This window comes from Periplaneta americana, chromosome 12, assembly GCF_040183065.1.
Source record: "Periplaneta americana isolate PAMFEO1 chromosome 12, P.americana_PAMFEO1_priV1, whole genome shotgun sequence".
Taxonomy (NCBI): Eukaryota; Metazoa; Arthropoda; class Insecta; order Blattodea; family Blattidae; genus Periplaneta; species Periplaneta americana.
Window position 1 is genome coordinate 64,995,612 of NC_091128.1, and position 60,948 is coordinate 65,056,559.

At 35.5% G+C, this 60,948-nt stretch overlaps 1 protein-coding gene across 1 annotated transcript; it reads left to right on the forward strand.

Moving 5' to 3' along the window:
* Window positions 1-16,089: 16,089 nt before the first annotated feature.
* Window positions 16,090-44,927, forward strand: LOC138710497 (WD repeat-containing protein 54-like). Its single transcript, XM_069841435.1, has 6 exons — window positions 16,090-16,221; window positions 19,181-19,414; window positions 24,321-24,501; window positions 26,175-26,388; window positions 40,625-40,847; window positions 44,704-44,927. The coding sequence occupies exons 2-6, from the start codon at window positions 19,187-19,189 to the stop codon at window positions 44,830-44,832; spliced, it is 975 nt and encodes a 324-aa protein (XP_069697536.1). The 5' UTR covers window positions 16,090-16,221; window positions 19,181-19,186; the 3' UTR covers window positions 44,833-44,927.
* The last annotated feature ends 16,021 nt before the right edge of the window (window positions 44,928-60,948 follow it).

The window sequence follows — 60,948 nt, forward strand, 5'->3', positions numbered from 1 at the left end:
ATATTTCCCTTTGCTTCACTCTTCTCTTGGGTCCAGGTTTATTCTTCCCTTTAGGCCTAGTGTTAACTGCAGAGGATTTCTTAGATCGTATCTCGTTGATATTTCCCTGCGAAGCAAGGTGGAGTGACGTGAGCAGTTTTCTTTTACTTAAACAAACTTTTTTCTCAGGTGAGTTAAGAACGGCACGAACTATATTTTCTGCAGAATTTGCGAATATTCTGGGGGACATTGACCATGTTCTTGTGGGTCAAACACCATCGCAGGTCCAAGTGTAGATCTGTCTGTAATTGCAGGTTTCCCATTGCATTGGTTGTTTTCTTCAGCAATGGTTCGAAGAGGTGTGAAGGAGAAAAATTTTCCTTTTGAAACAGCTTCCTCTGAAAAGGGCATGAAGCTGGTGCATGCGAAAACCTTGGTTAAAGTAGTTAAGAGTTTTGTTAGGGGTTATTTTATTATTTTTGGGTGAAATCTTAATATTTAAGCTGTATTACCCATAAATACATTTATTCGATTTATTGTAACAGCAGCAGACGTTTTACACTCATGAACAATTGATGGCAAACCCAAGAGACGCTACTGCTGCTGCTGCTTCTGCTGCAAAAAGGGGGGATTAAATCGCTGTTTCGAGAGATTTTGACTAGGATTGCGATGAATCCATTTGGTTGCAACTGTGTGGACTTTCAAGGATTTGAACAAAGGTCTATCGAGCGGTTGAAGAACATGGGTGCTGTGGAATGGTAGCCCTAAAAGCTCGATCTCATTCTTTTGGCAGAATTCCAAAGCACTAAACTTGTGTGGCTCTCATGGTTGCCCAATATGGTGAGAACCTTACCGGAATTCTTGAATTGACAAAAATGTTCCAACCACTTAAGGAAAATCTATTCATTAATATAGCCTGTGTCACTCATCTCCACTATTGAGCAGGGAGACAATCCATCGTTGAATTTTTTACGCTTTCTGACAGCTTTGAAAAAAGTCATAAGTGAAATGTAGGAGCCTCCAGCGTTACAGCAAGCAACGACCGTTACGTTTTTCCCTCTTTCAACATTGGTTAATGACAATTTCACGCTTCCCTTTTTCGCTTACTATTTTGACAGGTCTGTTATTTAAAGAAATATCTGATTCATCGATGTTGTATATACGATGAGACTTGTCAAATAATTCAAAATCAACCATTATATATATATATATTTTTTTTTTGTCAAATTTTGAAAGTAATTTTGAACTACCTTTTCATTAATCCCTTAGCCCTAGCTCTCGATAGTCACTCTCGCATCCTTAAACTGATATTTGAATGTCTCTTCAGAAAGGCTTTAAACCAATCATCCCCAGCCACTTTAATATCTAGATTCCATGGATCCTGAATCTTACTGGCCATGGTCAGAACAAAAACAGCACGTTTAACCTGCAAGACGGTAATATCTAACCATCTATTTGCTAAATACAGGAGTCTATCTACCAAAGCCTTTTGCATGTCTCCAGACAGTACTGTGGGATGTCCACTCTTGCCTGTAACACGTGGAGTAAGACCAGGCTGTTTTTCCTGTTCCTTGTCCACTCTATCATTTAGAATGCTCAGTGGAAGATGACACAAGGCGGATGCTCCTCTCAATAAAATATCTCCTTACACTTTTGATCGCCTTTTCCATCGCATTAGAATCCCATTTCAGACGTTTTTCCTTTTCCATTTTCCTTCGTGGCATCTAAAATGTCAACAAAAAGAAATGACGTATTTAGAACAGTTAAAAATAACTGTTCAAAAATTGTACTCTTAGCGTTCAGCATTGTACCTGAATAATGTTCGAAATTGTACTTCCAGCTATCCTTGAGAAATGATTAAATAGTTTTCTGAATTGTTCATAGATAACACTGGTATGCCTGTAACAATATCTATAACTTAGACCACAGAACAGGTTAGAATCAGATACCAACCAATAATTATAATTATTGTAATATAATAACACAACGCGAAACTACGAGCCATTTTATAACAGAGCATGTTCAGTGGATAAAGTGCTTACCTTTGTTTGAAAAACAACAAAAATATTTAGGAGGCAAACTTACAGAAGACTGATCATCGACGCCAAGCAGGGTTACCAACATATGAAACTCGCAAATGCTAAAAAATCTTAGTGCGTTCAGAATTGTACTATGTTCCAAAATGTACTTCCTTACCCGACAGTAACTGCATTTTCATTGTTTGTTGTAATTCCTGTTGTTTTAACATTTAACACACTTGTAAATTTAGAAAATATTAATTTAATTTAATTTATTGTTAACAAAGATTGTTGTTTGTGAGGATATTACTAATATATTTTATATATCTAAAGTCTAATGTACTCGTACGTGACAGAAATTGATGTGTTCCTAATGTACCTGTTAAATCAATACATATTTCTGAGAATTAGCAAGCTTTTAAGTTATTAAAATAACATTTTATTTAAATAACACATGTCTCGTGGAACTACATAATTTATTAAATATGCAGGGCTTTCATTTCAAAACTTCCCACTCAAAATAAGTAAATTAAATTGAATTCAATTTAAACAAAAAACACCTCAATTTAGGTACTGAGGGGGAAGTCTGAAACCAAGCTTAATTATATTTCAGCAAATTTGTGTTTAACAGAAGGGCTTCTCAAAAGCGTGATTGAAATTATGCATAATTATCATTGGTGCAACAAACAGCGCCCGGGACCGTGTCACAGTGTTATCATTCGATGAAATGAAAGTCACATCTCTTCACGAATATGATAGAAAAGAAGACGAAATTATGGGGCCTCATAATTATATGCAAATAATAATGGCCAGAGGCCTGTTTAGTAATTGAAAACAACCAATTTATGTAGGATTTGATAAGAAGGTAACAAAGCCTTACTTAATGAAATCATAACTACATTGCATGAAGTCAATTGAAGGGCTCATAGCCAAAGGCGACTAACACACAATTACAAAATGAGTAAATAATGGTTGAAATTAAGAGGATCCTGATAAAAAAAATGATTGGTTTCACAATTTATTTTAATTGGTCTACATTGAATAAATGTAAAAATATAGCATGAATCTATAACAACAATGTATAGTTTTGAAAAAAGGCTTAATAATAAAACAAAATAAAATTGTGGGTTGGTCGCCTTTGGCTCTGAGCCCTTCAATTACAGTGTAGTTGCCTGTGTCTCGGATTGTGAGGGAGGAAACATGGGGCTTTGGAAAGAGCTAGATATCAGTACAGAAAAAACATATTATTTTCATTTGTCACTGAAGATATAATTTTCTTTTTCGCTGATGCTCCTCACCTACTTAAATTAGTAAGGAATTAATTTATCGACACAGGGTTTTGTCTGAATAGTGGAACAATTATTTCAAAAGAGCCAGTAATTGACCTCGTCAGGAAAGCGAATTCTGAAACAAACAGCTGTCATAAACTTACTTCCCTTCATTTGACTTGCGAAAGGGTACAAAGACAGAATGTGCCTTTAGCTACTCAATTATTTTCAAATGACATGGCAGTGGCATTAAGTAGATATTTGCCTGGGGACAACCATCAGCTAGCAAGAAATGTCGGGAACTTCATTCAATTAATAAACCACTGGTTTAGCATCATAAATACCTATAACACCATAGCAAAAATGCCACTGTCACAACCATATGGCAGGAACCTAGAGGCCCAGGATGAGGTCTTGAAAAATACAAGTAACACTATATTATCTGGAATTAGATGCTTAAATAAGCGAACAGCACAGATTTTTCAGAAAGACATTTTAATTTCAATAAACTCATTAATGTCATTATACGCAAGTCTGAAGGAAAAGTATGACATTACCTGCATTCTTACATATCGATTAAACCAAAACTGTCTAAAGAATTTATTTTCTCAGATACGTACACGAGGCGGGCTCCATGACCACCCTTCACCCTTGAATGCCGTATATAGAATTCGTATGATTTTACTGGGTAAGAATCCTGGCATTGTACAGAAGAATACGAACACACTTCGTGATGCTAATTCTGACGTGAAGATTACTTACTTGGAAGAGTTCTAAAAGAAGCAAATATTGAAAGCAATGTATTTTCTGGCGATCTATCAGATGGAGACGAAGAAATGGAAACAGAAAATCTGGACAATTCTTTTGATACTTCAGAACCATCAACTAGCCGTACCGATACTAATGTGTCAGAAAGCGATGGCTGCAATATATCGCTGGATATTTAGCAAAAAAACGTTTAGATAAATTTCCAGAACTGGGTCTCCACGCGTAAAAGGCAACAAATAATTTTCACTCCTACAGCATGCCTTCATGGATCAGAAGTTTATCATTTGGCGGCTTAGTTGAACCATCAGATAGCTGGTTAAAACAATGTGAAGAAATGGACATGACATTTTGCAAGTTTCATAGTGATTCAAATCAAGCAGGAACATTGGAATGAAAACAGTTCATTCGCTTTCTTCGAAGAAGCCAAATATTCCTTCTGTATTAGTGCAGAGCTTCGCCAGACAACAAATATTCATTCGAATCTGTACCTGAACAAGATTATGAAGGACAGAATCTCCACTACTTCTACGAAGAGAAAATTTGATGGCGATTCAGGAAGAAAAATAAATAAGAAAATTATTGGATAAAATTCTTGTAATACAAAATGAAATCCTTGTAATGTATCTTTTTTATGTTATACATTATATTTTAGAAGAACTGTTTATTGTGTTAACATAGATATTCACAAACATTATATCGGTATTAGGTCTACAGTATTTCACCTACAGAACTAAGACCTGTAGTAAAACAAAACTCAGTGAAAATTAGTTTTTATAGTGCCTCGGCTGACTTCAGTGAAAATATCAACAGAAGAAATAATTTGGTAAGTAATTTGAACTTACAAAGTATGTTTAGTTGCATGTTAATTGTTATTACCGTCATGCGAATTGAAGTTCAATACACTTCAGCTGAGAAAATTCAAACGCAACATACTCGGTGACTTTTCCCGCCAACGCTCTCATTGGTCGAAAGTTATGAGGCACCTGTTTACATATCGATGGCTGAGAACCAGACTGTTCTAAGTCCAACTTTTTATAAGCAAGAAATCTGTGTTTCATTGTGTTCCGGTTCTTGTCTGCATATATGAATCGAAAAAAAATAAAATTGTAAATATTCCTCTCCATAAGGTTGCCATGAAGCTATTCCAAATTGTTTCATGAAGCTTTGAATGTCAGGAGCTTAAAATAGCTCTCCTGATTAAAAGAGAGAGAGAGAGAGAGAGAGAGAGAGAGAGAGAGTAGTAAAATGGACTTGGAACAGTCTGGTTCTGGGTCATTATATATATATATATATATATCCATATATACAAATAACCTTAATGTATGCCGGGCTTTGTTACACATTTACGTATGATAAAAAAATGCTGCTAATTAACAAAACTATGGACGTAACTTCATAAAATTTACCTGAAATATGATATATCAGTTGTCTTTTTCCTTTTGATATTGCAGTTATATGCAGCACACACAACAGGCATGTTCTATTTTTTTCGTAGCTCTACCTCCGTATACACAACGTTGTAAGCAGACGAATTTTTACAGCGTTAGGTTGAGCGCCACGTTCATATCTGCCGTGTTTCGCGGTGGCGCCGCAAAGAGCGCTGTACAGGACAACATGGCCACTATATTCTCTTTCTAACTCGTTGGTCTACTAGAGTCGACCGTGTCTAGATATATAACTACAACGTCTTTGGTGTGGACAATGCTGTCTCGCCTCGCTCGCGCATTTCTCGGCGCACATTTCACATTACACATCTCTCGGTATAGTGTGTAACCGGCCTTACAATGCAAGTACTTCTTGGGTAAATTCTCATCTGCCCAACAGAAGCAAAGTTTCCCTGTTTTCAATGTAATTTACCTCATTCTTATATCCAAATTCATGTGGAAGCTAGACAAAAAAAAAAAAAAAACCAAAGCCATGCAGAGTTTTAAACACCCAATGGGTATGGCATCCCTACCTACCGGGGAGAAGAATCGACAAAAGCACTCTGAAAACTCCGACAGAGAACATGATTAAGGTGAGTACAAAACGGGCATATGTGACTCAACCTTGTCGGCATTGGTTATACTAGAATTAACGAATGTTTGTACTTCTGACAGTTTATGTGGAGTCGCAGGAGGGAGTGCGCTGTTGCCGCATTGTAGTGAGAGACGGACGGAACAGCGGATTTCAAATTCAAAACTACATCTTATCTCACTCTGCATTAAATTAGGCTCGAATTCTAATTTCTAATACAGGTATCTTGAATCCAAAATTGTTATTAAAGCTGTCTGACTAAAAGACATCGTCGCAAAATTAAAAATAGTAAAAGTTCTTGAAACTACACGTAACACATTTTGATCGATCGATACTATCACTCTACTAATACCATTACTGTCACTACTATACCACCGCTTTTAATAATAATAATAATAATAATAATAATAATAATAATAATAATAATAATAATAATAATTCTGAGAACTGGGTAAATTTTGTTACATAAACGAATTATGTGTGTTATTATTTGAAATAAGTATTTTTGTTCATTTTTAAAGTACATTAATCACAAAGGGCTAAATAATATTATTATATACCGAATTAAATGAATTCATAAACAAGTAATATGGATTTAAATTTGTATTTGCAGGAACGAAACCATACTTCAAATTTTGTTTCTTTGCGAGCAGGGCAGAGCCTCAACAATGAACGAATAAAGTTAAAATGTGCGACATATTTAATATTTAAATAACAATGTTGTAAAACCGGTACACGAACATTGATAACCTACAATATATTTCAATACCAAAAATATAAAAGAATATAAAAATTGAAAAGTGGTGCGGAATACCTCATGTACTAATTAATTAGGTATGCATTTTCTAAGGAAATATGAATATACATGGTGGCGAATGGCATCCTTTTTAAATGACTCAAGGTCCGTGATTGCTTTGACTTGGGTTTGACTTTTCCGGGAGTTTTCAGCAGCGCATCTGAAGGCCCAGCTGGTGTGCCATCTTCCTTTTCTTTTTATTCAGCTTCCTTTTCTTTTCCGCACTTTTTCTTGCCAACACTGATGACAGTATTTCTGGAAATGTTTCGAGCAGGAGCAGTTCTCTCCAACACTTTATTAACATCAATTAGCGGATCCTCATTCTGTCTTTCTAATTCAAAATAAGTTCTAAGACAGCATACAATTTACAAGCTTGGCCACGAATCGGTGTTCCTTTGCCGAACCTTGCAGTTTTTCTTTTTGGAGAATGAAGTCTTTTACCTTTAAGGCTTGACTGTGCCATTTTAAATTTAAACTTAAAAATAAACCGTAAAAACTAAATAAACACTAATAGCCCTAACAACACGCACGCTCGCACGCGCGCTCACGCACACACACACTTAAAATAACTCCCTACAACAATTACTATGAAACACTGAGTTAAAAAGGCAGAATATTAAACGATAAAACAAGTGGTGGTTTCTCGGGAACGTCCTCCTCACATTTTTCTTCTTTTGAACGTAAATACAAAATAAAATATGTGCCTTGAAATTCGATGAAGATTCGATAATTTTTAAGTTCACAGCTATCAGAAAACCTCAGTTGATTGAGTTTTAAACGACGTGCGCTCATGTGCTGCTAGAAAACTATGAGAAAGATGCGAGATTGTTTGTGTGGAGGAAAGTCAATCCTTTCCTCCTTTACTACAGTAAATAACTATAACGTCATTGGTTAACACACATAGACAACAGCGCACTAGCGGCCAGAGAAAGAAGCAGAGTTTTGAAGCAAGTGAATGAACGGTTAGGGAGGAGATCCTCCTCTGAATCAGCGCATGGGCGGCAAATAGTTTAGCAGACAGAAACCGACTGGTAGTGCAGCAATCATGTGATGTTGCATTCAACCAGACTATAACACTCTAGAAGGAGACACGATAAAAACAATTTTAACGCAAAGGTATGAAAGTCATCATATAAACTTTTTTTTAAATTATAAATCAGAATATATTGTTCATTGCGCTTTATATAAACTACTATTCATAGTTTGAAACTTTCGAGGATATTTGAAAGTTAAAGTAGGGTTTATATAAAACGAAGAAGAAGTAGTTCTACGTTATTATCGCAGATCTTTTTGGCCTCTGAAATTCACTTCCATTCATTGTCTACTAGACAGGGCAACAGCCAAGTTGTCAATTTTTGTACAAATATATTTGAAATTGAAAGTACTCCAAACTACACTATTTTAACATAAAAAATTAATCGACCACAGGCAGCTTTTAACAATAATGGTAGTATGACTTCACAAGAACTGACATCTTTCAAAAGCATGTGATACTGAACTTGTAAAATGTACATGTGGCAACACAGACCACGTGGGTGGGTGCAGTGTTCTCGCTTTCCTAACAGATTATTCCCCATTCCGATTTCCGTCAAACGGTTCCGGTTACTTGTTAGTAACTAGTCTCTTCCAATAATTGTGATGTTGTAGTGTGCGCAAAAAATGGTACGAAGTTGTGAATTTCCTTATAATTGTTTAATTTGTGCAATTATTCAGCAATGAATGGAAGTGAAAACATATTATATTTTGGACAATTTGGGAAACTCAGCTTACAAGAACAGATTATTGCTATACAAAAGGGAAGGCCAACCCCAAGACTACCTGGTCTTACATGTATGCATGTAGGCTAATTTGTAGCATGTTTCATTCAAGAAGGTGTCATTTTGTGCTGTTAACTTCTTTCCTCCTCTTAAGAAATATGCAGGAGTCGCCATTGGATAAAACTAAGAACAACGAACAATGAAATGCCGTCACAGAAAATCAACCACGTGCGTATATTTTGTTGAACTGGCAACGCTTCTCATGCTTGTTGAAGGCATAGACTTAAGGTGTAATTCCTATGAAGCTGACGGATTGCGTGTGACGCACTACACTGCTACAATGGGATGTTAGACTAGACGTCAGTTCGGAAGGCGGTCGGCTGCTATATGCGCCGTAGCATTCAGCGTATTCCGAATCTCACCGGACCGGTGGACAACAATGACGTCACGCTGCAGCAAAATAGGAACAAAACTGCTGGAAAGTTCGATGGCTATCATGGCGGCTATACAAGTTGTTGTCTATGCTACGCTAGCAAGATTTTGCGAAATTTCCGTACTGTCATCTCGTTCAAAAAAAAAAAAAAAGAGAGAGAGAGAGAGAGCATAAACAATTTATTTCTTGAACCAGTAGTAATAACTGGTCTGTTGACATGTTCGCTCATAAGCCATTAACATATTGTTTTTACGTTGTGCTCATTACAAACAATACAGCAGAACCAAAGCAGAACACACCGCCATGACACGACAGTGCACAATGTCATTCGTCTGCTAATTCCCGCCCTATGCAAGAACCAATCAGATTCACTGATGGCGGCTGATGGAGACTGCCACCACCTCTGCAAGCTGATGGAACCGGTGCGACACCGGTGGAGCATCAGTGACGTCATCGTTGAAATTCGGAACACCGTGATGCCATCAGATTGCTCAGCGCTGAGATTCGGAATACGCTCATTTCTAGTATGTGACGTCACAAGCTTGTATAGTTTGACAACTTCAAGTGAAACCCCGTAAAACACACCAACTTCTGGAATCTCTCTCTTTCTTTCTTCTCTCTCCCTCGCTCCTCGTCATTCAATCACCAATCACCACGTAAATATCTGAGAGGGTGTGTGTGGCCATCGCGACCAATAGAAGAACCACTCTCCAGTATTACCACAATAACGGATTCTTCATTTTCGCCTCGACTGTCGGCTAGGAAGGTTCCATTATGCTAGCATTGCAGGCAACTAGTCAACTTTTAATGCTTTTGTTAGCAGGTTTGACAAACTGTGAGTGGAGCTGCAAGCACAGTGCATAGTGCTCTCTCCCTTCCCCCCGTGCTTTCTCACTTGCTCCACCCCAAAACAGCCAGCGCTCACGTAGTAACTCGGTCAGGGTTTCAGTTCGATTTGTCAATCTATACAATAGAACCAATCGGAATCAGTCTGTAACAAGTACTTCCCGAGTTCGTTTGTTTACGTGCGAGTGTTTCAATACATTGAATAACTAAAACTAACATTTACTGGGTGTATGTAAGATAAATAAATGGAAGAAGAGACTGTAAAAAGACAAGTATTGCACAGGCAGGCGCGGAAAATATTGTTTAAGGTGTATAATTATTTTAAAAACCTTGACTAGCAGAACGCTGCCGGCCATCTTGATGCTGGCTGCAACGTTGCCAATGTGCAAGAAACGACTGGAGAAGCATGTGGTGTGGGATTGAGAACCGTGCAAAGAATTTTATTAGTGAAGGAAAGAGTTTATGTTTGATGTCATGTTTACAGTAACCAACGGCTAAAGTCATTATTGTCTTTTGATAATTTAAATTCTCTCCTACACTATTTGTATTACACGTGCGCGTGAAGTACGATGTGGCAATGTTGTACGCTGCCTTGTTCTCTCTATCTGTCTCTCTCGACGCAAACGCTAGCAGACTACCGCCTTCCGAATTGCCGTCGACTCTAGGGAAATGATTCCTATGCTGCGTCAGCTGCTTGCGTCGACCATGTTGAGGTTGCAGGTTGAGCCGCGCGGCTGTACCCCTTCGAGAGCAGTACAGACGCAGCCGCAGCGCGTCACTTGCCTTGCTGTATAATGTCTGAAGCAAAAGTTTTATTTTCCGTTCTGGAAGATGAAAAACTGGTCGAAATGGTATCGAAGTTTCCATGCAGCTTTGATGTCGCAAGCCCAGCCTACGAAGACCGAATTGTTAAGGGTACCCATGAGTGAAATTACGAAATTCTAAACTATAAAAGCTAGTGTAATCTTCATCTTACGATGTTTGGTGACGTGTACACGTCCGTTGATGTGACATATTAATGAATTTAAATACTATGCAAATTAAGCTTTCAGGAATAACTCCCTGCTTAATTTGCATAATACACGTCACTGTACGTAACAGAAAACCACAATTTAAAAGTCACACAGAGTTAGTGTGCACTCAAATGTTGGTTGCTTGACTGTTGTCAGCCCACTTTGAGGTCTGTGGATATAGAGGGAAAAATTGGATCGGTGTCGGGTAGAGTTCCCGGGTAGCTCAGTGGGAGAGCGTTGGTACGTTTAACCAAAGGTCCCGGGTTCGATACCCGGCCCCGGAACAATTTTTCCCTCGAAATTATTCAAATTAACTTTACAGGGAGTTATTCCTGAAAGCTTAATTTGCATAATACACGTCACTGTACGTAACAGAAAACCACAATTTAAAAGTCACACAGAGTTAGTGTGCACTCAAATGTTGGTTGCTTGACTGTTGTCAGCCCATTTTGAGATCTGTGGATATAGAGGGAAAAATTGGATCGGTGTCGGGTAGAGTTCCCGGGTAGCTCAGTGGGAGAGCGTTGGTACGTTTAACCAAAGGTCCCGGGTTCGATACCCGGCCCCGGAACAATTTTTCCCTCGAAATTATTCAATTTAAATACTATTATAGTCACAATCATGCCATGGTATGAAAGAAAAATTTCACAACCTCGAGCGGGAATCGAAGCTGCGACTTCCTGTTCTCTGGTCAGGCGCTCTACCACTGAGCTATCGAGTTCGTCTCACGCCAACAAAGGCTTGGAATTATCCTTTCATACTGGCGACTCTGTTATAGAGTACTGTCCATAGCGTCTGATCTAGTCAGCACTGCTTATGGGTTGAAAGAAAGATGATGGCATGAGTGTGACTATAATAGTATTTAAATTCATTATAAAAGCTAGATTTTTAAAATTTGTACCATAGGTGTATGATAATATAACTAAATAATTCACCAAAAAAAAAAAAAGACTTTGTAACTTTCATGGTTCACAAGTAATGGGTAAGTTTACATTTTTTGGAGGGGGGCGGGTAACTAAAAAAGTCCCTTGCGTAATAATTTTCTTTTTTTCGTTCTCATTATTTGTGCATGCCCTCACCACATGTACTGTATACTTATTTAAATTGCCCTGAGTTTCCATGTAGATTGATTAGATACGCTTCTAGATTTTTTTTAATATTGTATAATATTTTTTCTTAAAAATAAAAAAAAAAGTAAGAAACTGAAAAAAAAATACTGAAATTGTATTCATCATAAAACCCAGAGCAATTTTTATTCACTGCAGATCAGTGAAATTAAATACCAAGTTTCAACTGTCACAAAATCTGCGTCGCAAGGAGCATTTTATAGGAATGATAATGCTGAAATTTTTAAGTGTGAGAAAACAGTACAAAACTGAGCGTGTCGCAGCTGGAATTTAAAGCACCACGGGACTTTTGAAATTGGCCTATGGACTAAAAAAATGTCATTACCATACTAGTGAAGCTATTTTTTTAACAGAGGGAAGTATGTAGTAATTTATGTCAAAAAATAAAATTGTGATTTTTGAGAGAATTTCTTCAAAATTCACTTATGGTTACCTTCAAAGACAATGTTTGGAAAGAAATAGAATTTGTCGAGAGATCAGGTAAGAAAAATATAATCTATCCTAAATGTATATAGTTTATTAGCATTATGTGACACATTTATATTGTTGTAAACATGTTGTACAATGTGTAAATAACTAGATTAGTGAGTTCTAGTAATACGATTATTTCGCCAGGGTACTGTCCCTGCGTGACTATTGAAATATTTCGTAAATGAATCTCGCACATAAAACCCATCAATATCCGCAAAACCATCACCCCTAGCAAGTGGTATAAGTTTTTTAGATGGTGGTGGTTCATTAGGGTCTAGTTCATAGTAAAGTCTAAACCGCGATAAACTATGAAGTGTAGTAACTTAATTAACAATTAAATTATTATTTTCAATTTCACATAAGCATATCCAATATTCAGTGTGACGATACAAGCATCCAAGAAGACGACATACTAATGATGGAAAACACTGCAACGGAGGACGCTGGTCCACCACCAACTTCTCAAATCACACAGAATGTGGACAGAACGGCGAATTCACTTCGACCACCGAGTAAACGCCAAAGACACCACGAAAAAATTATAGGCTTGCTGGAGGATAGGCGCATCGATAGAAAAATTACCATCGACAGTTTGAATCAGAATCGCGATGATGACATTCAGTGGCGGCTCGTGAACTTGTGGATTGGGAGAGCTGCAGTAGATTTCGGTACATACAAATTTCACTTATTGATACCATTACTAATAAGTATAGGACAAAAATAAATGCACTACATATCGAAAAACCAAAACTTCCTGACTTAGTTGGGAGATATATGTGGGACCATTTGCTAATCCCTAAGAAAAACTAATACCATCGATTTCATTCTGAATTTCAGATCGGCAGACACTCAACTTACAATCTACCAATTCATTCTGAATTGTCTTAGAATAACCTTAAACAGTGGCATGTACCAAATTATTTTTGAGAGGCTCGTTTAGATTACTCGCGAACTGTAGCAACCCACGAAATACACCAGGGTTCTTCGAATCGTTTTTTCATCATGTCCCCTAAGGGGAAGTTCATATTGGCCACAAAATTTGATACAATCAATATTTTTTTAAAAATAATTTCACGATTTTTTCTCACTTCTTGATTATGTTTGAGAATGTTTGTTCTGTTCGTTTCACTTGATTGCACAGCGGTATGAGTTGCGTAACATAGCCAATGAAACATCATTTTTCAGGTGAGACTGCGAAGATTCGTGCATTTTGCTTTTTAGGGGCAAATGTCCTAAATCTGTCACACCACTCCTAGTCCATGCAGCATCACCACCGAAGAGGAGGCAAGGAAAACAAAATACAGATTTTTTTTTGTTCACATCCACGTAACCACAAATGCTTAGCGTAAATTTCATTGTTATACTTATATATGCACTGTTTCGGTTGGATGAAGCTTGAGTAATATTTAAGTCGGGTAACGGACGACCCTTTAATTTTACTTCATTACATACATTTTCTCCGCAAGGGAAAGTTGAGAAAAATAAAATTAATATTCTGTAATTCACACACACTCATGCTTGCACATTTGCACTGGTTAAGTTACGGTATTAAGACGTCACACCAAAGCAACACTCAGATGTACTGATGGTCAACAATTTTCTAAAACTAGAAAAGAAGTCTCTTTCGTATTTTACGTGCTACATCAAAAGGATTCTACTCGTGCAATCATTTTGAGTTAAGGCAAATATTAGGTTCTGCTGGAGGCTGGATATATACGTAATAATAAGGCAAAAGAGAATATTAATTTCGTTATATTAACTCGATAAGATTCTACAACAATAAGTATGTGAAAAGAAAATAAAAATTTTGTCATTAAGTTTCAAGGGAATAGAGAATCCATTTGACGCAGCATTACAGTAGCGGTGTGGGAGGAGAGGAAAGATCCCTTGTGGCCTGGCTCTGCAAGCCACTGCAGCGAGATATTGGTTTTAAACAGCGGCAGTTTCCCTCTGCTTCCCTTCACCTCTCTACTCCCTGACCATGCAAGACACAGTCTCTATGAGCTGACCACCCTACAGATCCCAGGACGACTTTGAATGCAGTGTCAATTCCAATACAGTCGACGCGCAAAAAGATTACGCATAAGATAATAGTACATATTCCCGGCCAGATGAAATATAAAGCAATTTACCAATAAAAGCTGTAACAATTCGTCTACAAATTAAAATAAATATTATTTTTATTTTCCTGTCAAAGCAGGGAGTGCTGCAGCTCCGCAGCTCCTATGGACGAGCCGCCCCTGATGACATTGATTAAAGTATTGCGATATCCGTCAAAAACTGAGATCACATTTGATTCATGAGGTGAAAATGAGATCACTGCAGATAGTTTTTGATTTGGAAAGTCGCTGCACAAATCCTTTCATTTTGCCACCGGAATCTTCAGCATCAACAAGCACTAGTAGTTGGATGACATGATCACCTTCAACTTTGAATATCAGCAATCATTCAACCGTCCGTGACTCGTATGACTATTCGGGATTTGAAACTCGGCAACTTTTGAATCACTGTGATTCTTTTTCACTGTTAAAAAATAAAAATTGATTAAATTACTGCAGTTTATACTAATAAAGTATTTTTATTTTAAAGTTTTTGCATTATTACACTTCAATGTTGCAAGAAAACAATATTATTACAATACTACTGTACAGCATTTTTACTTTACATACCTCAGTGTTATGGCTAAATTTTCGTCAAGAGTCATAGGGTACAGATATCTACTTGAAGAATCTTTAATGAGATCGTCTTTGATCAGATCGAGAACACATTTGAACTGAGCAATGTTTAGCCTGAAAAACTCACGAAATATCTTGTCATCTTGTAACATGTGCCGATTGATTAGTGATGTAAAAAACCTTCCTCGCGCTTTGTTCTAAATATGAGATATAAGTTACTTAAGCTTTTCCATCATTTATTTGTTAGAGCAGAATTTCTTCCCATTCATTTTCTTCTAACAGCAAATGAGGACCTAACGTTCTAAATGTGCTAAGTGCAAAAAACAACTTTCTGAGATATTGATGAAAAACATACTGCGAAATGTATGTTGAGATACCTACAACACCGTCTTTTGGCGCACGAATGAGTCAGTTACAGTTGAGATACGGCAAAGATAATTTAGTATCATATTCTCATATGAATGTTTCTTCCTTAGATTGAATAAAATTAAATTTGAAAAATTGGAACTTCGCATATTTAGAATGTTAGGTCTTCGCTTTCACTCATTGTGCAAGTATCCCCTCACTAACAAAAGATCGGACACGTCTGACGTCTCATACAAGAGGACTAATGATATAATATATAGTCCTCTTGGTTTCATAAGAATCACCTACTAATGCGTCAGCCGTGAACGTCAGACGCTTCATAGAAATTACCGCTCCCGCGTCCCGCGTCGGTGTGCGCAGACCTACTAAATAACCGCGGATGAAAGTTGCTGAGAGCAGGGTGAGAGGGGAACGGACTGTGATTGGGCGTTGCTATGACAACACTCGTTGCTATGGCAACGTGCCGCCACCTCACTCATAAAGTACTGTCAGAAGTACAAACATTCATTAATTCTAGTATAATTCCCAAGAAATTCATATATTGTTGGCAGCATTGAATAATATTGATTTTTGGATGAAAGTCGAGGACGTCATAGTAGTACAATAACAGGCAGAGAAGTGTTATAAATCTGGTTTCAAAGAATTTCATATTTAGAACTTGTAACATCGATCTAATTTCGAACAGAAGGTAACATTGGTCCATGCAAACCATAATTCATTTCAGCTAAACTAGTGCTGAACTAGTTCCCTTTGTATTCCGCTTCTATCGTATACCTTGCATGTACGAATCTGTGGGAGGTTAGGTTTGGTTAGAAAAAAAACTAGTGTTGAGGTAATTCCGGTGATTTTGGAAGTGAAACTGATCGAATTTGTAAGACTTTCTTGCGGAGATGAATTTAAAAAAATTAAGGATTTCATAGAGAAATATTTCAAGACAAGGATTCTCCTTCGTGTATGCAAGCCATAACAAAAGCCTAAACTAAACTAACCTACCCTGTCACAGATTCGTATATACAAGACAAAACAAAAGCCCACTGAACTGGAGAATTTGCTACGGTAGCTTTGAACCGTACCGTTACGGTTACGATCCAAATTGAACTAAACACACATTGTCACCAATATAAGGACATGACTTTGATCTGTGGCGTCGTTAGAAGGAGAAATTTGTTTTTTTTCCCCCCCTCTATACCTCCTTCGTTCAGAACATTACTGAGAGATAGCACCACTATTAGCGACGAGATGTATTTGCGTAAATATTGCGAATAGATTACGTGACTTAGATGAGTGGCTCGCGACAGGAACAGTTTTGCTGTGACTCATGCACGGATCTCTCATGCAGTGGCAGCGTGATCCTTCCTTTAATTTATTTTCGTGTTTACATTCCAGATCTAATCAAGAAGACCCCTTCTTGCTCTGGTTACACATATTGCATATTATACGAAGGTTAGGTTTGGTTAGTTTAGGTTTTTATTAACCAAATCCGCGCATGCGCAAGCAGCCAAGATGATCCTGTCGGTCATGGCCCTTATGATAGTTTTTGTTTCATAATATTGATAAACAATAATATGATGAAAGCAGTGAATAATTTAATGCCCGCTAAAGTTTTCTTCGTAAAATAAGAGGTAATTTCTAGACCACAAATAAACCGGCAACGCAGTCATAATTACGCACTTAACGCTTTGGTGAACATTAATCGGAAATTTACTTTCCTTCATTTGAATGATATTCCCTGAAACACACATTTTTCCCCCTTATTTCGTTGTGATAACCTACTTTAAGATCTTACTATATCTGCATTTTCTTTTGGCGCATTCAAAATACCGCCGTTGTGCTGCATAAACCTTGCATTTGACTAAAGAAGTGAGTTATTTAAGAATATAGTCACGAAATTTACTACCACCATTTCGATTGTCTTTTGTTTGACACGTTTCAGTATGGCCCAGTGACTAGTAGCCAGCGAGCAATGTCGAATACCAATGTCTACCGTGCGTATTATCCAGTTGTTCCCAAAAGCCTAACTAACCTAAACTAACCTGTCAGATTCGTTAATGCAAGGCATAGCCTGAATGTACACTTGCTTGAAACTTTCATAATATCATTAAAGTTATGTTGGTGTTACAGAGGAAACAGTTGAAGGTGTGGAAGCGAAATGGGACGGGAACTATCTCAGAGCTCGTTTAACCAAAATCCCTTATAAATTCAATGATATTCACTTCCCAAATCACCGGAACTACCTCAGCGCTAGTTTCGCCTTTATTTCTGTTGGGTATCTGTACATTTAAAAGATCTTGTGAATTCTGAAAATGAAGCATTTCTGTAAAGAAACATGTTGACTCTGCTTATAATTTTAACAGACATCAAATCATAATTATTAACACTAAGTAAACCTAAATACCGACGTTAATGGGTAATTATGCAGTAAGCATCGGCCAGCTGCCATCTTCCATAAGTCCAGGGCACATATTTTTCCATTAGAGTGTAAATAGGCTGACAATATGTCAATCTTAAGAAACTGTTGAAAGTTTAATTACCAGTAGAGTATAATAAAGCATTTCTCAAACTTTTGTGAAGTTGGGACCACTTTTTTTTTAAGTCAGAACAGTTCTGCGGACCACTTTACTCTTGTTCCCATCGAAAGCAAATTTATCGTTTTTTTTAGCGTATTTTAGTACCAGTATACTTATATTTTAAAATAGAATTAATTAAAATTGATTTATTTCTGTTAATTTTATATTAGTATTAACTAATTAAGTTAATGTTAACAGAAGAAAATTCATTTTCGTTTTTTTAATAATTCAAGGCTATTAGAGTTTGGATAATCTTTAACTTAATAGTTACCTAAAAAAATAAATAAATGTTGATATTCAATAATTCGACAGGTTTACTTTTTACACTTGCGTGTTTCATCTTTAAGTGTGTTTCAATTTTGCGGGTTTCATACGTACACTTGTTTCAAAGCACTTTATAACAAACAACGCACCGAGGTTTTGGTTCAGTCTCATTGCCACACCAAGTAAATCCAAGTGCCAAATAACTTTTGTCATATTTACGAAAGAATTTTTTCTTTGAACAGCTATCACTAGGACTAGATATTTCCTCAATGGCACTAGAATCACTGTTATTAATATCTTCACACATAGCTTCTGAACTATTAGCACTGCCTAAATTAAGTGTATCATCACGTTCCTTTCTTTTCAAAGATCCGGATTAAAGCCAGTTTTCCATTACGCATAATGGGCACTATTTAACAGACACGTAGATAATTACAAGCGTGTACCACATAAGAAGGATTTCAAACAACTAACTGCTAATAGGCAAGCGATGATCCACAGAATTTGTCAGTCAGCCTGAATCCAACTTTTATGAAGCAGAACTTTAGCATGCATACATGTATCTGTCTACACTCTTGCTGCTATAGGCTTACTTAACATAATTCAGTATGCTTGTAAGGGCTTCATCTTGACATTGGTGACACCAATATAGACAAAGTTCCATCACTGAGTCTGCAGTAGGTATTATGTATGAAACTTCATTCTTGTGGAAGCAATATGTCACGCACATTTTCTAATTGACATTTTCCGATGTTTTGGCCTCTGGTCTTTCCAGCCAACACAGCTAGTACATGTAAACATTAATTTATATTTCAGGAGAAAATGTATGAAAGAAGTGAAATGTTGACTCTGGTAACAAATGCTTCAGCTGTAGGAAATAATTTGACCATTCAATTCAGTCCACAAACAAAGAAGGCCCTTACTGTGGCTGTTATACATGATGGGTACATTAATGTTGTTCCCATCTGTAACACTGAAATAAGAGCCAAGTATATTCCGTGTATTGAGAGAGGAACCAGACCAAGAACTGTCATTACTTCAGTAACACAGGTTGGTAAAGTCTGTCATATTTCTTTAAGCTTACTACCTAGGTACTGTACCGGTACTTTTATCATCTACCAGAAATTCAAGTTTAGCTCTTGTGGCTGATGGATAAGGGCTAGTAAAAGTTCATTTATGCATTGAAAATTATTTTTATTGGAACTAAGAGGTCTAGTGAAACTTTTATCTTAATAAAATTATTAAAATGAATAATATAATATTAAGTTACATTCTATATAATATTTTTTTAACCTATCTTTGTTTCTTCATAACCTTTCAGTTTGTCTGAAATTAAATAATTTTACTAGTAGGAAATAACTTTGTGTTCTTATTGTGAAGTATTTCGAAATTACTATTGATGCCAAAATAGCTGTTATAGAGTGCCTCAGTCTAACGTAGTCTGCCCGCATGACAGCTTTTTTATGTGTAGAAACAGTTTAACTATTGGCAATGCAGAGTGCTGAATTGATGCTAGTAATATCTTGTGTACTGATCCAATTTAACAAAGAATATGCTGAAACTGCCTGTAGTCCTTTCCTATACATTTATTGCACCTGTTTAACATATTCCTCACCACACGCTTAAATACCCATTGAGAAATATAGGCATATTATGCTTGAGATCTTCTAAGGTGCATGGGTTTGTTCTATACACTTATCTTTTATTGAACTCCAAAGATAAAAATCAAACAGGGTCAGACTGGAGGATTTTGGGGACTACAGATTAACGCTGATGACTGTTCTGGAACAATTGTGAGGGCCTTAGAGGACTTCTGGGTTAAATGACATAGTCTATTCTGAGATATTGAAGTTCATTGTTTAAGCATATATTATAAATTCCATGCATCTTTTAAAACTAACTTGTTCCTACCATGTAATAGGGCATTGGTGCATGTTTCTAAACATACGTACCTTGAGTGAATAATTACATTACTGCTTTACAGTATGTTTTGCACTGTTATTTTACTTAGACTGCTTTAAAGTAATTTTTTTGTGAGGAAAACTAGTTCAAATGATACGTTATAATTTCATTTGATTGAAAATCTGTTTGCTCAGAGAAGTTTCATAGTACTGATGATGATGAAAATAATAATAATAATAGTAATAATAATAATAATAATAATAATAATAATAATAATAATAATAATAATAATAATAATAATAATCTTACAATATTATTTTTATTACAACAGTATAGGGTGTATCTGTAGTAAAATGTAGTACAGTACTTACACTTCGCAATATTTTTAATCACCCAAGGAACATTAATCATTAATTTATTACAACAATATGTTTAATAATATTCTGTATTTTTTGTTAACAATGTTTTAATCATCAAAGGAACATTAATCATTGTTTTTATTGCATCAGTTTGTTTGAAAATATTCAGAGCTTTTTACTTTACAATATCCTGATCATCAGAAGAACATTAATAATTATTTTATTACAAGAGTATGTTTAATTCAGTATTCTTCCCCTTAATAATACTCTAGTCATCAGAGAAATAATTAAACATCTAGATCATTAGGGCTTTTCTTTTTGTCCACGGCCATAGGGGTTTTGCTATTGATGATACTGATTTTTTTCTTAAGTACTTTTGGTTAATTGGGCTTCATGAGGCACTGGTCTTTAAAAGTCATTATAGTATGGTGGAACATAAGGAAGAAGCTCTTGAGGATTTTTCCATTTTTCATATTTAGTTTTAGTAATTCACTATAAAGGGCTCCAATTTTACATTCATGATGGGTCTCCTGGGTCTCCCTACTCATGATTTCCTTAGTCAAACACAATAAAAATTTATATTTTCATTGAGAGTATACTAGAAGTACATAGTGGATTTTCATTTTTCACTTTAATTCATTTAAAGTTTCTCTATTTTATCAAAACGCCTCAGTCATCCTTATTTACCTTATTGAAGTCTTTCATTAAAGGTCCATCTCTGTGTAATTGAAATAAAATCCTCTTTTCCCATATTTTTCACCTCAGTGATAATCAACTCATGTTCTTTGTGCAAGAGCACTCTTTGCTGCACGCAAGCATTATGTGAGAACTGATCACCCTGATGTTTACAATGTCAATATTGCTCTTTTTTGCTCGTGTGTGGACACAGTGGCTCGTAACAGCAGCTGAGTTGCTCACCACTGCTTTACCTGAAACTTTTTAATTGCCTTTCTAATTGCATGTTGGATATAAAATATTAGTTGTATATATACACATAATTTGATATTTATATTTGTATATTTATTACAGATTGCTCAGATTGCAACAAAACCTAGACAGTTCTCACAAACCAAGCATGGAATCTATGAAAATGTAACGCTTACTTACTTACTTACTTACTTACTTACTTACAAATGGCTTTTGGAGAACCCGAAGGTTCATTGCTGCCCTCACATAAGCCCACCATCGGTCCCTATCCTGTGCAAGATTAATCCACTCTCTATCATCATATCCCATCTCCCTCAAATCCATTTTAATATTATCCTCCCATCCACGTCTCGGCCTCCCAAAGGTCCTTTTTTCCTCCGGCCTCCCAACTAACACTCTATAAACATTTCTGGATTCGCCCATACGTGCTACATGTCCTGCCCATCTCAAACGTCTGGATTTAATGTTCCTAATTATGTCAGGTGAAGAGTACAATGCGTGAAGTTCTGCGTTGTGTAACTTTCTCCATTCTCCTGTAACTTCATCTCTCTTAGCCCCAAATATTTTCCTAAGAACCTTATTCTCAAACACCCTTAATCTCTGTTCCTCTCTCAAAGTAAGAGTCCAAGTTTCACAACCATACAGAACAACCGGTAATATAACTGTGTTATAAATTCTAACTTTCAGATTTTTTTGACAGCAGACTACATGACAAAAGCTTCTCAATCGAATAATAACACGCATTTCCCATATTTATACTGTGTTTAATTTCCTCCCGAGAATATAACGCTATAGTAATACAAATATATTTACCAAAATCTAAACTGTTTGTTTCTTTTGATGGATCCATAGTTTTGAAAAATCTTTCACCATACAATGTCACCACAGACTAGCTTGCATCTGTCTGCGGACAAGCTTGCACCTAGACTGGTTTTCCCGAAACAGTAAACTGCTTTCTTGAAAGTGGTTCAAATAAATATATGGAAGCCTGTTGTCATACTGACCTCGCATCATAGGAGTCCTGCAAAGTGTATTTCTAATGCATATGGTCGAAAATGCCTGAAAAGCAGGTCAAGCAACTTCAAAGGGTGCAGCACTATGGAGTTAATGTACTCTTTGTCAAGTATCCATGCGTTACTCTAAATAATGCAGAATCTCCTTTATGCTTTCTTAAATTGCTTCCCTGATGTCAGAAATACTTATGCAAAAGTATAAGAACAGTACAAATTCATTAGTGTCAAATGTAATTTCCCCACTGCTGTATCACCCAGGGGCGTATTTTGCGGGCTACCGGGGCTACCAGCGGTAGCCCAAGGAAATTACAAAAGAAAAAGTTTATAATATAACATAATGTAATAATTTTGTATTATTAGTTTTACCATAGTAATTAAAATTAAAGTAATTGTTAGATATATTTTGTGTAATAATAGGGTCAGCGGTAGCCCAAACCCTTTAACCAGTATACGCCACTGGTATCATCAGGCAATCCTCACATCTTTCATTTTCGCTCAATAGACATACATTATTAACACATTTTTACTTGTTTCAACAATATGTTCCATTCGACTGAGATAACATAATATATCCATGATAAATGATCGTAGAGTGTTGGTTCCTAGTCTTAGACTGAACTAACACGGACCACATCTTGGCGATTATTTTGCAGTTTTTGTGTGGTTGTGCTGTTGGCAAAACCGACCACATGTGGACCACTTTTTTGTGGTCGCTTGGAGTCCATTCGACCACAAACAATCACACTGTATTATCGCCACGGCCTCATGCTTAACATGTCGGCATCATACAATAACGTGCGGTGTGCTTTTAAAACATAATTTTGCCGACCGATTGTTGCTCTGTAGGTTTCATTCTAAGCGTCACATTGTCACATACATCTACTTCCTTGATAAGAATAAGCACTAGTTTGTTATATTGTTAAATGGCTATTATTATTATTATTATTATTATTATTATTATTATTATTATTATTATTATTATTATTATTATTATTATTATTATTATTTCATATACGAGTACGTTGACATTATTAACTCTTAATAACAACTCTTTAATAATAATTTTTAAGCACATACCTTAATGTTCGTCCTCAGCACAAGACATTGCAGCCTCGGTTTTAGTCCACGTGGATTAGACAAGTAGGTGTCATTTAATAATGGAAGCAGCTTATTGGTTGCAATATTGAAATTGAGACGAGTGATTGGAGCGGCGACATAAGAAATTGAAAACAATAATACAATTAAATTTCAAAGACCTGCCAAATGTTATGCACGAGGCCGCTCAAAGACCTGCCAAATGTTAACCATGAGAACGCGGCGATAATAACCTTAGTTCCAAAATGTGCTATTTGCCGTCGGCAGTTAAGTAAGTGTCTGTCGTTTCCAAGCATATGGTGTCAGCGACGAGTGGTTGGCAAGTGGTCGGCATGTCGCACTATGTGAGTTGCGCTCTACACCGAAAGCGATAGTTCTGTGGGTGATACTGACCACTCATTGCGACAGACGTCGACACTGACTTCAGTTTGTGGTCCGTGTGAGTTACTATAATCTGTTTCCATACTAATTTCTGACTGCCACAAGTGAACCACCATTTTGTGGTTGTGGTGTGGTCCGTGTGAGTTAAGCCTTAAATTAATCAATATTTTGTCCTTTGTCGCATATTATTGTTCTTGGATTGCATTAAACGAACTGAATATGTAGAAACTGTCAGTAGGCCTAAACATTTCGTTCTAATATGTCCTCTTTTTCACACAGGTTATGTGGTGCATTGTGGGAAAACAGCAGATATTTGTGGTGGCTTCTTCTATAGGAGTACAAATATTTGATGCAGAAGGACGAATCTGCAAGTTTTCTCACCCTTGTTTGGATTTACCTGAGGCTAGCAGCAGCTTTGCACGAGGCTTGGCTTTAATTGGAGATGATTTACTTTGTGTTGGTTAGTCTGGTTGTTAAAATTCAGATAGATAACTATGTTGTATTTTTTAACTGATTGTACCAGTCATAGATAATATCATTGTTAAAAGTAAGTTAAAAAATAACATGTCTGATTATACATCTTGATTACACATTTTTAACACTCTATATCACTTAAGATTTAGGGTCGAATTCATAGTCGTCACTTATCGGAAGACACATTACAGATACTAAAACAAATGCTCATAGACAACAACACATCACAAGAACACATCGAAGAAATCATCCAAATCACAGACATTATAACAAAGCAAAATTATTTCACACACAACAACAAATACTACACCCAAACAGAAGGATTGCCAATGAGATCACCCTTATCTAGCATACTAGCAGAGATATTTTTACACAACATAGAACAAACATACATACTCAACAATGAACACAACAAATATGCAGACAACATAATATACTGGCACAGATACATAGACGACATACTCATACTATACAAAAGAAACAAATGACAAATACACAAACTACACCAATACATAAACAAAATGCACCCAAAACTCCAATACACACTGCAACTCGAAAACAATAACTCCATAAATTTCCTAGACATCACCATAACAAAAGTTGACAACAAACACACCTTCAAAATATACAGAAAACCAACCACCATCACCACACACATACACAACACAAACATGCTGCATTCAGGACAATGGTACACAGATTACTCAACATACCCATGAGCCAACGACACTACAGTGAAGAAGTGAACACAATCAAATACATAGCACAAGAAAATGGTTACATCCCAAACATAATAGACAACATCATAAGGAAGACAAAACAAAAACTCAACAAACACACAAAACACAACACAAACACAAGAAATACATCACACTAACATACGAAAACAAAAACACACACACGATCGCATCCTCATTCAGAAAACAGAAATACAACATAGCATACAGAACAGAAAACACACTACAAAGATGTCTCAACACACAAACAAATAAATACAACCACACAGGCATATACAAACTCACATGCAATAGTTGCGACAGTTTCTACATTGGACAGACAGGCAGATCATTCCAAACTCGATACAAAGAACACATAAAGCAATAACCAGAGGTCACAATACATCTACATATGCCGAACACATAACTAATGCTAACCACACATACAATAACATAAATACAGACATGGAAATCCTACACATACAATCCAAAAACCAAAAACTCAACACACTAGAACAATATGAAATATACAGACACACTAAAACTCACCGTGATCAAATTCTCAACACACAGATCAATTTCAGAACACACACACTATTTGACACCACATTTCAACACTTTTCAACAATCGAACGCACCCACACAACAGGCAGCGAAGTTCGAGATGACGCCGAGGTCTAGTAGGCTCTGATGATGGTGTGAAGAAGCACCGAAACATCTGTAAGCCGCACATGCTTACACAATTAACACGAGTAAGATCGCCATTTAATCAATTATTTATATTCAAGTGTTAAAAGTAATGTACGAAAGATTCAACATTACTTGCGGTTCACACTGTATAGGATCAACATTTTTAGGGGGAGATCCTAACTTTGGGCACAACTGTACATTGTTTACTCCATGTCAGTGACAAAGAGATATATAACTCTGTTTTACATTACAGGCAATTCTAGTGGAACCATTAGAATTTTTAAAATTCCGGAAGATTCTGATGAATTAGAAAAAGTTGAATGTAAACATATCCATGAAAAAGCAGTTACAGATATCGCAAGTTCTACAGAAGAAAATCTCCTAGTTACTGCAGATGATTCTGGAGCTGTCTGTCTATGGAAAATGGAACAGGAACTTGAACCGGTTTCCTCATTTCCTACATATGGGTGAGTTTTTCATTAAGCAAATATATAGTACTGTGTCGTATTATTACCAAGAAGCTTAAATGCACTTACTACTTTCCTGCTTCATAAAAGTAACCATTATTTTTTCGTAAGATATATGCATCAGTACAGTGCTATGTGCAACAGAATGCGAAAGAAAATAATGATTATCATTCAGTAATAATACAAATTACTACCAGCAGTTGTCCTCTGATTTCCTAGTATCATTGTTACTTTAATTTTTCGTTATCCTTGGTGATTGTTAATATATATATATATATATATATATATATATATATATATATATATATATATTTTGTACATAAGTAATGTAAGTGCCAAACACATGATAGCCCTGTACTGGTCGGAGGATCATTCACTTCTGAGCATGAGGTCAGCAGTCGACCTTAATCTCCTATGAGCTATTGCGCCCAGGATTGTTTTTACTTTTTAATGTTAATTGAAAAGTGCAAAGAAAGACATGATTGCAATTGATTTATTGAAATGTGACAAAATTATGAAAACTGCTATAGGTCTACTCTATTCGTAATTAGAAGGGTATTCACAGTCCAGTAGCTTCTTGCTGTTTCAGTGATAATACTAGTCAACAGCCATTTTGTAACCTAAACGAAAACACGTGATCTTACATGATTTTTATGCGCTAAATTCGAATATATCACCAAAAAGACACTATCAGGCTCTGTTCTTGAGTTACAAGCTAGTATATATGAATGAAACTTAACATGAAAATCAAGACATTACCAGTATCATGCCTATTACTTAGTCTCAAAAACAATTTTGTCTTATCAGTAAAGACTTGTATATTGTTCTATGAATAAGTGCCAAGCAGGGGCGGCTTTCGAAGAGGGGCTGCGGAGCTGCAGCACCCCCAGACATTTGTGGCTCTTGTTTCGTTTTATGTTGTGAAAAACATTTATTATACAGTCTCTATTCAGCGGCTCGAATTTTTTTAAAAATTTCGCTCTCAATGACATGCACGCAATCGTTAGTGAAGTCACTTCCTCCCCTGGTGCTGCCAGAGCGAAACCAAAGACAAGGACTATAGGGTGAAGCCACTTCCTCCTCTGGAGCTGCCAGTCTCGTCTCGGATGCTTTGCGCGTTAGTTTTACCCATCCTCCCTGCTTCCGCTTGCCGTGAATCCAGAGTTTCCAGGCGCTGCAAAATTTGCAGCAGTTTGTCAGTAGCGGGCAGTTTCAAATACATTTTCTTTAATGTTGTGAGTATAACAAGTGCAAAAATGTTTAATTCTGTACAATATTTACAGTCTATTCAGTTTAGTACCTTAACAATTCAGGAGAAATGTGAAATTAAGTGCCCATCAGTTGAATCTCATAATGGAAAGAGCCGCTAAACAAAATACAAAGGCTCGCATATTTTTTGATAATTTATCCAGTATCCCTGCTTTCTTCTCTCGATCTCCACACAGTCTGTATTAGATTAATGTGTTTCAAAGACAATTCCATCAGCTGGGGATTTAAAATAAGAACAGTAAATGTTGTTCATGAGAAGGTGCCATTGCTAGAATGTTTTCAAACCATAATAGAATCTGAAACATCTAACATCACAATAAATGAGGCAAGCGCCCTGGTGCGTACTCTTGAATATCCTGAATTCAATTTCTGGCTCAGTTTTTTTTCATTTAATTTATTGATGTATAATGTGTATATATTATATATACAACCAACTACAACATCGCCAGTTAGATATTTCTAAGGTTCAAATCTGCATATAAAAAATTAAATTATGGTTTATTTAACGACACTCGCAACAGTAGGGGTTATATCAGCGTAGCCGGTGTGCCGGAATTTTGTCCGCAGGATTCTTTTAAATACCAGTAAATCTACTAACATGAGCCTGTCTCATTTAAACACAACTTACAAGATAAGGCGCATGGAACTAATCTTTAAATAAAGTAAGTTGCTTGGTTTATTTTTGTATGCAGCCCCCCTTAATTCAATACCCACGAGCCGCCACTGGTGCCAAGGTCAAAATCCCTGATGAATGTAGGCTGGTTTATCAGAAGGAGAGAGTAATGGTACCTGAGCAGTCTTTCAACCTGTAGCTCAATATCCTATTGTTTCAGTCAAGCCGTTGTAAAGAAGGTGTGATTGAGTAAACAAGTGCGAGTTTTATCTAATAAAGTATTTTATTGTGGTGATAGTCTTTGAATTAATTTTTAACGAATTTAAACACAGGTAAAACAAATGATAGTGGTAGAGGTTCACTATAAGTAACACACGACATCATGTCAGGTTCTAAAGTTTGCAGGTGTGTAAACTATATAAACTATCCGAATAATTTCTGTTATATATTTTGTGAAAAATTCACTTCCAAATTACAAAAGAACATTACACTCACTGTTACAAAAGCTTACAAACTCTGCTTTGGTTGTCCGTGAGGTGACTAGGATAGGCTTTGTGACCCCAAGAGAGAACTAAGTTTTTTTTTTTTTTTTTTCTTCATTATTTTATCCAAGTGGCGGAAAGGAAAGAAGAGAGCTATTCCTTTTGCAGTGTGATGATTTGGCTGGAACCGAAAGATTGTGTGACCGATTGCTACTTTTACTTGAAGAAAATTAAGAAAATTTCACGATTTAAGAATATCTCCTAGCTGTATCATTGCAGTATGCCTGGCTTTATGTAGCCTGTATGTAGCATCGAAAGTTTGATGTACGAATACTCATCTAACAACGTTAGCCACTGGATAAAAGCTTCAAGCAAGTGATGTCGCATCTAAGATGAATCTATGAAGCTACCTATGCTATGTGGATGAATGTGGTACCAATTTCTTTGCATGCATCAACAATACAACAATAATAAAAGAACACAAAGCCATTGCATAGATAAAATTAGTGTACAATTATTGGAAATGGAAACAGGTCAGAAAACCTATAAAGCAGCAATAGAGGACAAGATGCAAAGTCAAGAACTATTGTAAAAGGATAGCGTACAACAGTGCTGGAAGAAGGTCCAGACAGCTGTTCAAGAAGTAGCAAATCAGGTACCGTATTAGGGAAAAGTAAATTAGGCCAATGACAAAAAGGATCGTTCGACAATGAATGCAAAGAAGTAAGAGCCAAAAAGAATGCATATAAATTAATGCTTCCAAGATCCGAGGACAAGAAGAGAGGTACAGGATTGCAAAGAGAGGAGAAGCGATGAAACATGATTACATAAAAAGAAGATAAAAAAATAGATGCAAAAAGAAATACAAGACATATTGGAAGAAGCAGAAGCTAAAAATAGCAAACTCTTTTTTAAGAAAGTTAATAATTAATCAGAGGAAAGAATTTAAACCAAGAGTAACTAGTTGTAGAGATGAAAATGGTTTTCTACTGTGTGACAAGAAAGATATAATGGCATATTGGTCAAGACATTTCAGTGAACTGTTACCAGCAGAACAAAGGAATTGAAATAATAATAATAATAATGATAATGATGATGATGATTATGTTATGTTTTATTTAACGACGCTCGCAACTGCAGAGGTTATATCAGCGTCGCCGGATGTGCCGGAATTTTGTCCCACAGGAGTTCTTTTACATGCCAGTAAATCTACTGACATGAGCCTGTCGCATTTAAGCACACTTAAATGCCATCGACCTGGCCCGGGATCGAACCCGCAACCTTGGGCATAGAAGGCCAGCACTAGATGATGATGATGATGATGATGATTATAATAATAATAATAATAATAATAATAATAATAATAATAATAATAATAATAATAATAATAATAATAATAATAATAATTTAGAAGACAGAACCGAGAATGAAAATGACCCACTGGACCTTTTGGACGTTCAAATAGTAATAGAAGGTATGAAGAATAATATAACTCTGGGACTAGATGGACTACAAGCAGAACTTTTTAAGGTATAGACCAGACTTCTTACACAAATTGGAAACAGTCATATCAAGAGCTTGGGTTTCTGAGGAAATCCGGAAGGAAAACATGATTTGCCCACTTCATAAGAAGGGAGATAGACTAGTATGCAAAAACTATAGGGACATCTCCCTTTTGAATATTGCTTACAAAATATTTGCTAAGATTTTATACTGCAGGCTACTACCGTATATAGAAGAGGAAATTGGGATATATCTATGTGGATTTAGAACAGGAAAATCAACAACAGACGAGATTTTTTCTATAAGGCACATTTTGGAAAAATGTAGAGAAGATAATATTGGATGACATCTATTATTTCTCGATTTTGAAGCGGCTACAATAGTGTAAAAAGGAATTAACTCTGTAGTGCTATGCTGGAGTTTCAAATACCAACTAAACTAATAAGACTAGTCAAACAATGGAAAACAATGTAAGCAGGGTGAAAATTGATGCTGAAGTTCCAGAGCCATTTGAAACTAACAAGGGATTAAGACAAGGTGATCCATTGGCTTGTCTTCTGTTTAATATTGCTCTTGAGAAGGTAAACAAATCTTCTGGGATTCAAACTAGCAACACTATATTTTGTGGTCTACTCAGATTTTGGCATTTTCTGATGATGTTGCAGTCATCAATAGAACCATGTCAGCAATGGAAGAGAATTTCATTTTATTAGAGGAAACAGCAGTAGAATGGGCTTGGCAATTAACGAGAATAAGACAAAGTATATGTTTGCCGGTAAAACGAGAACTCCAGTACCCGAAAAGATAGTCACCTTTCAGAGTGTAAGCCAGTTTAAGTACCTTAGATCTATTATCTCACAGGATAACAGCATCTCCCTGGAAATAAATGCAAGACTGGTAGCAGTGAATAAAAGTTATTTTGGGTTGTTAAAACTTCTAAAATCGAGACTCCTTTCGCGAAACATCAAAATCAGCATATATAAAACCTTGATTCTCTAATATTGACTTATGGTGCAGAAACTTTGACAACGTTAAAATTTGATGAAAATTCTCTTGCATCTTTTGAAAGAAAGATACTTACACAAATTTATGGCCCAGTTAATGATATAGGTAACTGGAGAAGGAGATATAATTACGAACTATACAAAATGTTTTAGACCATGATATAATTGCCACCATAAAAACCTCATGAATAAGATGGCTGGGACATGTTATGAGGATGGATGGAAGAGAAACACCCAAAAAACTTTTATTGAATGAAGCAAGGGGGTACAGAAAACAAGGAAGGCCGAGACTTAAATGGTTAGACGAAGTGACGGAAGATTTGGTAAGGATCGGAATTCGGAATTGGAGAAGGAAAGCACAGGAGCGAGAGACATGGAGAAGAATTGTTGAAGATGCCAAGGCTCACCTTGGACTGTAGGGCAGGTGATGATGATGATGGCACCAATTTCTTTAATTCTCATGGTTATTTGTCCAATGAAACATATTTCATCCTTGGATATGGTATTTGTATTCCAATAATAAGATATGATGCTCTATAGTTTCATATTCTTTCGGATCAACAATAAGGATGCTTTTGAGTCAGGGTGAAATTAAAGCAAATGATCAGATAATCACAGCAGAATTCCCAATTACTAGTTTTATCCACCACAGTCTACAACTTGGTCGTGCCAGAATTTCAACTTCAATGTCTAGCATGGAAAACTATTGCACATTGCACTAATCTTGAGGGAGGGCTATACACTGCTGTATTTATGTTCTATGAAATTTAATGTTCAGAGTGATTTAAGCTATAATTCAGCACTCAGGCAAAATACATCTCCAATTTATAAGTGCATCAAATATTTACATATACCGGTAATCAAAATTTAAGTTCTGAACTCTGAGAGGAAACTTTGTCTCTGATGTTAACCGAAAGATCCACCACATGCATTTCATTTATATGTATCAAATAGGCTATATTATGCTTTTGTTCTCCAGAGTTCATTTTTTTTTTTCATGATTTTCGTTAGAAATCGTGTATTTCTTTATACAGAACATATTTTCAATTATAAATGTGGAACTTCTTAGAAATGTGTGAGGCAAGTGATAGGCCCACACATAATTAAAAAAAAAAGTCGAGCTAGCAGTGCCTATTTCGTACAATTTGAATAGTCTCTTTCTACTTACTTACTTACTTACTTATTGGATTTTAAGGAACCCGGAGGTTCATTGCCGCCCTCACATAAGCCCGCCATTGGTCCCTATCCTGAGCAAGATTAATCCAGTCTCTACCATCATATCCCACCTCCCTCAAATCCATTATATTATCTTTCCATCTACGTCTCGGCCTCTCCAAAGGTCTTTTTCCTGCCGGCCTTCCAACTAGCACTCTATATGCATTTCTGGATTCACCCATACGTGCTACATGCCCTGCCCATCTCAAACGTCTGGATTTAATGTTCCTAATTATGTCAGGTGAAGAATACAATGCATGTAGCTCTGCGTTGTGTAACTTTCTCCATTCTCCTGTAACTTCATCCCTTTTAGCCCCAAATACTTTCCTAAGAACCTTATTCTCAAACACCCTTAATCTCTGTTCCTTTCTCAAAGTGAGAGTCCAAGCTTCACAACCATATAGAACAACCAGTAATATAACTGTTTTATAAATTCTAACTTTCAGATTTTTTGACAGCAGACTAGATGACAAATGCTTCTCAACCGAATAATAACACGCATTTCCCATATTTATTCTGCGTTTAATTTCCTCCTGAGTGTCATTTATATTTGTTACTGTTGCTCCAAGATATTTTAATTTTTCCACCTCTTCGAAGGATAAATCTCCAATTTTTATATTTCCATTGCTTATAATATTCTGGTCACGAGACATAATCATATACTTACTCTTTTCGGGATTTACTTCCAACCCTATCGCTTTACTTGCTTCAAGTAGAATTTCCGCGTTTTCCCTAATTGTTTGTGGATTTTCTCCTAACATATTCACGTCATCCGCATAGACAAGAAGCTGATGTAACCCGTTCAATTCCAAACCCTCTGTGTTATCCGGAACTTTCCTAATGGCATATTCTAGAGCAAAGTTAAAAAGTAGAGGTGACAATGCATCTCCCTGCTTCAGCCCGCAGTGAATTGGAAAAGCATCAGATAGAAACTGGCCTATATGGGCTCTGCTGTAAGTTTCACTAAGACACATTTTAATTAATCGAACTAGTTTCTTGGGAATACCAAATTCAATAAGAATATCATATAAAACTTCTCTCTTAACCGAGTCATATGCCTTTTTTGAAATCTATGAATAACTGATGTACTGTACCCTTATATTCCCATTTTTTCTCCAATATCTGTCGAATACAGTCTCTTTCTAGCTTGATAAAAATGGCTTACAGCACTGGTTCCCAAACCATATGTTGTGGCACCCTACAGCACCACAGGAAACTCACTTGGGCTCCAGATCAGACAGTAGCTCCTTAGAAATTTCGTAAATTTTTATTGGCATGTACTATTCTAACTGCTTCTTTCTATTAGGACATAAATATTTAAGTTGTTAGGACGTAACTAGTTATTAAATGGAACTGTAGGATATTCTGTTTATCAACTGAAATATATTTTTGAAACAATGTAGATGGTACCATCAACCAACATGCTTTGGAAACCTCTGATATACAGATACTTCATGTATAAAAAAAACTTGATTCACTTGAGCTCTTCATTTAAATCCAAGAACTCTATAAAATATACTACACGTATTACTGAAATGTTTAGTAATGATGCAGACATAAATTGGAGATATATAAAATATATTCTTCAGCAATCCTTTACAAAGCACTCACATTACACTTATTCATGCACAATTAGATGGGCTCATTGGAAAGCCCTGTTAAATGTTTCAGCACCTGACGCACCTGATATCACCAAGAGCTTTCCAAATAGATACAACTTCATTACTTCATACCCGGATATTGGTAAGTAAATGTATGTATCACTTTTCTTGCTGTAGCATGTTCTTTATCACATTTAAGTTAATATATATTTAATTATATTCAATGGTTTTGGTAATAGTGTTAATGATATATGATTATTTCTGTGAATGTACAGCTTTTTAGAAATTAGTTCAAAATTACAGAAACAGTAACAACTGTAGTGTATATGTCAGGAGAGATTGTAAAACATAAAATATGAAATATGCTTTATCTGATTGTACACATTTGTAAGTCAAAACTAATTATAGATTTGTTTGATATTTATTTCTATTTTTCTACTCATATCATTTTTCTGCCAGCCAATTTAATCAAATATATGAAAGCATGCTGATTTAATATTAAAGAAATATAATGATTCAGTTTTAAAAATAAATTTTCGCATTTGTAGATTATTCTGGTTTCTTTAGTCTTCAAAAGCATGTGCTTAAATTACGCAGAAATGGAGCATGATGGCTTCCTTTCCATTCAAATACACCTGCTCTCAGAATGGATATCGAGGGCTCGCTCAATCCTTGTTAGTTGCGAGGAAAATTTGGCTTGTAAATTGAATAGTTTCTATAATATTATTAAAAGCACCATTAAACAAACAATTAAATAGCAAAATAATTTATTATTGGTAAGTATATTCCTGACTAAAACTCAATATTAAAAGTGGAGATTGTGTGAAAAGTTGGTTGTCCCTGTTATGTGCTCAAGTTGTCGGACACTATATACTGGGTTACATATCTTTCATATTATTAAAGGTCTTAAATTCTTGGCAAATTCCGACTTCCAACTAGTTGTAACACCAAACTGCCAAACTCACTTTTAAGGTGCAATTCCTTGTGGCAGTGACACATTCTACACAGTCTTTCGACCAGAGCGTTCACACCTGTGGAGTAACGGTCAGCGGTCTGGCCGCGAAACCAGGTGGCCCGGGTTCAATTCCCGGTTGGGGCAAGTTAACCTGGTTGAGGTTTTTTCCGAGGTTTTCCCTCAACCCAATATGAGCAAATGCTGGGTAACTTTTGGTGCTGAACCTCGGACTCATTTCACCAGCATTATCACCTTCAAGGCTGGGCAAAATACTGACATCCAAGTATTTCAAATACAAATACAAAATACTTCAAATAATTGTATTTGAAATACAAATACAAAATACTTTTTAAAAATTTACCAAAATACATTTGTATTTCAAATACTCAAAATACATATGTATTTCAAATACTCGATAAAATATATATAGGCCTAAAGAAATAAGAATATTACTGAAAATCTAGAATATTATATTAATATTAAAAGTATTTTTACCTCGAAGTTTTATATAAACACTGTAACTGAACTTCTTCCTTTTCCCAGTCAGCAATGAAATTGTGTTACATATGAATAATTACTGCTCCCTTTGAAAATAACCAGTTCCTCAAATGTTCATAAGATAAGGATCCCCTTACTTGTGAATGAATAAATCCTGCAAAACAGAACAGTATTTCTAAAGGCGTAGAGGAACACAAACTTGTATTATATTTATAAAAGCTTGTTTCACTGTTGGGTAATTCTCTAGAGTGGCACAGAGTTGTCCCTTTGCCATTGAAGAATTGTGTGAGCTCATACTCCACAGCAGACAAGTGCTTTTCTTTTTGCTTTTCAAAGTCTGTTTTACTTGAGTTGAAAACATAAAAATTGTTTTCATCGTCTGAACTGACCAAAGATGTAGCAGACAACTGCTCAGCTGATTTCACAACACATATTCTGTGTCCTCTTCTTATCACTTAGTGAGGAAATGCCAGGTAGCCATCTCATCTTCAATGATGGGTGGAGAAAGCTGCCAGAATAGCTCAATTTTCTTCTGGGATCAGATCAAACATCACTTTAAATCTTGATGAAAGTGAACTTATTAGGATTGGAGTTATTTGGAATAGATGGCGTAGATTACTAGGTAACAGAATATGTAATCTGTTTTTAAGGGAAATTAATGTGGACAAAAGTTGGCCGTAATAGCACGTCTTCTCATTTGCATTAAATTAAGGGCTATGGCAATGGGTTTCAGAACTACACAATATTATTCAAGGTTGGCAATCCCAGTTTTTCACATACCGGTATACTGTTTATATCATGTTTGAATTGCAATATTTGAGAGATTGAGTCATAAAGAGAATTCCATCGAGTTGGGCAAGGAAACTTCAATGAATATTTCAAGGCATCTGATATAATTTCTGAGTATTTGAGTCTCCTAGACGCATTTCATAATGCTGAACATTTAGCAAGTGTTGGGAGATGGATCCTTGATGCCGTTGGAGATTTCTTCATGGCATTAAGGAAATCAGTTGCGGCAAGAAAACTAAGTGTATGGCTAGCACAACTGAAATGGGTAGGCAAATAAGACAAAAATTCATTCTTCAAATCGAAATCCAAAACTTGAAGAACAAGAAGAAGAAAAAAGTATTTTGAGTATTTGAAATACAAAATACATCAATTTCATGTATTCAAATACAAAATACTTTCGAATATCCTTACAAATTACAAAATACAAATGTATTTCACTGCCCAGCCCTGATCACCTTCATCTCATTCAGACGCTAAATAACCTAAGATGTTGATAAAGCGTCGTAAAATAACCTACTAAAATAAAAAAAATTGACCAAAGCAACATAAAACACATGTAAGTTAGCATACAACATTGCTGCATAGTACACACTGAGTAGAGTTGCTGGCCTCATAGGCACGTTTCAACAAGATTCAGCTTGTCAAACGATTTCGTCTGTTATCAGACAGTCATTTGATCAGTTCAGCTTGTATCACATGACATGAAATGGAATATTGAAAAAACTACCACGGTGAAGATTGCCATAATACACTGGAATTGCGGAACAATAGCAATTATGTTTAAAGGCAATACCGGTATTCTCTCTGCTTATTCGCACAAAATTGTTTAAATAAAGTTTCATTATCAGAAGCCATTTTTTGACAAATTCATCCCGAGATTCTTGACCTCCAGTAAAATGATTATTTTCTCTAATACTGGTACCTAGGCTTTCCTTTTTTTTTCTTCAATTTAAAGTTATTATTAAATAGGCAGCTGCCACTACAGTTTTCAAAGACATGCCATGTTGCTTTAGTGGAATTGGTTTAGCCACATGATCCAAACAAAGCCAGCAGTGCCACATTGGGCAACAAGTTTCCATGCGACATGGGAGATAAGGAGAGAGAAGGGTCTGAAAATTGTGATAGCGGATAATAATAAATTATAAGTTATTAATGTAAAAACAACCTTTATGTAACATTATAATTATTTCATTTTATGTGTAACATGGATGATGAGACAGTCCATATAATTTGCATGATACCATTTACTTAATGTGTGAACTTAAAATCTGGACATCAGGATTTGAGATAACTAAAAGGAGGAGTTGCTTCATTTTATACTTGACCACTTTTCGAGTATTATAAGAAATTACATGTTTAGTAGTATAACAAGTAAAGATTAATAATTTGGTATGTGAATGTATCATACAACAGCATGAAGTGATTACTTTATGCATTAATGTATGGCTTCCAAAAATTATAGACTTTATTACATTGAGGAAGAATATCAATAAAATAATGAGGTGAAGAACCTGCGATAAAGGTGTTCATTTCCAATCTATGTAAAGATTAAATGTTTGGTTCTAAAGAATATATCTGTTATGGTAACAATTATTTTGTTAGAGGAGAAAAATTCGCTCTGGGTCCTTGGTTCTACGTACAAAGTTCTCTAACCACTGAGGGGGGAGGGGGAGGGGGATTCGATCCGGTGCTGTGGATTGAACTTCGGTTTAGCTCAGTGGTTAGAGCACTTGGTATGTAGAACTAAGGACCTGGGTTCGATCCCTGATGCCGGACCGAATTTTTCGCCTCTAATTATAATCATTGTTCATTTTCAAAGTAATGCAGATATATTGACATATACAGTACAGTATATTTCATACTGCAAGATTTTATTGCCTCCCATGATGGTGCTATTCCGAAAGGCTCATTTGATAAATTCATCATGGGATTTTCTTCAGAGAACACCATTACATCTCTGCAACTGTAGTAGTTCGGTTCCTTCAAAATGGAAATTGTATAGTATTCATGAACTGTCTTAAAATCATCATATCGAAATCTCCCTTGAAATTTTCTACACGGATAGGTAATGTAAATTAAAGGTCACATAGAACAATTTAGCTGGCAATACGAACTGCAAGGTACAACAAACAACTGTCAAAAATCACTCCAAATCTACATTTGAATAGTATTTCTGTGTGCTATTAAGTGATGCAATTGCTAGCCACAGCACACACTCTCTCTCTCTCTCTCTCTCTCTCCCTCTCCCTCTCCCCCTCCTCCCTCTCTCTCTCCCCCTCACCCCCACCTCCAACATTCTTTCTTCATCTGCCTACATAATTCAGTACCGGTATTGGATTTCTTCTGTCAAGAATAAGTGATCGGAAAAATAATCAACAGTAGTAGTACAGTAAGCTGCACAGCAGATAAGTTTTATTCTTGCATGTATATTTGCTTTCACAATAATAAAAAATCAATAGTATATTTAAATAATACCAATTTCATTCGACTGTGAGGTGTCAGTACTGCCTTCTCGATCTCATTAAGGCAGTTGTTGCGGGAAAGAGAGATGACTGTTGTCTGCTTGCAGAAGTAGTCCTTGAAACTATGCGTACATTGTTGCCAGATACCACATATATGTAATGCTGAACGATCAAATATTTAGAAATGTTCATGTATATTTTATAACGAAGAAAATGTTGATGTTTTATTTGGGAGAAAGAGTCATTTTTCGTGCGAATTCTTCATAAAATCCTTTTGTTGAAAATATCGTGATTATGAAGTAATTTCGTGGATTTCTAAAAATTTCGCGAAAATGCAAGGATATATTTCACTTAATTTTGGACTTTCATTGAGGGATTTGCATTTTCCATGCATAGAATTAAGTTATTAGTACATTTCGCTTATATTGTTAATACCAAAAAATCACACCCCTATTCATTCAATATGATTCTACGTAATTTAATTGTGAACTTAAATTCAATGTTATATTCGTTAACTTCTTTATTTTTTAACCCTTTTGAAATGTCATACCTATAAATTGGATGGTATAAAAATATGTGAAAAGAAATAACGCGCCATTATTTTGTTTTCTTTTCTTTATTGTTTGCTGAAAACCGGGACATTTATATGCCCTGATAATTATTTTCAGAATGCCCAGATGCAGATCTCGATTCTGGTACAATTTTCTAAAAATTTGGGATGTGTGGCTTTCATATAAAAAGAGCTCTAACAGTTGTTTAGTTAACTGTCCGAAAGATCCGAACCTCATAAGTAACACCAGTAAGACAGCACTCACGAGACAACTAAGCCAGGAGATAACGGGGTAGGATTGCCAATTCCTTTCCCTGTCCGTTGCATACATTGCTAACTAGTTAACATATTACACTAATCAGACATAAGATGTATACAAACAATTGTTCTTCTTTGACACATCGTCAAGTGAGATGTAAGCTTACTGCCTGATAATAGATGTACATATCAGCCAGAATCTCAATCAGAGGTTATATTGGAAGTACCTAATTGTATTGCTGTTTAGACACCAACTTGCCTATAAACTATTATAAAAAATTTCAAGTATAGTTCGTAAATGGAACCAAATTGTTCTTCTCTTAATGTGTTACTATAAAAAGTATCTGTTTTATGTTTTATTTATCTTTTTTATCTTTTATTAATCTTGCATACAACTTGCAACCCATAGCAGTCAAGAGACTGATACCACTCGTTCCAACACTTCTGCTGCTATAAATATGAAATATGGAAATATTTGTATGTACATCATTTCAAACTCTTAAAATGCAGCAAAGATTTGGCTTTTGTTCAAGCAATTACCTTCATTCCCTCAACCCTACATATTAAGATCTTGTCTCACAAAAGAAAAAAAAAATCATCATTGCAGTAAGTTTAATAAAAGGTCAAATATTGCAAAGATTTCTATATTTCGGATATTTCTTGAAGATTAAAAAGAAAAAACAGAACTACTGAAATTAACAGTTTTTATTGCCCTTCCAGTGGTTGTTCCCAACACCATCTCCTACTGCATTATTACGATAAATGGTATGCTTTATAAACATGTAATTACTAGAAATACATAGTATGGTAAGTTATGTTACGCTACTCATTCTCTTCCTAAAATTTTCATAAAGAATAAAATTGTCAGTTCTATTATTTCTGTTGTTGGATTTTACTTCAGTGGTTTAATCTAGTAGACATACATGTGAAATTCTGAAATGAAATCATTACTATTTAAAATAAGATACTGTAGTTAATGTTTTCTTTTACATTAAATATAAAGACAAACATGTAATTCCTGCTCATTTTTGTTTCAGATATCCGTGCACCAGTTTGAAGATGTGGAAAGATTTTGTATTATGTGGATATGGATCTGGTCACATTCGTGTCTTTGACACCAAAACTGCAGGCCTTGTATCTGAGATAGCAGGCCATGCTCGCTGGATAACAGCAATTGACATAGCACCAGGAACTGGTTATTTGCTTTCAGTATCTGAAGATTCATTTGCTAAAGTGTGGCACATTTCCAGAGATGGAAAAGTAAGTTTACATTTTCATATAGTATGTACCTGCAACGTGAACAGTTAGTAAAGTCATTGAGTTATAATGCTCCATGAACAACTAGGGGAGAGTCGGGCAGTATCGGATATCAGGTAATATCGGACAGTGAGTTTCTTTCATCTACCACACGATGATAGTACCTGATTGACATGGTTACGTTTCTGTGATGTCGCATAGAGAAATGTAACCATGTCATTCAGGTACTACCATATGGTAGTATTTGAAGAGCTGAGGAAAAACCCTGGTAAAAACCCCAATCAAGTAGGCTAACTTGTCCCAAGTAATTCGATCCCAGGTATGCGAGTTTTGCATTGAGGAACACTGACCATTACTCCAAGTGGAGGATCAAGTAAAGATCGTCAGTGCTACTGATAAATCACATATAAAATAATTCCGTTTTAACAATAATATTAATAAAATTTAATAATACGTGCAAATACATCGATTTTCTCAAACTTTTAGGTGGTCGGGATTACATTACTCTGGGCTTCAGACAAATGTAAGAATTCCCCTTGTGTCATGTGAAACTCAGATGCATATAGCCCTATTCATGAGAGACATAGGAGTAAGTTTGCTTCTTTCTTTCACGATTGTCTCAAGAAATGCATTATAAATGCTACATAATGGAGTTGACATTACATGCTGCAGCTGGTTACATAAAATGTTCACATGAGGTATGATCTGGTGAAAAATTCTATCCAAAAGTTGAATTTGAAGTTTTTCAAAGCATTCTATTAGATTTTCTTATTTTCAAAATTGGTATTAACTAATGAACTATTAAAAATTCATGTTGTCTTTGATCTTCCAGATATTTGTTTAAGAACACTATCCAGCACAGCTAGTCATGAGGATGACTTAGAAAAAAATGCAGGCATTATAACGATACTGCTGAAAAACACGAGGCTGTGAATTCAGTGAAGCTACCTTTTCCATAATACTTGATTTAGCTAATGTGCAAATTTGTATGATTGCTTAAATAACTGTCTGTACACCCCTCCCCCCCCCCCATCTCCCCACCCATTACAACTACTCCATGTCGTAAGTTTGAGCGATAAGTTCGTCATTGTTGCCATTAAAAACCATATTCAACTGTTCTAAAATGCATTCTGCTAATCTTTCAGCATTTTGGGCTTTTGGATTTAAAAAATCCCCAGAATCTTCCATGTACACCACTGCCCAATTCATAACAGAAAACAATAACTTGTTGCTGCATATGACCTGATACATCAGTTGTATCATCCGACAATACTGACAAAAGTTTAGATTGTTTAATTTTAGCACATTTTTCATCATGACACACCTCGAGGATACAGTCTAGAAGCTCATTTTCGATTTTCTTTTAAGTTCCCTTAAACACTTTTGAGTTCAAAAAATGATTTTGAGAGACTCATCTAACTTTCCACCAAATTCCAATAATATCCTAAACATGCCAGGATTCGATGACTATGAGGTTTCTTCACGATCACTTAGTGGAAGTTCATATTTTTTCACAACTTGATTTTGTCTCACTTTCTCATTGTGTTTGTTTGTTTGCTGTGTGTCACTTAGCTGATATAAAATATTTACTTTTCCTAACATAGCTTAACCAATGACATTATTCACAATTTTTGCAGAATCTTAGTGTTTTTTAACCTTTTCACTCCCAGGTTTTGCCCAGGTTTCATCACTTCCAAATAATAAATATTAAATTTCCTAGAATAAGTCTCATTTCTGCTTGATAATGTCTGACAAATAACTAAATCAAGAGTATCACGGCCTAAACTCTTAATTTCAGTCTTCTCTGCAATTTCCTCCAATGCCATCAGGTTGTCTTTCGACATTTCTGGTTTTCCCTCCTAGTAGTGGCTTAGGTGTAACTCACTTCTGAAATTGGGGCACCTGGAAAGCAGAATTACATTGCCCCAATAATATGGTAGAATCAGTGGCGGCTGCTCTTTATGTGCTGCAGTACACAATTAATTTTCTGTCCCTAGCATAATCTTATTTATATTTTCTTTCTTTCGTGTTACGCATTGCAATGCACGAAAAATCAGGAACTATTATTGCCTATAACTTGTGCATCATCTGCAAGTTCCAGTCGGTAATGTGTGCTGACTTCCTTATTGCAATGAACTGCAGTGAAATGCAGCGAACCTTGCACTGCACAGAGAGGTTACATTCTCTTTATATATGACGTAATCTATGATTTCCCATTATAAACAGTGTGAGCTGCAAGAGAAAGCAACGAGTTGAAATGACGCGTTTGCATTGGGGTTTTATAAAATCTACAACCAATCAGGAGTGAATGACTATTTGTTTAGATGGGTTGTACAATCTACAAACAATTTCGAGGACGTCACGACATCTCTAGGAGCAGTCGTGTACCATTTGTGAGTTTGTGTCTATTTTACAAGTCCTGATCACAGAATGTAGGGACAACTATTTTATTCTTATGCCTAATTATTAAACTTTCCTGTAAAACTGAAACATATTGTTTACAACATTTATTATTAGCTTATTTATATGTACTATACTTAATACAATTTAATTAAAAGATGCTGTACTCCTATTCTGCTACTTCAACCTTCTGACAGATGGCCTGAATGCACCAGAATGCTATCAGAATTTAAAATTTTGATTGCTGGTTGCCAACATGGAGGGGTTGAACTCCAAAGTAACTGGCAGCAGTGTTTCCAACTGTACGGAAATTCCGTCAGTTCCGTCAAAACTGGCGGAAATGACGATTTACATCGTCTTTTGACTTTTTTAGCTGCTGTCATTTTTAATTGTTTAATTTTTGGGAGAGCGCAGACCAACCCAGCACATCAACTGCAGAACTAGAGGCAGATAATGTGGATGAATTATTATTATTTTAATCAAGATTGGTAAGGAAGTTGCGTTAATATTTGCTTTCATTTGTATATAGATATATCGAGTGGGTCTTTTTCTTTTTTTATTTTGACGGATTCTGACCGATTTCAAGGTGTTAGACTGACAGGGATACAATTTATGTGTTGGCAACACTGATTGACAGCTTCTGCAGCATGGACTTCACACTACTCTACTAGTGAGTAGATCAACCAAATTTTAACAACTCTTTTAAAGTGAATTTCCCACATTGTAGCACACTCTCATTTTCAGCCACGAGCCACCACTGGGTAGAATGATTGTGTATGGTTATGTAGCACCGCGAAAGGACTTAAATCTACAATTTAACCTAAATTCCAGACCATGGACGAACACAGGAACAGTTCCCTTCTCTGCAAATGTTAACAATGAAAAACTGATGTTTTGTAAACATTTAATACTATTCTTATCTATATTCGTCTTAAAACTGAAATGATTCAGATAGTTACAAGAACCTGCTGATATAAAATACGCCTACCGGATTCATAAAAGAAAAGAAATACAATAGAAAAAAAAAATCACAAAAATTGCGAACTCTCCGTCCAGGTCTGGTATAGTTCACAGTAGCAACAGATCCACCTACACTATCCTGTTTTGAATGCAGCAGACCTCGCTTGTCTATTCACAAGCATTCTCCCCAACTTTTCACACAAATGATATGTGCAATTTTGCCTAGTCCAAACCAATAGCTTGACAGTTGTAGCTGAACACAACTATCTACACGAGTTAAAGCTGAACGCAAATATAAGAATTTATTCATATAGGCTTGTCTTTAAAGAAAGTTAATAATTTCCTAAAAATTATTCAGATACAGTACTTAGTTTCCCTTTAAAATTTTAGGAAGGACTATCCTGAAGCCTTTTATGGGTGAGCATCACTGTTCCATAGTCTAATGAGACCAAACATTCATAACATAAAATGTAATAATTCTCTTTCTTTCTTTTTGCAGGTTACACACAAGTTTTCAACTCAAGTGCAGGATAGTCTTTTGGTTGGAGGGAGATTTCTCAGTTCTGAAGGTGATTCCTTTTGTGTAGCGTCATATGACAGTTGTGATGTTGTATGTTATGCCACATGAACTTGAAGATACTGTTCTTGTATTATTATTATTATTATTATTATTATTATTATTATTATTATTACATAATAAATTATGTCATTATTGGAAGTGAATTGTTGTTTTAATATCCATTCTACTATCCTAGAATACTAATGGAACTGTGAATAGGACTGTTATAAAAATATTTTTTTACTCACTATGAAAATATTAAAATGATTTGAGCAAGAATGTTAAAACTCTCCGACTTATATGACTTTTTGACATTAAAGTGGAGCTGACTTGAGATGTACAGGTAAATATTTTTTTAAGTTGTATTTTGGCATGAAGATCGGTTGCAAGCCAATGTATTTTTCAGTTAAAGAATTCCAGGCATTCTCAATTCTCATCGTATGTTTTTTTTTTTTTTTTTTGAAACCAAATGACCTGGCATTGTACAAAAACTTGCCCAGACATGTTCAAACATTTTTAACAAGAGCCAGAACAGGTCACATTGTCACACAATTGTACCTACACCAATTTCATGAAAATCTGGAACACATTCTTCTATACTGTCCATCCATAAACCACAAAAGTAGTAAATTAAAATCATCAGTACCAGTTGCAGAAGACATAGCCCTACAGTATATATTGACTACACCCCAACTCTGGCTACTAGCAACAGGCATCTATAAAGAACATTGATCAAAATATCCCTTATTTCTCGTGAAAAGCAACTGAATAGACTACAATGCACTATAGTAGACTTTATGTTGTCAGCAAACAGCTGGATACATTAAAAAGATTGATTGGTTGATTGATCTTACGTCTTTTTCATGTGCAAAATCAGTTTTGGAACTTATCCATTACATTATAATAATTATCATGCAACAGAAGAGTTGCTGCAAGTGAATCTTAACAACTACTTCTTGCCCTTTTTCATTCTTTACATTAATATGTTGCAAGTTATTAGTTGTAAAACTCAGACCATTTTTTCTACTGCTCTCGAATAGCTACTGGTACCTTCCCATAGAGTAAATGTTGTGTGCACCATTCACTTCTAAAGTTTGCATCCCAGCTCATTTGCAGAATGGATGTGACTGAAGGAGTATTAAACGTGATTTTTCAGAAGCACGTATGTTATCTTGCCTATTCAGACTCTTCCAATGAAGTTTAATAACCCCAGCTTTCCTTGTGATCACTGTCAGACCCATTTTGCTAAGTATTAAGGCTGGTTCACAATAAACCGGAAACGAGAATCGGAACGAAAACGGTAAAATTGTTTAAATGTGTACATTTAAATGTGAGCATTCACAATTAACGAAAAGCTTGCCGAAGCCCGGGATAGGGAACGGAGAGTTGGCCAAGTTTCAACTTTGGCGTTCACGTTTCCGATCACAGCCCACTAGATTCATTCTATTGCCATCTAAAAGCTATTTTGTCGTATATTTTGTAGCAAGAAGACAGTGACATAACCTATGCATTATTTTGTTCTGTGCTGTGCATCATGGAGCAAGTTTTATTTGATGAGATTCTAATATTGAGTGTTGAGGAAAATCTTTACGTTTATGATAAGCAGCACGCCTTGTATAAAGATAAGAAAATGAAGGAGAATACGTGGCTTTCAATAGCTGCATCTTTGAACACCGATCAGAAGTGAATCATATTTTATTACTGTATTGGTTGTATTACACACTACATATTCATGCTTCAATTCAATAACTGCTGTTGTGTTCATTTTTGTTCTATTACAAATTACAAATGTTTCTTCTCTAATTATTTTACGTTATGGCAGACTTAAAATAGGTTGTGATAATAAAGATGCATGGGCATATTTATAGTACCATACCTAATGAAATGTTTCAGTTGAAATTTCGAAGTTGGTTAACCTGTGTTTATGTTGGCTGCCTTGTACTTATGAGAGAACGCCATTGGTCAATTATACACAAATAACATCAGAATGCGTAATATCAACTTTACGTATAGTTATTGACATACATATCGATATGCATAGTCGTCTACGTTCTCGGTTTATTGTGAATCAAAAATTTTCATATTCACATCCTCTGCTTCTAGTTTTCATTCTGGTTCTAGTTCCCGGTTTATTGTGAACCAACCTTTATGCTCTCTTATTACATCTGGAAAACAAAGTCCCTTTCCTAGTACTGTGTAACGCCAATATGTTGTGGTAATAAAGTAGAAGGTTGACTGTACAATAAAACTGTTTACTGTCCATTTAGACATTTTGGTATTTCGAGCCATGGTACACAGATTACTCAACATACAAATGAGACTACAAAGAAGAAATAAAATACATAGCACAAGAAAATGGATACAACCCCAACATAATAGACAACATAATAAAAAATACAAAACATAATTACAAGAAACATAGAAACACAACACAAACACAAAAGATACATCACACTAACATACGAAAACAAAGACACACAAAAGATCGCATCTTCATTCAAGAAATTAAACTACAACATCGCATATAGAATACAAAACAATCTACAAAAGCATCTCAATACACAAATGACAAACAAATAAGTACAACCTAACAGGTGTATACAAACTCACATGCAATAGCTGCAAAAACTTCTACATCGGACAGACAGGCAGATCATTTGAAAACACATTACAAAGAACACATCACAGCCATAACCAAATCGCACACTTCCAGATATGCAGAACCCATCATAAATGCCAACCATACCTACAGCAACATAGACACAGACATGGAAATTCTACATAAAAAAAAAACAGAAACTAAACACACTAGAACAATACGAAATATACAGGTACACAACAACACACCCACAACAAATCCTAAACACACAACTGAATTTCAGAACACACACACTATTTGACTGCACACTACACAAACAAATGCACCCTCACTAGGGGGCGAAGACCTAGAAGATATAAGGACCAATGTAGTTCTGAAGATTGCTCCCAAGTCGACAGAGTCAACTAAGATATTTTTAAACTTAGTTCTATTAACACGTGAAAGTTTATTGTATTCTTAAAATATTTGTTTTTATATCCGGAACAACCAATTCATACAATGACTCTGGATAGCTATTATTTTAGAGCTATAATAACCAATGTCAACATTGGTTATTTTATTCTCAAAATTACATGCTTGATTCAGTATTTTATAGATTTTTCTTACCTCAACAATGTTCGTGACAGTGACATTGGTCAATTTTTATACACGAATAGAATCTTCATTAAATCATACTCTTTGCATCATTGTTTAATGTAAATTTATATCAATGATGCTTGATAAATAGGGCTCGGAAGTTGATGACCTAAAAATCACATAAAAATGGCCTATAAAATGACCTTAAATTTCTGAAAATATGACATTAAAATTTCAAAAAATGACCATGATAAGTAAAATATTAAAAAAAAAAATAGTATGCTTTCATCTATGGAAAATACATTGTCATCGAAGTCAGTCACTGTCACAAAAAAGAACTTTGTGTGCTTTGTTTTCCTTTCAGCATTTATATGTCTTCACTTGTGAGATACAACATGCTGACTGTGGATACTGCAGCTGCAGTATTTGTTCTATTGAATGGGGGAAGCACGTAGCACATGTGATCAGGAGTCAAAGCTGATGCAACCATCAAGAAAATTCCTGTAAGACGTAATCGAACTGCGTAAGCAATCTGCAGTAGATTCTCGAATATAGACGACTACACTGTAAAAAAAATCAGTTTGTAAGGAGAAAAGGGCAAAAAATGCAACAAAAAGTGGAACATTTCCTAAAAAAAAACGACCAATAGGCAATAAAAGACCAAAAAATGCAAAATAAAAGTAGGCTATATTGGTTCGTGTTGAAGTGCAACATGTTTGTATTGCATTCTACATTGTCTGTGACGTCTCAGAAAAAAGATATTTCATCAACTTCCGAGCCCTATTGATTAAATCAAGCCTTCTAGTGGTGCATGTCAAAGACTGTCATATCCTGAAATGAGAGGGTTGCTACAGCCACTTCTTGTCCAAATAATATCTACTTACTCATGTGAATAAAAAATTTGACAAAATAGATGGACACAGTTAAAATGTGTCCTTAAAGCCAAAGTAATTAAAAAGTAAACAAATGGCTAAAACATACTTCATAAAAACAATTTTTCCTAAGGACTAATAAAATAATAAAATTAATAATGTTATATGCTTGTGTAGTAACAATAACAAATTTTGAGAAAGTTCACACCACGCATCATTTATTGTCTGATGTATAAACATAAGATGCAAATTTTTCTTGCTACAGTTAATTTAGTCACATTTCTGGAGTTAAAACATTAAAAGTGTTACAATTTAAAAAAGACCGTAATGTACCTTATGACAGATGGGCCCCTTTTCAATACCAGTGTGGTGTCACCTTCAGTGTCCTTTGAACTACTGCTGCTCGAGCTAGTCTTGATTTCTAGCATTTGCTTTCGTCAGTGATGGGGTGGGGGTGTGTTGTTTTTATAGTGGGGGATGGTTGTTTTTGTGTCATGTATTATGATATCGAATAATGTATGTGTATTGAATTGTAATTGTGTATTAAGTATATGCTGTGGGTATGTTATTGTGTGCTTACAGCGGGCAAAAGTTTAGAGCACCCACTTTTAAAATTGAATAATTTGTTGCTACTTCAACAGATTTTTCTGGAGTTAATTTTTGCATCTATATTTATCAAATACTACTAAAATTATGACTTAGATGCAATTTTGAACTTATTGTTAGCTTTTGTTTAAGAAATATGTTTATTTTTATGTTTTTTGAAATTTCGCAATTTTTAATATATCCTCTGCCACTTCACACACAAAAAATTTTTCTAGATATGGACACATGGGTTTTTAGACGACTGACACAAGGATTTATATAGAAAAAATACTAAAATTAGCATATTTCGCGAAATATACAAGCCAGACAAAAAAAACAATGAATTCAGGGCTGAAAAACACACGTATTTATTAAAAAACCAAAGATCTAGCTCACATTTTACAAAACACAGGTCACTTTAGTACTTGGTGGCACCACCTTTGGCTTTGTAACACTCTCGCACCCTGTCAGGCATTGATTGCACAAGTCTTTCACAATAATCTGATTCTCCAAGTTGTCTCCATGCAGCTGCCAGTTCCAGCTTGAGGTTTTGTAGGCTTGGCATGTTCTTACTTTCCAGGATCCTTTCCATTTCATTCCAGGCATTTTCTATTACATTCAAGTCCGGAGATCTAGCAGGCCAGGGCAACAGCAGTATATTCTTCTCTGAAAACCAGGACATACAATATCTGGACTTGTGACAAGGAGCATTGTCTTGTTGGAACAGCCAGATCTTCCGCCACCCGAAAAGCTTCTTCTTTGATGGAAGCAAGTAGTTTTCCAAAATGTGTATGTATTTTTGAGAATTCACTGTCCCTGCCATGAAGCACAATTCTCCTGTGCCTTTTGCACTCATGCATCGCCATACCATTACAGAGCCACCCCCTTTTTGCACCTTGGGAACAAGACATGCTGGACTATATTTTTCATGGCTCTGCTGACGAACTCTTTGAGGACAGTTGGAGAAGAGTTGAAATGATGACTCATCAGAAAACATGACCGTCCCCCATTTCTCTACTGTCCAATTCAGCCTTTCTTTACACCATTGGTAATGTGCTCGACGATTTGCAACAGTCAGCAATGGTTTGGACACTGCAACTGCTGATTTCATCCCCTGGCTTCGAAGTCGATGTCCAATAGTGTAGGTAGAGCAGCTAGCTCCGACTTCTTGTTGGATGTCTTTTAGAGAAGCAGAGCACCTCTTTTTCTCAGCACGAAGAATTGCACGGTCACTTTGGGGAGTGGTTGCAAGGTTTATCCTCCACTGTTTTATTTGCATTGTAATTTGTAATTGTAGTTTGAACACAATGTCTACTCACCCCCAATTTTTTCGCAATCTGCACTTGGCTTTTTTTGTCCTTATATAACGCCACTATTTGCCACTTAATTGCAACACTCACTGATGTTCTTCCCATTTCGTAAAGAATAGTCTCGCAGTCCTCACACTTCAATGGTTTACAACTTACTATTTCTAAAGCAGGTACAGCGGCAACTTCCGTCCTGTCACAAAAGGGGAGGAGACGGGAGTGAATGATGGAATTTTGTTTGACAGGCCACATTCTTTCACACTAACCATTATTTCTGCATTTCCAGATTCTTGCAACATGGGAAAGAGAAGGAAAAAGAACATAGTGGGGGAAAACTGTAAATAAAAACTTTTTTCCACCCTAAAAAAACATCATTTTCAATTGATGGCTTGCACATTTTTGATCTAATAAAGTTTTGAATATTTTTTTTATTAAAATGTGTTTATTGGTGCACCTTGAAACCAATAAACGAACATTAAGACACACATTTTAATCTCTTGAAAAATCGGAATCGCATTAAAAATGTAGAAATGTAAAGAAACATAAATTTGTCATAACTAATCAAGAAAAAAAGCTAACAACTCCCAAGAACTCTTAAAATGCTTGTATGGCTATCCTCTACAACTACACAATCTCACAATTGCCCATAAAAAATTGTGTTGCAATAATGTTAAATAATACGTTTTTAAAGAGGGGTGCTCTAAACTTTTGCCTGCTATAGTATTTTGTATTGTTCTAATATGTTTAACTGTGGACTTTTTGGTGTGATGTGTAGTATTTCCATATCTGTTTCTATGGTATTGTAGTCGTGATTGTTCGTAATATATTCTGCATAATTTGATATGATGTATGAGTTACTTATGGCTTTAATGTGTTCACTGTATCTTATTTGAAATGATCTTCCTGTCTGTCCTAAGTAAACATTTGGACAGCTATTGTATTTTAATTTGTAAACCCCGGTTGAATTATATTTGTTTGTTTAAAGTGATTATTTAGATATTTCTGTAGTGTTATTTCTTTTATATGCTATCTTGTATTTTAGTTTTCTGAATGAAGTTGCAATTTTGTATGTATTGGTATTGTGATATGTTAATGGTATGTATTTATTCTCGTGTGTTGTTTGTGTTGGCTTGTTATGTTTTTGTTTTGTCTTTTTTATTAGTGTGTCTATTATGTTAGGGTTATATCCATTGTCTTGTGCTAAGTATATATTTTATTGTATTTAGTTCTTCAGTGTAGTTGTCATTGTTATGTTAATTACTAATCTATGTGTCATTGTACGAAAAGCTGCTTTTTTATATTGTATGGGAAGGTTTGATAAATTGTGTATGTGTGTTGTGATTGTAGTGGGTTTCCTGTATATCTTAAATTCGTTTTTGTTGTTTGTTTTGGTTATAGTGATGTCTAAGAAGTTTATAGTTCGGTATGTTCTGTTTCTATTGCATACCGGTACTTTAATTTGGGGTGTATTTTGTTTGTTTATGTAGGTTTTCTATATTTAGTCTTCTATTGCCACTTTATAGGACTATTATGTCATCTACATATCAATGCCAGTATATTATTTTCTCTGCATGTTATTGTCAGTATTTAGTACTATATACGAATGAATATTTCAGCTAATATGCTTGATGTAGGTGACCCCATTGGTAATCCTTCAGCATATGCCTAGTATTTATGTATGAAATAATTTTGTTTTATGATGATCTCTGTGATGTGTATAATTTCGTCTATGTGAATCTGTGGTATATTGTTTTTGTTAAGCAGTTGTTGAAGTATTTCGAGTGTTTCTATTGCTGGTATGTTTGTATATCAATTTTCGACATCAAATGACCCAGTGTTGTGTTGTGTGGAATATGTTTTAGGTTTAATTTTGTTAACTAGGTCTATGGTGTTAATTATTGTTGTTGGGTTCTCAAATTTTTTACTATTTCTTATAATGTTGTCTATTATAGCATTCTTGATTGGATAACACAAATTTATTTGTTTGTTTCAGTTTGCTTGCTATTTATTTCTAGCTTGTGACACAAAGATTGGCTTATGTTAATATTATTGCTGGTATCATCCCTGGATTTATAATAATAATAATAATAATAATAATAATAATAATAATAATCATAATAATAATCATATTATTATTATTATTATTATTATTATTATTATTATTGAGACATCAGTTCTAATTTATAACCACCGGCGTAACTCAAACAATAGAGCCTGTTGATCTGGAGTTACACTTAGGCATGGGTTCGATTCCAACTGGATCTGATTACTTGTACTTTTTTTTTTCAAAAGTATTTCCCAACGAATGTTCGGTAATTCTGGCGAGTCTATCTCATCTTGCTGTCACAAAATCCATCGGCACTTATGTATTTCATTAGTCTGTATGCTGGTGCATTTTTATAATTTATTAGGGGCTTGATTGGTATATTTTGTTTGTGAATTTTCGGTAATGCATTTAACTTTGGTGTGCGAGGTTTAATTTGGTTCAGTTGCTGTTTTATGTTATTAGGTAATATGTATTTCGATTTATTGCATTTTATTTTTATTGTGGTTTGATATTTTGTTGTTGGGTCTGTTTTTAATTTTGTGATATTTTCGTGAAAAAAAAAAGTGTTAATTTTGTCATTCCATGTCTTGTGCATTCTTACATTGCTATTTCCTTGGTCTGCTTTTATAAATATTAAATTGTGTGCTTGTTGTTTCTCTCTTGATGTCTTTATTGTTTTGATTTCATATTTATCGGTTGTATAGGCCAGCTAAGTTCCGATTACAGATGGCAGGAGCCCAAACTACTGAGCTCATTGCATGTTTGTAGCAATAGCAGCGACCTCACCTCCATCGGTAATAAGAAGTTGGTAGGCCTATAGGTCTCTTTATTTTATCTATGTTTCTCAATAAATCTTGTCTAATATAATATATACTTGGTGCTGTGCTTGTGTCTTTTGGATTGCCGTTTCTGCATTAATGATTGTTTGCATTTGTTGTGTTTTTGGTATCTTGCTATGTTGTAGGTTATCAATAGTCTCTAAACACACACCATCTCAAACAGCAGAAATAACTAAAATGCTCTCTCAATTAATATCACTCAATAAAAGAATTGTATTCCAATGGATACCATCCCATTGTGGAATCCTGGGAAATGAGAATGCAGATGCTTTAGCAAAGAAGGGCAGCACTGCTACTTACAGACCTGTTACTAAATCTACGTATTACTCTGTGAAAAGATTTATTAAATCTACATACTTAGACTTCAACAAACAAAATTTAATAACACAATCCCAAGGGAAAAAATGGAACTCTCTGCATCAAAATCCACAGTTAATTCCCGATTTACCACGAAAATCGTCTGTAGCTGCATTTAGATTGGCAACAGGCCATGATTGTTTGGCCAAACACCTGCATAGAATTGGAATATATCAGTCCTCTAACTGTCCATTGTGCAACTCAAACCAAGAAATGGATTCGGAACATCTCAAAATCTGTGCTTCAGTGGCTGGTCATGATAATATCTTTGAAAAATATTGGAGTGCATGAGGTCAAATGACTTCACTGTCAAATGCCTGACATTAGAAAACAACAACAACACGTTGTAGGTTATGTTTTAGTCCCTTTTCAAGTAGTTTTGTTTCATTTTGACTGAATGTTACGTTGGTGTTGTTGAATATCTTAGGATGGAATTTGTGTGGTGGTGTATTTGATTTTTTGTTTATTGGTTATTGGTTCCTATGTCATTTCTTTATCTTTTGACTTATTTGTGTTATTATTTTGTTCGTATGTCATACCTTTCACAACATACATTCTCTGTTAAATACGAATCTGCTCAGTCAAAATCAGTTGTTGTTCAATCTGGAGTACCTGCGGGTAGTACCTGCTGCTTTATATTCTATATACATAAGATTTTCCATCTCAAGATCACTTAACAATAGCCCATTTTGCTGATGATATTGTTATCCTTAGTAAAGGTACTTGTGAATGAACAGCAGAACTGAATATTTTTTGTGAAAAAAATTTCCACATGGTATAAGCAATGGTGAATAATTATGAATCCTCAAAAATCACATTTAGTCACATTTACTTGTAAGAGGAACACTGTAAATCATCCAGTGACATTATGTGGTTCAGTAGTACCAACGGCTCAATCAGATATATTGGATCAATATTAGATCGCAAACTTACTTGGTATAACCACGTATCAGCTATTGTTAAAAGAATTAGACACAGAATCTACCTGCTAAAACGCACTGTTCAAGACAGGTCTCATTGCCTCTACATTACAAGAGACTTATCTATGTTTCAATTGTGCACCCTGTGTGGCAATATGGATGTTCAATTCGTGAATCTACTTCCGCATCTCAAATAAGAAAAAATGCAGGTAATGCAAAATCACTATCTGAGGCTGATGTCTGGTGTACCTTGGTATTTAAAAATAAATTCCACGCTAGCTGTATTCTTGAGGTGATGGAGATCCCAGGATAGAGCTATATCAGACTGTAACACTCTTTCCTAAACCACATGAATCCGCTACTTCGAGTAATTGTCACTAATCCACTGCAAAATCCAGCCCATAGAAGACTAAAACGAAAATGGCATAGTGATATGAGACTATAAAGTTCTTTTGGTATTGCCAGTGGCAATCCCATAAACTAGTGTCAAGTTATTCTCTTTTTTTTCTGTTCTGTTATTCACATAGGCCTACTACGAATATAAAAATGCTTTTAAGTCTCTATCCATAGAAATAAAACTATTAATAGGCAATAAAAATCAATTTATATCTGCTCTCAAAAAGTATTTATGTTCACATCTTTTTTACTTTATGGCATTACACTGTATTTATTATTTAGGCAAGTTTTTTTTTTTTCATAGAAATTATGTGAAGTACATGTAAATTGCAAGTTATAATAAGTATATATATTTACCACCTATATATTTGTAAGTTATTTGTTATTCTGACTTATCCTATACTGAGTTGTTCTTGGACACATGTACACTTGGTCAAAATGAAAGTGGCCGGTCTCTTGAGCAGTGAAAATTTTCTAAGTCCCTTCGGGTGAGTGCGCAGTTCACTACTGTAAACCTCCATGCGCCACTTTAGTGAACTCCATAATACAAGGCGCTGATTTGGGTTACCTCTACAGCATGTTTTGAATCTCCGTAGAGAATGTTTTGTTTTGTCCTTTCTTTTATTTTTTAAAACTCCTTTTAGTGTAATATACTCAAATAATTTTGCTTATATTAATTCATGTTACTTACAGATAATTGAAAAATTGGCGAAATTTGTGGTTATAATTCCAGGAAATCAGGATCTATTTTGTCATCAGAATTATGGTTTTTCTTCTTGTTTACAATTACTACATTTAGCCCTGATGATAACAGATTTAGATTAGTATAATAATCATATTTCCTGTAGCACAACTTGCAAATTAATTATTGCCAATTATTTAACCTTATTTACTGAATGTTCCTTAGGCAATAGAGTGTAAAGCAGCAGGGATTAATAAAATAATTAACACAGCATTTTAATATCTCCACAGCATGCTTGGTGTGGAACAGTCGTTAAACTACGTAACTTCTATGCAGACAGTTCGAGTTCGAATCTCCGTAGTAAATTTTTACAATGCCTTTTAGTGTAATATAATCAAATAATTTTGCTTATATTAATTTATGTTACTTACAGATAATTAAAAAATTGGTGAAAATTTGTGGTTATAATTCCAGGAAATCAGGATATATTTTGTCACCAGAATTATGGTTTTTCTTGTTTACAATTACTACGTTTAGCCCTGATGATCATGGATTTAGATTAGTATAATAATTATATTCCCTGTAGCACAACATGCAAATTAATTATTGCCAATTATTTAACTGTCAACATATTTACTGAATGTTTCTTAGGCAATAAAGTGCAAAGCAGCAGGGATTAATAAAATAATTAACACAGCATTTTAATGGGAAAGCCTCTAATTGTCATCTTTAATGTCACTTCCATCTAGCATCAAAAGTTTCTATTAACACGAAAAAAATAATAAAGCGAAAAGTATTCTAAGGATAAAAAAATGACGAAAACCTGCTATATTTTCACTGATGCATTTAAAAGGCAACAAAAAAAAAGTTCAGTAACTCCACGAAGATTTGAACTTGCAATCTCAGAAAGTCTTCACTAACACTCTATCAACTATGCTAGGAGTTTCACGGCAGTCAGAATGGCGTTGTATCGAGCAATAGTCATACTCCACTTGAGAACCTATCATACAATATATAGTGTTTGTGTTACAATGTTCACTGTTTAAACACTCTGAACGGTCTGTTTTAAATCTCGTATATGAATTATTTTCTCGGAAGATTTTAGTGATTAATAGTTGTGTTCCCCATTATAACTACTAGAAAAATATAAGCAATCTTTTGAATAAAACATGGCTGTCCCAAGCGCTCATGGAAATACCCAATTCGAACTTAGTCTCTCAGATGCCAGCCATTTTCATTTTGACCAAGTGTACAAGAATTCACAGAATGTAATAAATAATCTAATTATCGTTTTTATGCAGTAGAACCCTACTAATCCGAACCTTCTAATCCAAAATTCCAGATAATCCGAACCTTCTAATCTGAAATTCCAGATAATCCGAACACGCAAAATAAAAAAATATAAAATGGAAAGAGAGGAAGGGGAAAGAGTATTTGAACTGAAGATCAATTTAATGTTACAGTATTTAGAAACTCAAAATGTACAACTTACTTTATCAAGCTAGTGAATGAATTAGTTCTTGTTTTCTATACTATTATGATAATCTGCCACAGGATAAGGCATGGTTTTCCTGCTTGCATTTCTGTCCTCTGTTTAATCCAAAATTTTGATAATCCGAACAGGCACCAGTACCAATTAGTTTGGACTAGTGGGGTTCTACTATATTTTGTTGTCACATTCCACCTTTGACTTTAAAAAGCTTAATTACAAAAGATACATTTTTATTTCCACACTCAAATTTCATTTTTATGGAATATTTGCACATAATTCTAAACAAATCTGAATGCTGTTCAGTCTTGTATTTTCATTTCTAAAACTCCCATATTTTCACCTTTTCAGGCAAGCCCAGGAACAAAGATGTTTTGTCCTCTGACCGTAAACTAGAAACAGGTGGCAGCAAAGAAATTGTGAACTGGTTAGCACTTCTGTTTCTGAAACCTGCTGCTGGAAACATATTGCTCAGAAAGATCAGCGTACTGTCCGCTAAACTTATCTGGGCTGGTAAAACAGAGATTCACGGGGGGGGGGGGGGGGGAGGTCGCTTCTAGCAGTAGTGAGGCAGGAGAGGGGAAGATGGTCTATGAGTCAGGTAAAATACATTTGCTTGCTTAGTGTGATCGAAGAGTTCGTTGTACTTACAGTAGTTTTGTGTTCTGTGAACACATATGCAATGGCCGGTAATAATACGAGATGCAACTGGAAGTGGAGTATGATGCCTTTGAGAACAGTAAATATTGTAATATTACATGACATGGGCTTCAATGGAAAAGGTCACAAAACAAGCAGGTCATCCTTGTTGAACAACAAGATATTGTGAACTGGAGGATGTGTTATATCAGGAATATAACGAAACTCAAACGTGAAGGCAAGGAGATATTTTACCTCAACGAGACTTGGGTCGATAATAACCTGACATTTAACGGATGTTGGCAAAAGAAAGGCGACATTGAGGGCATTATGGTTACTAGAAATGCAGATACTAGACTTTTATCGCACATAGTCTGAGAAGGGTTTCTTTGCTGATGTATAGAGCCGGAGCAGCTGCAGGACACGGCGAAATGAATGCCGACAATTTCGAGAAATGGTTGTCAAGACAAGTGATTCCTAAGTTACCCCAGGTTCTACTCAGTGATGGATAATGCACCATACCAAGAGAGGCAGGTAGATAAAGCATCACAAAATACATTGTCAAGGACGACATGATATCATGGCTTGATAAGAAAGGCATTCCTGTTTTGTTGTCTATGAGAAAATGTGATTTGACGGACCTAATTAACACCATAAACCAGTAGGGAAATTATTCAGAGTTGACCAGCTTCTGAAACGGCATGGCCATTCAGTACTTCTACTCCCATCATACATGTGCGATTGCATATTGCTGCCATAATCCAAGATTAAGCACCACATTCGTGAAAAAAATCCTGCTGGTGACCTGTCACTGAAGACCAACAGAACAAAGCCAGAACAGCTGCTGACCAGATGACCAGTGAAGACTAAGCAGGCTTCTGCAATCATGTGGTGCGTCTCAAACAAGACTACAAGAAAAATGGCGCAATAAATAAAGGACATCATTGACGAATTTACTGCTTCCTGGACATTTCGGTCACTTCTTTTTGTCGATCTCAATAATGGTTAATTCGGTCACTGACCTTTGTCCTTCATTTTTCGTCCACTCACTTTATGCCCAATTGCAGAAATGGTCACTTAATCTAATGTCCACATATATTTTGGTCATAGACAATTTGGTCACGGACATTTCAGACACTGAAATTTATGGTCCAACTTGTCCAGAAGGATATTTTCAGACATGTTTTATATTTTCTTCCTGCGGCAAATGCAGGCTGCAGAAGACAGAGTGTCTGCACATAGACTAATTTATGAGTGCATATCGTGAGACAGAGAAATATCAAATGGAGTTATAGTCAGTAAAAGTGAAGTAATGGCCTACAGAGGAAGAAGGGAAAGAAAGACAAAAAGGAATGAAGAAAATATGAAACTAATTAATAAGATAATTCTAACAAAAATTCACATTACAATACTGAATTGTTGTTTAGTTTATCATGGAAACGAAACATTTAAATTAATTCAAAATCATGGCGTGTATTACAGAATCCAAAAAAAAAAAAAGTGTCAGATGTTAGTGAATAACTCATTTATTCACCACTTTCATACACATAGTAAAGATGGTAGAAGGAAGTACTGGAGATGTGAGAACAGTGACATCTGTAACGCAAGACACACTACCAACAGGGATGTGGAAAATGGTGTTAATATAATCGAAGAAAGCACTCATACTCATGAACAGGTAAGAACCGAGGTTGAGGCAAGAAAAATCATTACATGGGTAAAGCAAAGAGAAAATGATTATCAAAATGAGCCACCATCAGCTATTGTTAGAGAAGAACTCACGAGCGTCCAGGACAAAGAAAAATTGACGACACTTCCTGAGCAAAACACGCTATTACATGCTGTTCATATTCACAAAATTCGAACAGACCCTCACTACTGGCATCACTTGAGCAGTGTGTTATTGCAGACCATATGGCCGCACCCTTACCAGAGAACTATTCTTACAGTTCGATAGTGGCAGGACAACCCCAACCGCTTTGTTATCTTCTGCACACGTGAGTCACTTATACAATTCAGCAGATCTAGAGTAATGTATTTAGAAGACACTTTCAAAACTGTATCCTCAGGCTATTTTACCATTTATATATGGTATATGGTATTGTTCAGGACTTAGTTTTTCCACTAATGTATGTTCTTTGTTCAAGGAAGGACGAAGCAACTTACACTGCAATATTTCAGCATGTAAAAGAATCATCACAAGAACTTGGAACCGAAATTAGCCCTGAGTATGTTACGATGGAATGAATGCTGTATTCCCAAATTCAGTGATTAAGGGATGCCTCTTTCACTGTTCTCAATCAATTTGGCGCAATGTTATTAATTAGGGCCTGAAACAGCAGTACAATGAAAATCAACACATTAGAAGAGACATTCGAAAACTTCTTCCCTTACATGATATTTGGAAGAGTCTTTTGATAATTTGTTGGATACAGTTCATGATGATGTCCAAGATGTCGCAACCTACATGAAAATGACGTACATCAGAGGCCATCCAGCCAGAGAAAGGCAAAGAGCTATTCCACCTTGTTTTGTACTTCAGATATGGAATATGTATGACCTATTGAATGGGATGCAACAAAATAACAACTATGTAGAAGGTGGGCATGCACAGTTTCAGAAAGTGATAGTGACACATCACGCTTCCATATGGAAATTTTTGGAACATATTGAGAAAGATCAAAGAGAAAATTCAGTTTTGATATGGCAGCTGCTGGCTGGGCACCGTAATGCTAGACATCCAAACAAGAAACATTATATTACTGTATAAACCAACTTCAAATAGAATGTACTGTGAACAATTATAAACAGTAATAATGAAAATGACCTATACTTGCACGCCATCAGTTATAAAATAAAACTTTACCCACCTGCATA

What these genes read in the sequence shown, in the direction of transcription:
- LOC138710497 (XM_069841435.1), top strand. Translation starts at nt 19,187, where the DNA reads ATGTATGAAAGAAGTGAAATGTTGACTCTGGTAACAAATGCTTCAGCT. An exon ending in TCATTACTTCAGTAACACAG is followed by an intron (nt 19,415 to 24,320) that starts GTTGGTAAAGTC and finishes TTTTTCACACAG; the next exon opens with GTTATGTGGTGCATTGTGGG. An exon ending in TCCTCATTTCCTACATATGG is followed by an intron (nt 26,389 to 40,624) that starts GTGAGTTTTTCA and finishes TTTTTGTTTCAG; the next exon opens with ATATCCGTGCACCAGTTTGA.